The sequence below is a fragment of the Mustela nivalis genome (genome assembly GCF_964662115.1).
Source record: "Mustela nivalis genome assembly, chromosome: 9".
Taxonomy (NCBI): Eukaryota; Metazoa; Chordata; class Mammalia; order Carnivora; family Mustelidae; genus Mustela; species Mustela nivalis.
Genome location: NC_139028.1, coordinates 98,203,120 through 98,275,208, shown reverse-complemented (window position 1 = coordinate 98,275,208; position 72,089 = coordinate 98,203,120).

The following is a 72,089-nucleotide window of genomic DNA, read 5'->3' as shown; positions in this document are numbered from 1 at the left end:
GTGGCAAAATGATCATTCATGAATAGGGGGTCTGACTTCCTTCATTGATCCCACCCGAGCAGGTGGAACCCTGGATCATTATCTTAGTCAGACACTGACATGTATAGACTTTGTCAGATATCAGCCTTAAGAATATGAATATTTGAAACTGCCTAACAGGGAAATAAAGGGGTTTTATATATGTTTACAGTTATAGGATGTTTTTGCTGTGAGTCATGTGGAAATTATAACTACCTCGAGAGATGAGCCACACCTGCCTTTTAAGAGTCTTAGGCTCTCGGTCTCTGACACTACCTAACTGTGGACAAGTAAGTTTCTTTTTCTGTGACTCATTTTGGGTATCTATACAATTACATTTAAAATAATAATTACTACTGCCATATGTATTGTGTTTAAAATTGTGTGGGCACTATGCTGAGTATTCGACATAGAGCATCTCCTTTACATCCCATGGTCTCCCTTAACTAGATGTTAGAGTGTTCATTTTATATAGGAGGAAACACGGCTCAGAGAAATCAGATGGTTTGGCCCAGAGTCATGCAGATTTCACAGGACAGTTAGGGATTCGGACAAACTATGATTAAATCTACAAATTGTCCTTTTAACCATGATGTACTACTACCAGCCTTGGCAAGAAACTAAATGAGGGACCCTATCATATCTTTGGAGTGTGATGGCTCTTAGCTAAAGTCCCTATTTGTTAGTTAACATATCTGTGCATCCATTTCTTTTTCTATCAAATGAGGGCACATATAGCATCTCTGACAGGATTATTTATAAAATGGAATAATTTATGCCTTAAGTTCTTTAGCACAGTTCCTGTGTTTCATAAATATTATTATCATTGTGGTTTTATTATCAATGTTAAGTTTCCATCCAGCCCTTAACATCTATGCTCTGAAGAAAAAAGTGAACCTTATAGTAGTGACCCTGAAGATAGTATCTTGGATTAGATCACAAATGATGGCTTTGAAGAATTCTTTATAGTGACTTTCTAGCTACCAAGATGGGAATTAAATCCAGGAAGTCAGGAGCTCTGTCTTAACCATCTCTATAACCACAGAATCTTGCAAAGATTCTATTTGGTAGTGGGCACTTAAAAAAAAAAAAAAGTTACCTGAGTTTTATTGAATCTAGTGCTATAACTGCAAAGAAATGACTGAATTTTATAAAAATGTTCAGCATGCACTTTGGATTAAAAAATACAACCACAAATAAAAAAAATAAAAATTAAAAAAAAATACAACCACAAAATACAAGAGCACTTAGTCTTAACAAAAATACAAGCTTACAGTTCCAGATGAAAGCAATATTGAAGTGAAAATCACTCAATGTATAATTTTTTCTTTCTTTTCTAAAATATCATCTGCCTTCATTAATATTCAAATGTAGATAAAGAATATTTTTCATAGACTCCTTGAAATCTCAAGTATTCATAACTACTCCAGTGAAGGAATCAAAAGCAAATTCCTCGGTCTTGAAGTGTTGGCTTTTTTAATGTTTCGTGTAAATGTTTTTACTGGACTTGGTCTAAAACATGATTTAAATGCTGTTAAAAGTCTGTGGTTTTCAGTTGATGCCAAATTTTGCTTGTCTTCAAATATCCACCCTATTTGTACAAGAATTCTCTCATTAAGTATCTAAGCCATCTTCCACTGTCATTAAACGAATGGAAATGGCAAATAAAATATGACTTTCCCAGTTATCACTCAAACCTCAAGGCAAAACAGGAGCTTTTAAGAGGTTGAGAAGAGTTCAATGATATTATTTCATAAGAAATAGAGAATCACAACTTTAAATATCCATCATTATTTTGGGTACCAAATTACATTCTTGGATTGTCTGACTAAAATAATTTTATTTTTTTAATTACAAAGTGATATTTTTATTATCAATAATTGAAATCTACAAATGTGTAATTTAAAAGGTACAAGTTCCATATAGTTGTACTCCCACAGATGCTGTTGTTTGTTCAAAATATATTGTTAAAGATATTGCACTGCCTGAACATTTAAGTCTTTCAATTTATTAATTTTATGGATATAGCTATATTTTAATCATGTGTATATGTATATAGTCAAACATACCCATCTTTTTATAATTTTAGAATCATTTCTCCAAGATATGAAAAATATTCTTCCTTTTAGATTGTGTTTTTCTATTTTTTGATCAATTTAATTCTTTTATGTATTCTGATTTTATTTGGATATGATATATGCTTAAATTTTCCTTAATTGCTACCCTTTTATAGTTTCACGAATTATTTGATGATTCTTTAACATGACTTTTAAAACCTGATTTATGACACACCTACACCTTATCGAAGACCAGAGCATCACAAATAATTTAGTGATTTTTTCCCTTTCAAACAGCATAGAAATTCATATTAATTGAACTAAAAGTCAGGCAATCTGGCTGTAGTTAGGAGGTACAAGCATGTTTTCTAACGGACCTTATCTGAGTTAGGGAGAAGAATATGCCAACTTCTCAGGCAACCTGACTTCTCTGTATTAAAGCCAGCACCACAATGAACGCATTGATTTAAAGAAGAAAAATTAAAAGAACCATGACCAACTTAAATCAGTAATGGAATCTAGACAATAGTTTAAACAAAACTTTTCCATCCAAAATATGAAAAATATAAAGACCGCAATATATCTTAAATTGAAAAGTCATATTTCAGGCAGCAGTTTTACTGTTTTAAGCGAAATCTGAACTTCTTTCCCTGGATGGACTTTGATGTCTTGTAGGTCTGAGCATCTGGAATTTATAACTTGACGCTATCCATGCATATGGATGGCTTCTGTGGTTTCAGAAGCACCTTAGTTCTCCATCCCCACATGCTGGTTTCCTATGGTGCAAATGTCAGCCAGACATCCCTTCTCTTCTGACCTTTGAGATTTGATGCCAAGGAGCAAGTATGAATGAGAGGAACAGTCTGATGGGAAAGAAACCAGAAATGGAATTAATAAGCTTCCTCTACTCTCTGATTAACTGGTGGTCTTGGGATAACCTCCGTCTTCCCAAAAAGGGACAAAGTGACCATTTATTGATTTTAGAAATGCTTTGATAGGTAATGACCCCAATTAGTCCTTGCCCATGGTTTCCCAGTTTCAACCACATTGCTGACTTGAACTAAGCAAGCAAGATATCCAACATAACATTAACTCTATTAAGGAGTCAAACTTTTCCAACTCCCCCCTCCTTCGCCCCCCGCAGAGGTGTTAAGATCATTTGGAATTCTAGGCAGATTAAGGATGCTTGAGAATAAATTTGAGAACACATCAGAAGAAAAATTCAAAGCATATTCTACCTGACTTTCTTAGAAGAATGTCTCCAATTTCCTTGCCTTTTATTGTTTTTCTTGAAAAACCATTTTATTTTTGTGATATGATTGACATAAAAAACTCTACATTTTTAATATATACAATTTGATGTGTTTAGAGATATGAATACATCCATGAAACTATTGTTCATTGGAGATGTGCCACGTGTATATAGGAAGTGGAAATATTTTGAATCATGTCTCTTTTCAACCTAGGTACTGAAGCAGCTTCCATTTTTATAGGGTTTCTATGTTTCATATGTGAATCAATACAGGAGAGTGTTTTTGTTTATCTTGAAATCTGTTCCTAATTCCTGTTTCGCCAAGACCATAGAGATGTTTTCAAACAGGGAGTCCCTTTGCATATGTTGTTTTTAGATAAACATCAATAATCAAATCTGGTTTATAGTAAATTAACATTGATCATAGTAATCACAGATGTGCAATTAACAGTTGGTCTCTACCTTTGCCCATAAATGCAGAGAACTTTAAAATAGTAAGGAATTCACACTTTGCTTGTTCAGTTGTTGGGGGAGGGAGGTGGGTAGCTGATAAGCATTTGAAGTAAAATCCTGGCCTTTATATAAACATCAGTGTTTTGGTTTCTAGTCATCACTTTTTCAATCTGTGGTTAATATGTAAATTCATAATCTTAGCTTCTTGGGGAGGTACTCTTGTATCAGGAAATGTCAGGAGAGGTTTCTGAGCTTATCCTGAGCTTATACTGATTTTACTTCAAGGTAAATGTGAGCCATAGGTCAAGATTCTGTGGACAAGCATTTATTCACATTGTTTCATTTAATTTTTAACAATTCTGTGACAATTGTTATTTTATTTATAATGAGGAAATCAGGATCCAGAAACGTTCAATAAGTTGTCTGAGGCTACCAGTAAATGGCAGAGTCAGGATTTGAATTTCAGAGGCTGTAGATGTCTCATTGCATCCAGGATGGCTCTTTTCTTGAGCTTCTGTTAAATAATTGAGTTGGCTAGGATTTGGGGCCTGAACACCCCCGTGGTCTCCTTGACCTAGATAGCCTTACACTTACTGGATGGGGTTGGATTTCATTTGCAGTGATGTCAGGTGAGATAATGTGAGTTATATTTTCCTGATGAAACCGTATGGTTCACCTCTCTTGTCTGTTCTCCATGAACTACAACATGCAAGTCAGATCCTAACTCTCCTTTGTGTAAAAGCCCCTAATATTTCAGATAAACAGAGAAACATCCTAGGACCCTTCTTCTTGGGAAATCCATCATTATCCTGGAGAAATAAAAGTGGAGACCCAAATTCAACCGGGAAGAATAGATCTCAAACCTTCATTCCCTTGATGGCCACCGTTCCTTTGATGGGCCTAACACAATGGACACTCTGAGCTGGTGGAACTGGTTTTCCACATGAGATCCAGGGACCCATGAGGACTGGCCTCTAGACAGAGCCTCTGGGTTAAAGAAACAAATACCTTGTGCTCCTTCTACAATCACTAGAGACATTTGGGTTACTGCCATGACTGTTCAGATCTGTGATCAAGTTACTCCTTCTACTCTTTCCAAGTAAACTTGAGATGCTAAAGTAGACTTATGTTCTAGGTTATTTGTGACTTCGAAAATATACATATGTGCTATCCTACAGGGCTAGGCTGGAGGTCTGAAAAACTCTGCAGGCTATCTTCTTAGCACTGATCACTACTCCTCCCATCTCCCTGTATTCACTGCCTTTTGCTGGTGAGGCCACTACGTTTGCTTCCTCCTAAGACCCAGGGAACCCAAGAGTTCTGATTTAGATACTATTCTCATGTTCTCTTTCTCAAAGAAGCCAACTTCATGATTTTCACAGTGACCTCCCCTTTTCTTAGCTGCAACTTCCTGCTGAAAATATGTTTCAACTTGCAAAGCCACACACAACGGTCCCATATTAGCAAGACTGGTATCATGCAAGCTGAACACCTGGACATCTCTTAAAGCGCTGAAAGACTGGTCAAACATGACGGTCCTGTCTTCCTGGTTGTTGTTGGTGACATCTGATTTAAGGTTGTCTACAATTTTCAGAGAATCTGGTGAAAAGATCTCCCATCTGAAGTCTTTACTGCTGGCCTCATGAGCTACAAATGACTTCCCACTCAGCCAGAAAAAACATCTATGACTCAGTTGTGTTAGCTTTTGAAATTGTTTGCTCTACTGCTGTCTGGTTATTCTCCCACTGCCTTGGGTAGTTTCTGATGCTTATACAAATTAGTACCCAGCTGAAGACTGAAGGGATCCAAGGAAGCTCTACAGGCTTCCCTCTTGGTCTTCCTTATCTCCAATCCTCTGTCCCTAAGATCTAGCCATCTTGTCCTCTACATGTTCCACCCTCTGTGTCCACAGTGCAGCAACCTGTCTTGGTCTGTTTGAATTCTTCCGATTTATACCATGGCCCTAGAAACTACTACCATAACAAAACATAGGACTAACCTTGTTAACTTTCTCTCAGGTATCACAGTTTTTATGCTACTTGTTTTCCAATGTGTGAAAACTCTTGCTTCAAGTATTTTGCTGCCTGACTTTCTGGGGATTTTTGTTTTTGTTGTTGTTGTTGTTTGCTTATTTGTTTGTTTTTTAGTAGAAAGAAAAATCCAGTCTCTGTTACTTCATCATGGCCTGAAAAGGAAATCTCTAATTTAGTTATTTTCTATATTGTTTATCTTATAGTGAAGTGTAATTTTTATAAAGGAACAGACTTCTCAGATATCTATGGCTGATATCTGTTCACAAAGGTACATCAACCAGCTAGAATAGTTCTGGCATATAGTAAATGTTTATAAGTATTTGTTGAATGAATGAGTAAGGTAATATTCTTTCACAGTCTGTATTCTTTTAGAGTACTTTATTTTTGTTTTTCAGAAGAATCACTGATCCAATTGGAAGTTTTGACTACTTGACCAGTTTATCTATTACAGCTCATAGTTTGTCACTGTTGTTTAGCAAAAATCACATAAATTATATCTAGAAGGTTCTAAAAATTGTTACACTTTGATGGTATTTATGAAGGGGAAGAGAGAAGATAGTCCAAAGGCTTCAAATGTTTTGTAATATCTACAACTAGGAAACGAGACATTCAAGGTCAATTTTCTAGTAGGAAGTGGTGGATTTGAATATTTATGCTCAGATAAATTTGAAAGCTCCCCTCCCTTCACTCCCTGCTTCCCACATCCACTTACAGCGGGTACTCTGCAGTCAAGAATCTCTATTAATATGAAAACTCAGTTGGAAGAAACTTAATCAAACAGTCAGTCAATTTTTAAATTAAAAAAATAATAAAACACCTCTAGCCTTAAAAATTACTGTCATTAATCAGTACTAGGAACAGCAGCAAATAATAAATGAATTCAGAGAACCAACTGCAAAGAAAAAACTTTATGACCCTGTTCAGGAAGATTTGTCCTGGAAAAGCCTCAACTAATAGAGGAAGAATGTTCCATTTGCCTGAGGACTTGAAAAGAAAAAAAGAAAAGAAAAGCAACAGAGAGCATGAGGGGGATGGGGAATTACCATCTTAAATACATTCCTGCACATGTCAGAAATGAACTGACTTTCGAAAGCTATTACCTGTTAATTGGAAAATCACAGAGCAGATGGAACCAATTAATCTACAATTACAGAATCACTACAATCCAAACAAAAATAATTAACTCGTTTGCAAGATATGAATTTTTAGGAAACTCTTCCTAATATCTCCGAAATTAGGCAAAGACGCACAGCATTTTATTGTCATAGGGGAGCTTAAACCATTCCCGGGGGCTAAATTTCCCTTCAGAATAAAGTCTTACTGTGAAATGCACAGTTCTCACTTCCAAAGAAAGAATACAGAGGTGAGGTGTATTAAGACCACTCATTTAAGAATGCTTATTTGACATCTGCTATACATGAAGAACTGTGTTAGTTGTTGATTATAAAGCAGTGACGGACAACAGGTAAGAATTCTATCATCATGGAGCTAGTCTAGTGTGTGACAAATACCAAATCACTACTCAGGTACCAGAATGAAATCATGATTGATGCTGTGAAGAGGGGCTACACGGTATAGTATGTGCTATAGACTGAATGTGGGTGTCCCAAAATTCATGTGTTGAAGCCTAGTCCCCAGTTCAATGGTATTTGGAGGCCTTTGATGCATGATTAGCTCATGAGGGTAGGGCACATGAATGGTATTAGTGTCCTTATAAAAGAGACCCCAGAGGGCTCCCTTTCTCCTTCTGCCATGTGAGGATAATGTAATACAGTCAGTAGATGAAAGAAATCAGATTAAAACATTTTTTTACTGAACAAATATTTGTTGATTGCCCAGTACTTTCTAATGACTATTCTAGGTTTTAAGAGTGAATCAGTAATGGCTAAAATTAACAAGTCAGAAAATGACAGATGCTGGTGAGGATGCAGAGAAAGGGGAACCCTCCTACACTGTTGGTGGAAATGCAAGCTGGTACAACCACTCTGGAAAACAGCATGGAGGTTTCTCAAAAAGTTGAAAATAGAACTACCTTATGACCCAGCAATTGCACTACTGGGTATTTACCCTAAAGATACAAACTTAGTGATCCGATGGGGCACGTGCACCCGAATGTTTATAGCAGCAATGTCCACAATAGCCAAACTATGGAAATAACCTAGATGTCCATCAACAGATGAATGGATAAAGAAGAGGTGGTATATATGTATATACAATGGAATACTATGCAGTCATCAAAAGAAATGAAATCTTGCCATTTGCGACTATTTGGCTGGAACTAAAGGGTATTGTGCTTTGCGAAATAAGTTAATCAGAGAAAGACAACTATCATATGATCTCCTGATATGAGGAAGTGGAGATGCAACATGGGGGGGGTTGGGAGATAGGAAAAGAATAAATGAAACAAGATGGGATTGGGAGGGAGACAAGCCATTAGAGACTTTTAATGTCACAAAACAAACTGAGGGGGGCCTGGGGAAGGGAGTAGGGAGAGAGTGGTGGGGTTATGGACACTGGGGAGGGTATGTGATATGGTGAGTGCTGTGAAGTGTGTAAACATGGCGATTCACAGACCTGTACCCCTGGGGCTAATAATACATTATATGTTTATAAAAAATAAAAACAATTTAAAAAGAGTGAATCAATAAATAGAAAAGACAAAATATAAGTCCTGACCTGTTGGAACTCATCTGTCTAATGGAGAACACTTGATTTTATTACTGTCTTCTATGGCTTCTCTCTCAAACAGGGTTGAAACTTTCCCTTTCTAATTTCCCACTGAACATGCCTTAAGGGTATGTTTAAGATATTTCTTAAGCAAAATTGTTCTCAATGAATAATAATGAACAATACTTTAAGAAAGACTACTGGAATCCTGAGAAGCCACGTGGTCACAGAATGAAAATGGGGCCTGGCCTGCCAGCACAGCGAGTGAGCATTTGTATGACACATGTTAGCATTTGTATGACACTTGTTAATATACCCAAGTGACATTTGTATGACACTTGTTGGTATATCCAATGCTTGTTATCACTCCTGGGAAAAAGAATTCTGAAATTCTACCACAGAGTAAATTTAGTATTTATTTTTTTCTTCATTGATATTTTTTTCTTTGTTAATAACTCATCATTGATGATTTCCATGTAGTAAAATGGGATAGCCCTGGAAGATTGTATAACTAAACCAAAATGAGGAAAATGAACTCGGGAAGGGGAAGTTGAAGGTACCATGAAAATACTGAATCTGTGTGTTGATGACTCTCTTCTGAGTATAACCCAACCAGCAGTCCAATTCAAATTATTTCAGAAACAAAAATTTAACATTTCAGGTAAGGTGTGTTTCAGGTACCCTTACGATGTCAATCACATCTTGTCCTGCTTTTATCCTGGGTCAGCTTTCTTCTCTGAGGCTTTATTTTGCATTTAACTCTTTCCATTTGATAAGATATGGCCATTGCTAGCCTAGGCTTATATAGTAGTTATAGCTTTTACTCTTCAGGAAGAGTATGCTAAAATTTAGATTTTATAAAAGAAAATTGAACTGACTATAATTATAAACCTTGTTATTAATGTAAATATAGAAGTAGAGTTGAAAATCTTAAACATTTTATAAAGTAGTTCTTCAAGAGATTTTTTTTCCCTTATTTTTACTGTTCTTTCATTTGATTGTCCTTTTTTATTTATTTATATGTTTACTTACTTACTTAATACTAGTATATTAGAGGCAGTGATACTTATTGGTATTTCCTTTGTATAATAGATATTCCTTTGTAATAAGCATTTACCTATATTAATGACACTGAATTGTCATAATAGCCCTGTAAGAAAAGTCGCATCATTATAACCATTTAAAAAGTAAGTAAATTGAATCTTAAAGGATTATGCAAGTATATGTATCTAATAAGCTACGACCCCAGAAACATTTTCTCTTAGATACTATGCTACTTGGCCTTTCTGAGAGTAGATTGGGGAAAATTAAGTAACATTACAATGCTCCCTCAAAATTGAATCCTTAGATCTTTCATTCTTATAACAACCGTATTTTAAGAAATGATGTGGTGTAATGGGAAATGCTAAAATTTAATAGTAACATATGAATTCAAATCGCAATTCCACCACTGACTAGCAGTAAAAATTTAGGCACTCAGCTCAACTTTTATATACGTGAGTTTCCTCGAATGTGAAAAACAGAATAATAATAACTAGAGCAGTATATTTTTGTGACGATTAAGTGAAATTGCCTATTGCTATACAGTAACCAATAAATAACAGGAGAGCCAGGTCAAATATAAAAAGTGTTCATTTAAAGGTATTAGAGGGTTTCTGAACCAAGAAAGAACTCTTGCACCCTACTGGGATATAAAGCATATAACCACTTAGGAAAACTCAGTGATTTCTTGAAAAAGGAACCCAGAGATTCTACTTCTATGTCTTTACTTAAAAGAAATGAACATATGTTCATTCAAAGAGTTGCATATGAATATTTATAATAACTTGTCTATGGTATCCCCCAATTAGAAACAACCAGGGTTCTTTTCTTTTTAATTTATTTTTTATTTATTTTCGGCATAACAGTATTCATTATTTTTTCACCACACCCAGTGCTCCATGCAATCCGTGCCATCTATAATACCCACCACCTGTTACCCCAGCCTCACACCCCCCCTCCCCTTCAAAGCCCTCAGATTGTTTTTTAGAGTCCATAGTCTCTCATGGTTCACTTCCCTTTCCAATTTCCCCCAACACCCTTCTCCTCTCTAACTCCCCATGTCTTCCATGCTATTTGTTATGCTCCACAAATAAGTGAAACCATAGGATAATTGACTCTCTCTGCTTGACTGATCTCACTCCTCATCATCTCTTCCAGTCCCATCCATGTTGCTACACAAGTTACAACCAGGGTTCTTATTAACAGGTGAATGGATAAAGAAATTGTTAAATCCATATAATGGCATATGATGGAGTAACGCACATCGGTGTAAGGGAACTAACTATTGATACCTATAACGTGGGTGAATCTCAAAACCACTATCCTGAGTGAAAGCACTTGTGCACAAAGGAGTACCTAAGGTGTGATTCTGTTTATTTAAAATCATGACAAATTCACCATAATTTTTCGCAATGAGAAATAAGTCAGTTACTTCCTGAGGCTGAACATAGAGGCAGGCATGGACTGCAAGGAGATGTGAGGCTCTTTAGAAAAAGACCAGGATTTTACACTTCTCGATTGGGATGGTGACTTCATGGGTACATTCATCTGTCAAATGTAGCAAGTTGTACACTTCACATGGGTGCAGGTTACTATATGAAGTCATACCACAGTGAAGTTAACTTAGACATGGGAAGATTGTCCATATGCCTGGAATAGAAGATTCAAAAGTTTATAGATATAATTTTTCTCCCACTGATCTATAGATTAAATATATTTCAAGTAAAACAACGAGTAGGGTTGTGTGTGTGTGTGTGTAGAAGTCATTTAGAACTAATTTAATGCATTTTATAAAAACTAAGAAACTAAATCTAAAGCTTCCACAGAAATGCCAAGAACACGGAATAACTATGACACTATTGAAGAATAATAAACAGGTTAGATGACTATCATATCAAGGCCTGCTATACATGACACTATAGTAATTAAAACAATGCTGAACTGGCATAAAGGTAGATGCTCTGACCAGTTGAAGTATACAAAAAATCCCGACATAGACCTCCACATGATGTAAACTTGTAATTTTTACAAAGGAAACACTATAATTCAGTGGAAAAAAGATGGTCTTCTTGGTAAAAGTGCAGGATTGACTAGATATTCAGAGGGAAAAATAATAAACGTTACCCTGTGTCTTGCAGTGTGTATGACAATCTATTCTGGATGATATGAAGATCTAAATGGGTAAGAAAATCAATAAAACTCTGAGAAAAAAAGAAGATTGAAAGTATCGGTATTACCTTAAGGTACCCAAAGATTTCTGAAACAAGAAGAGAAATTTGTATTTATTTTAAGAGAAAACTTGGTATGGAATTTGATATAGACATTAAGATTAATTTGAAGATATGATTAAGGGTGTGAAAAGCAAATTCATAAGGCAGAAAATATTTCTCATGCACATATCTATCAAATTAATATTGTGAATGAATAAAGGACTTTATAAATAAATAAGAAAAAAGAGAAATCAGTAGAAAAAATGGACACCATTCTTGAACAGACATTTTTGTTTGTTTAATTCTATTTTATTGTGGTAAGAAGACTTCACATGAGATTTCCCCTCTTAACAAATTTTTTTAATTAATTTTTTATTTTTTATAAACATATATTTTTATCCCCAGGGGTACAGGTGTGTGAATCACCAGGTTTACACACTTCACAGCACTCACCAAAGCACATACCCTCCCCAATGTCCATAATCCCACCCCCTTCTCCCAAATCCCCTCCCCCCACCAACCCTCAGTTTGTTTTGTGAGATTAAGAGTCACTTATGTTTTGTCTCCCTCCCAATCCCATCTTGTTTCATTTATTCTTCTCGTACCCACTTAAGCCTTCATGTTGCATCACCACTTCCTCATATCAGGGAGATCATATGATAGTTGTCTTTCTCTGCTTGACTTATTTCGCTAAGCATGATACGCTCTAGTTCCATCCATGTTGTCGCAAATGGCAAGATTTCATTTCTTTTGATGGCTGCATAGTATTCCATTGTGTATATATACCACATCTTCTTGATCCATTCATCTGTTGATGGACATCTAGGTTCTTTCCATAGTTTGGCTATTGTGGACATTGCTGCTATAAACATTCGGGTGCACGTGCCCCTTTGGATCACTACGTTTGTATCTTTAGGGTAAATACCCAATAGTGCAATTGCTGGGTCATAGGGCAGTTCTATTTTCAACATTTTGAGGAACCTCCATGCTGTTTTCCAGAGTGGCTGCACCAGCTTGCATTCCCACCAACAGTGTAGGATGGTTCCCCTTTCTCCGCATCCTCGCCAGCATCTGTCATTTCCTGACTTGTTGATTTTAGCCATTCTGACTGGTGTGAGGTGATATCGCATTGTAGTTTTGATTTGTATTTCCCTGATGCCGAGTGATATGGAGCACTTTTTCATGTGTCTGTTGGCCATCTGGATGTCTTCTATAAAGTACTCATGAAAGAAATTGAGGAAGACACAAAGAAATGGAAAAATGCTCCTGGATTGGAAGAATAAATATTGTGAAAATCTCTATGCTACCTAAAGCAATCTACACATTTAATGCAATTCCTATCAAAGTACCATCCATCTTTTTCAAAAAAATGGAACAAATAATGCTAAAATTTATATGGAACCAGAAAAGACCTTGAATAGCCAAAGGGATATTGAAAAAGAAAGCCAACGTTGGTGGCATCACAATTCCGGACTTCAAGCTCTATTACAAAGCTGTCATCATCAAGACAGCATGGTACTGGCACAAAAACAGACACATAGATCAATGGAACAGAATAGAGAGCCCAGAAATAGACCCTCAACTCTATGGTCAACTAATCTTCGACAAAGCAGGAAAGAATGTCCAATGGAAAAAAGACAGCCTCTTCAATAAATGGTGCTGGGAAAATTGGACAGCCACATGCAGAAAAATGAAATTGGACCGTTTCCTTACACCACACACAAAAATAGACTCAAAATGGATCAAGGACCTCAATGTGCAAAAGGAATCCATCAAAATCCTTGAGGAGAACACAGGCAGCAACCTCTTCGACCTCAGCCACAGCAACATCTTCCTAGGAACAACGCCAAAGGCAAGGGAAGCAAGGGCAAAAATGAACTATTGGGATTTCATCAAGATCAAAAGCTTTTCCACAGTAAAGGAAACAGTTAACAAAATCAAAAGACAACTGACAGAATGGGAGAAGATATTTGCAAATGACATATCAGATAAAGGACTAGTGTCCAGAATCTATAAAGAACTTATCAAACTCAACACCCAAAGAACAAATAATCCAATCAAGAAATGGGCAGAGGACATGAACAGACATTTCTGCAAAGAAGACATCCCTCTTAACAAATTTTTAAGCACACAATACAACATTGTCGGTATAGGTGCAATGTTTTACAGCAGATCTCCGGAGTTTCCTCATCTTGCTTAAATGGAACAATGTTCACTGACTCCACATTTATCCTATCCCTTAGCCCTGGCAACCACCATTCCCCTCTGACTCTGTGAATTTGACTGTCATAGATCATCTCATGAAGGCGGAGTAGTGCAGCATTTATCTTTCTGTGACTGACTTATTTCCCTTAACACTGTGTCCTCAAGATTCATTCATTTTGTCAAATATTACATAATTTTGTTATTTTTAAAGGCTGAGTAGTATACCATTGTATCTGTAGATGTACATTAAGGTTGTTTCCACATTTGGGCCATTGTTAATAATGCTGCGATGAACACAGGAGTGCTAATATTTAATTTCCATTATTTTTGGTAAATACACAGAAGAGGGATTGCTAGGCCATGTGGTAGTTCTATTTTTAATTTTGGGGGGAACATTCATACTGTTTTCCATAGCAGCTGCACCATTTTGCATTCTCACCAACAGTGCAAAAAACTTTGAATAGACATTTCATTTTAAAAAATCCAAATGGCCAATAAACTTAGGAAAATGTGCTTAACTTTATATGCCATCATGGAAATGTAAATTAAAACCACCATAGTGACTGAAATGAATAAAAAAGTTTTATAATTACAAATCTTAAGTAAGGATGTGAAGCAGATGGGGTGTTCGTACTTTTGTGGTGAGAATATACATTGAGATAGCCACTTTGGAAAACACTTTGTCAGTATATACTAAAACAAAACTAGCTCATAACTGAGGACCCAGGAACTCCATTCCCTAGCATACACTCAACAGAACTGCCTACTTCCATTCACAGAAGGTATTATACCAGTATGTTCAAAGCACCATTGTTTGTAATAGATTGGTAATGGAAGCAAACCATCAACCCCAGAAAGGGTGAATACAATGAAACAATATAGAGTAAGGATAGTACATTTCATGGATAGTACTGCTCCATAAAGCAGCATGGTTGAATCTCATAGATGCCATCTTGGGCAAAAGAAGTCAGACACGAAAATAATACATACCAAGGGATTCTATTCACATAGAATTTTAAAATGGGAACGGTATTCTATGGTGTTGAAGTAGGATAACAGTTCCTCTGTGTGGCTAGTAACAGAGATGGTCCTGAAGGGGACTCTTGGCATACAGCTGATTCTCTTTTTCTTGATTTAGCCTCTGGTTACATGAATGTGTTCCCTTTGTGAAAATACACTGTGCTGCGTGTATTAGGATAGACATCCTTTCCATTATGTATGTTAAATTTCAGTAAAAGTGGTGTGTGTGTTGGGGGGTGGGGACTAAAAAAGCAGTACACATATGTTATTTTTTAAAAAAATCAAGTGCTGCGATGAACACAGGGGTGCTAATATTTAATTTCATTCACTATTTCATGAATGATTTAAGCTCATTGCTAGAAATTACTTGTGGATATTAGGAAAACTCAGAGAACTTAAAACTAGTCTATATTTGAGTATTTAAGCAAGACAAGACACTGAGGAAGGAGGGGGAAGTCAGAGAGTAGAAAGAAATACCCACATACCCACATAATACCCACATAAAAAAAGAAGCATTTCTACCTTCCAGTTCTTTAGAAGTTGTTTAGAACTAACTTAGTGCCACATTCAAGAGTGATACCAACGTAACTTTCTATCTTGGAAGAAGATAAATTGGGAGCAAAGAAGAGAAATACAGAATTTCGTTTTTGTGGTCGTGGGTATAAATTCCCACGTGTGTCCTTACACATGCTTTAACAGTTTTTCTTCACTCGTTTGCTTCCTTCTTTGTTCCTTCCTTCCCCATTCCCCTTCTTTCCCTCCTTTCTCTCTCCTCCCTGCCTTCTTTCCTTCTTTTTTCTTTTCTCTGATTATACAAATTCAGCAACGCCATAGTTGAGTGCCAATTTACCTTGTTCATAGGAACATCGTTATCTTTTAGCCATCAGCCTCCTTTCCTACAGGTCAAGTCAACCTTATTTTCACTGTTGTTTGTCGTCCATTAAGTGTTTGTTGTCAGTTTGTCTGTCATCCTGGATTCTGATCATCTCCATGGTATTAGTGACACCAGTTACATGGCAGCATCTCTTCTTATAAATGCCAGCCTTCAGAGGATAGTCAACGCCAAGCTTTCCAAGCACGTTGGTGCCCCACTCACCACTCTATTTCTTGAAGACTTAATGAAGAGAGTGTCTGTTAAATCCTTGATACTACGCATGTAGTTCTCACACCAGCAGCTCAATCTCATGCCCCAACTCAGATACACAGAATTAGAATTTACATTTTAACAAAATCCCCCAGAACTTTGGAAGCACCAGGCATTTCCTGGGGAACATGTTTAATTGGTAGGTTCTCATATCTTATATGCATTTAAAAACATCATTAAAAACAGCGTCACCTTGAATTTCTTGAACTTCTTGCCCTCTTCCATACTTCCTTGCTAAGGTGTTGGTACTTCCACCTTATTGACTATAAAACATTGTCATTTTCAAGTTTAAAAGAACTCTTCTAGGAAACATTAAAAGCAGCTCTAGTTCTTGACATGAATTCTAAATCCAAATTTTGATTTAAGTGGTTTCAATAAATGTCCCCCCATCCATCATCCAATCCTCCCCACAATACCCCTGATAATATATCTTGGTTCATTCTGTAGACATAAGTCAGGTCCTATAAGTCCTTTAGTAGCAGGCAATTTCTATCTAGCAACAAAGTTCATATTTCCTTGCTTAGGTTGTATTAACACTGACTCTGGTTTTGGTTCTAGAGGCAATGGGATATATTGAAAGAAGAACTTGAGGAAGGCAGACATTATTTTGAGAAGCACCTACTCCAGATATAGGACTGCCGGATAAAATACAGGCCACCCAGTTAAATTTGAAATTTAGATTAAAAACCAAATTTGTTTTAGTCTAAGTGTGCTCTAAATATTGCATGGGCCATACTCAGACTAAAAGCATTTGTTGTTTATCTGAAATTCAAATTTAACTAGGTATCCCATTTGATTTTATTTTAAATAAACTTTAATTTTAGAATAGTTCTAGATTTAGAGAAAAATTGCAAGGATAACATGAAGTTTCCATAAGCTTTATTCAGTTTCCCTTCTTATCATCTTATATTAGTATAGTGCATTTGTTAAAATCAATGAATTAATATTGAGACATCATCATTAACTGACGTCATACTTTATTCAGATTTCCTTAGTTTTTGCCAAAAATCCTTTTTCTGATCCAGCATGCCATTCAGGATATTACATTACATTTAACTGTTTTATCTTTTTAGGCCCTCTTTAGCTGTGACAGTTTCTCAGACTTCCCTTGTACTGGTTAGGTATTTTGTAAACTGTCTCAGTTGGGATTTATCAAATGTTGTTATCTGGTTAAGTTGGGGTTATGTGTTTTTAGGAGGAAGACCACAGGGTCAAAAACTGTTTTTATCACATCATCTCAAAGATAATACTGTATCAGCATGCCTCAACTTTGAACCTTATTTTTTGTGAGGTATATTTGGAGTCACTGCTTCCTGAAAACACCAAAAAAAAAAAAAAAAAAAAAAGGCACTTAGATCTCATCCTATGAGAACCAAAATTCCTCATTCATCTCAGTCTGGCCCAGAACTTTAAATCTAGTAGGTACATGTGGTCTGTTTGGGAAATGGATCATCAGTGAACTATCTCTGAATAATACTATAGAAAGTAGACATCTGAGAATACATTATTTATTCAGCTAATACTCATTAATGTTTCATTCAATAGAAACACAGAGAAAGTGAATTTTCTATGAACTTTCTATTCATGAATTTATCTAAGTGTTATGACAATTTTTTTCTTTCTTTTTTTCACAGCTGAGGAATGAAGAAAGAACAGGTGGCTCTGGACATTGGCTGGCAGATTTTCCATGTAATATCAAGCAATAAACACCTATAAAATCATGATTATAGGGAATATCCATAGTGAGTTTCCCAGACCAAGTAAAATCTACTTTGTGCAGCTTACAGTCAAGGTCAGAGCCTAACTGGGTCTCTTTGAGAAATTACTGGGTCTGGGGAGATACCTCTTGCCATTTTGCCATCCAGTGAGTGCAACTGTATCCTTTATCAGTTTAGCAAATAAGTATTTTCATAAATATCATTACTATCCAAAGGCACAAAATCCATAATATCTTATGTATATAATTTGCCAATCATTTAGAAGACATGGTATTATTTTACTCTGAGAAAATGGTATCTTCTCTCAGTTTGCCACAACTTTTCAGAGACTTTCATGTGTTTTCCTTATGTTTTTGTGATCTCTAACTTTCTGCTGTTGTCATCATTAAGACACTCTTGTGCCCACTGTTCAAAGAGGAATTATTTTTTTTTTTAAACTCAAAGTATTTAAAACAATTTTGTTAAAACCCTACAACATGCTAGTCACAATGTGGGCTCTTGGATAACAAAAATAAGAAGGAATAAACAGTAAAATTTACAAAAATGTGAAAGAAGATCATGGTGTACCTCAGGAATGACAAGAAGTTTAATTAATGGGAACGTAATGTACAGAATTGGAAAGGTAAAAGATAAAGCTGTAAACTTAATATCAGGTTAGATCGTAAAAGGCCTTGTTCACCTACTAAATGTCATAAACTTTATTTTAAGCACCAGTGTCCTAAGATTGAATCCGAGCATTTTTTGAAGACTTTGCTGGTGGCTATATGAAGAAGAAAGAAAGAAAAGGTAAATGGCCTACCCTGGGATAGAGGAAAATCTACTTGAGAAGGCAAGACTTAAGAACATGGGGTAAGGAATAATTCAAAATGGAGTATGGTCAAGTGGAGAACCCTGATCTAGAAAATATATGATCCATAACCATCAATATTCCTTTAATCCATTTCCTCATTCCACCAGGTTATCTTGTTGAAACATCAATCCAATCCAATCATTTCAATCTCCTTTTTCCATGGCCCTGAAAGTCTTCAAAGATTTTCTAGTGCTTATAAAAGAATTAAATTAAATTAAAAAGTCTGAAACATCTCTAGCCCAAATTTATAATCGGGTTTCCTCTCCTTTACATTTCAACCACACTGCTATTGTAGTTCTGCTGCAGCAGAATTTACTCTCAATACAAGGCTGCACAGTCTGCTCCTTATGTCTGGACTGCCCTTCCCATCTGACCCCCTACCCCTAATTCCAAGCATTTCACCTCAAGAAGTATACTCAGGAAAGCTTTCACTGGCCTCCCTAACGTGTATAAATCTCCATTATTCAGTTTTATACTGCATTAGTCAGGGTTCTGCAGAGACACGGAACCAGTAGGATGCAGAGAGATGTATAGAAAGAGCTTTACTGTGAGGGACTGGCTCACATAATTATGGAGGCTGAGGAGTCCCATGATTTGCTGTCTACAAACTGGAGGCCAAGGAAAGCCAGTGGAATAATTCCAGTCCAAACCCAAAGGCCTTGAAACGAGGTGCATCTATGTCTCTAAGGGTAGAAGAAGATGAATGTTTGCCCCTCCTCAACTTTTTGTTCCATTTAGGCCCTCAATGGATTAGAGGATACCCACCACACCGGTGAGGATGATCTTCTTTCTCAGTCTACTCACTAAAATTCTAATCTCTTCTGGAAATACCTTCAAAGACACACCCAGAAATTATGTTTTACCATCTATCTGCACATCTTGTAGCCCAGGAAAGTTGATACATAAGATTAACCAGCACACTTCATTTGTTTCCTAGCTCTCAAGGATCAATACCCTTTAAGCTATTCATTCTTTCTTCTACCATCCATTTTTTTTCTTTCTCATTTTTTAAGTTCACATGAAAAAGTGTATTTTCTCAATTAAAAAAAACTAATAAACCTCTCTTGGGCTTATATTATCTTACAATAAGACGCCCATTTTTCTACTTTCTTTTACAGAAAAATTCCTCAGAGCAGTTTTCTACCCATTGTCTGTAGTTTTCTTCTTCTCATTCTTTATTGAATCCACTTCAGCCAGGATGTAACCCTGAACACTTATAAAATGGCTCCCATTAAGGCAACCACTGACAGATACATTCCTAAACACATGGACAAAACTCGGTCATCATCTATACTTGACATGTCACCAGCAACTGGGATGTGGTACCCATTCTTTCTTCCATGACAGCTTCTTCACTTGATTTTCAGAGGACTACACTTGAGTAGTTTTTGTTTCACTGGAGGCAGTCTTCTCAGTCTTGTTTGCTGGCCCCTCTTCCTCTCTCTGAACTAATGTGAAACTGCCCAAGGACTTGGTCTTTAAACTTCTCCTAAATTCCATCTATATTCCCTCCCCTGGCGATTTCATCAAAACCCATTCCCTAAATACTACCTATATGCTTATCACTCCAAGTTTTATACTCCAAGTCCAAAAGGGACCTGAACTCTTAGACGTGTATCTAACTCAAAATTCAATATATTTACTTGTATTTCCAATAGAAATCTCAAACTGAAAACTGAGTTTCTGATCTCTCAACTTATAATCTTCTCTTCTAGCTACCCTATGAACCCAGCAATTGCACTACTAGGTATTTGCCCCAAAGATACAAATGTAGTGATCCGAAGGGGCACCTGAACCCCAATGTTTAGAGCAGCAATGTCCACAGTAGCCAAACTATGGGAAGACCCTGGATGTCCACTGACAGATGAATGGATAACACAACACTGGAATACTATTCACCCATCAAAAATTGAAATCTTGTCATTTGCAAGGACATGAATGGAACAAGAGGGTATTATGCTAAAGGAAATAAGTCAATCAGAGAAAGACAATTATCATATATGATCACACTCATATGGCATTTAAGAAACAGAACAGAAGAACATAAGGAAAAGCAAGGGAGGGAAAAATAAAACAAGATAAAATCAGAGAGAGAGACAAACCATAAGAGACTCTTAATCATAGGAAACAAACTGAGAGTTGCTGGAGGGGAGAGGGTGAGGGTGATGGGCATTAAGAAGGACACTTGATGGAATGAGCACTATATGTTATATGCAACTGATAAATCACTGAACTCTACCTTTGAAACTAATAATACACTACACGTAATTAATTGAATTTAAATTAAACTTAAAAATAAAAGTCACCTTCTCTTCTTCCAGGCTTCCCTATTAACTATAGAATAGTCCCCTCAGTTACATGGTCCTGAAACTTTGAGGACATACAGAACTCTTGTCTCTGATACTGTTATGCCACACCTTCACTCAATGAGCAGAGTTGGCTAACATTACTCTTTAAAAAAACTTCCAGAATCTAACCCATTCAAACCATGCCCCTTGTTATCACTTTGGACAAACCCACCATCATCTTCTTGTTCAAATTGTTGTTATTGCTTTCTAACTGATCTCTATGTTTAATTCTTTGCCCTATTTGGTCTTCTGGACAAAACAGATCCTATTAAAAATAAGATGAAGTTATGTTCGTAGAGAAAGTCCTTCAATGGTGTCTCATCCCTCTCAGAGTAAAGATGAAGTTTTTAATCACCTGTGAGGCCCTACACAATCTGGCCCTCCTCTGACTCTTTGATCTGATTTCTTGATTTTTCTTGTTCTTTGATTCTGCTTCAGTCACACTGTTCATCTTGCTGTGAATTTTTTATTTTTCTTTTTAAACTAGGCACTCTCTCAGTGTGGGAGTTCTTGGCACAAACAAAATAAGCTGCCAGGAACCAGTTAATTAACTGAAAGAAGGGCTTCTATTCTGGTTGGTATCTGAATTGTTAAGGGTTTGGGAAGGGGTGCCTATAAGCCTGTGCCTAAAGTAGACCAATTTAAAAGAAGGCAGGTTAATGGGCACAAAAATTCCCATTAGCTATTCTACTGCCTTGCTGATGCATCCTCAGAATGAGGATAAGATCCCTTAAGCTGACTGATCTGAAATTGATGATTTACCAATATCTGTGCTTAAGAATGATGCAGGGACTGGGAAGAGCTGGTAGGTAGAAGTTATTGTATTGAATTTGGGAAAATACTGATCCTGTACCTTGCTCCAATCTTATAGAAAATGTCTAGATGATGGAGCTAATGAATCAGTGTTTTCATGAAGTTAGACATCATTATGTAATTTTTAGGCTTATCAAGGTACATTCCTAGCTGCAAAAAAAAAAAAAAAAAAATTCCCTAGTGATCTTTAAAAAAAATGCTAATAAGCTTAGCCCAGAAATATGCTTTAATAGGCAGCGGGGATGAGAATCCATGGTCAAACAGTTAGAGATCAGTATTTGTTGAATGAATAAAATGAGTGAATGATTAAAATGTGAATTATTATATACTTGACAATTCAGATAAGTTCTTATTCTCCCTTTTACTGTCTTTAGTGCCTCACTGTGAAGGAAAGATTAAAAAATAAATTCCTCGCTTCTGCATCATGGTTAGGACAGTTCTCATTATCTCTTGCCTGAAGTTTCTGCCCTTGTTTTGCCTTCCTCCGTACTAAAGCCAGAACTACCCAGAAAGAATCCAGTCAATCCTATTATGTGCATATATAAAAACTTGTGAGTGGTTGTAAGTGACAGAAACTCAACACAAACCAGTTTAAAGGGGAAAAAAAAATCATTTCTCAGCTAACTAAACAGGACAGAGTTGAATCTAGGATTCCATAGGATTCTACCCATTTCCCTTTTTTTTTTTTTTTTTTTTTTTTTTAATTTTTTTTTTTTTAATTTATTTTTTATTTTCAGCATAACAGTATTCATTATTTTTCACCACACCCAGTGCTCCATGCAATTCGTGCCCTTTATAATACCCACCACCTAGTACCCCAAACTCCCACCCCCCACCCCTTCAAAATCCTCAGATTGTTTTTCAGAGTCCATAGTCTCTCATGGTTCACCTCCCCTTCCAATTTCCCCCAACTCCCTTCTCCTCTCTAACTCCCCATGTCCTCTATGCTATTTGTTATGCTCCACAAATAAGTGAAACCATATGATAATTGACTCTCTCTGCTTGGCAATTGCACTATTGGGTATTTACCCTAAAGATACAAATGTAGTGACCCATTTCCCTTTTTTAGCCTAATTGTTCCCTTTGGCTTACTTGACCATCACACTTGGCAGGCACAACGTATCTCTGCCTAACATAGTGTCATCCCCAGCAGGTCAAAGAGACTCACAAGGGGAACTTGCTTCCTCTCCATATGGTTTGGGCTTCTCTGGGCCTGGCAACTAGTCTCCAGGGGGAAACTGTGAAAGCTGCCTGTCCTCTGAAGGCTTCCAACACCACTGCTGCATTCTCTTCCTCAAAGCCACATACAAGGCCAGCTCAGACTCACAGGTTGGGGAAGTAAACTCTCTTCTTCATATGAAGAGTATGTGAGGATTGACATGCACATTTAAGAGGCAGTGGCGGGGCGATGGGGGAGTTATATAGGATATAGGATATATAGGATACCACCTACTGCAGCGTAAGTCCAGTTGAATTATTTCCATTGTCTAGTAGATTGTCACAACATCTGAACACAACATCTGAACCACCCCAGGTAAACTTAATAATTTTCTTGTCTCAATACAAGAAGAGATTTTCTGGTAATATGTGTTACAGATTTTTTGGGAAGCAGGAAGGCCTTCTATGGAAAATGGAAAAAGAAAAAAGAATTTTCCTAAGACAAATGAATTTGTGAAGGATTAAGCTAGCTAATGTTCTCATTGCAGGGATTCTTAGAGTTTGTAATAAGCTGATGTACATTGTAAACCTCTCAAACCTGTCAAGAAGTTGGGGGGGTTACATACATGACTTGAAATTTTTTATATGGAGGAATTTCTAGGACAGATATCCCGTAAGATACGTTTCAGAAAACTCTGCCTCGGAATTTTTTACATACTTCCAACAGTTCATTTGTCATGCTTTATTGTAATTATTTGATGGTTAATTCATACATTACACTATGAGTTCTTTAATCTTGGGAATTTTGTTGTCCTGTTATTTTTAACTCTAGCACTCCCAGGGGCTAGCACATCATAGACATTTATAAAACATTTCAGGAATAAGAGATTTTTAAAAAAGAGAGAAAAGAAGGCAGAGAGGGGAAAAAAAAAAAAAAAAAAAGCTTTGAAACTTTCCATTTTGTAAGCCCAGCCTTGATATATGTCATCTGGTCATTTATGTCATGCCCAATTCAGCTGTTAGAATTCAGTTCTTCTGTGAAGATTTTTGTGGAAGATTTATGATTTCAAGTCAGCTAAAACCATGTTGCTCCTGCATATTTCCATTATAATAGGCAGAGGAATGATTCCCTGAATGATGTTCCCATCCTAATACGTACAACCTGCAATAGTTAGGATACCTGGCCAAGAAAATTAAGTTGGCACATGGAATTAATTGCTATTCTATGGATGGACCCAGTGTAATCACATGAGTCCTAAAAGTGGAAGAAGGAAGCAGAAAAGAGAACCAGGGCAATGGAGTGTGAGAAGAACTCAGCCAGATGTTGCTGGCTTTGAAGATAGAGGAAGGAAGCAATGAATCAAGGAATGGGCTGATTTCTAGAAGCTAGAAAAGGCATGGAAATGGATTTTCCCCCTAGATCCTCCAGGAGGAACACAGCTCTACTGATACTTTAATGTAAACCTGAGACCCATTTTGGATTTCTGACCTCCGGTACTGTAAGATAATAATTATCTGTGTTGCTTTAAGCTACTAAGTTTGTAGCAATTCGTTACAGCAGCCATGGATGATTGCCACATTTTCTGGTTGACGAATAAATAAAAAGAAATTATATAGAAGCAAGAATAGTGCAGCCCTGGTTGCACTTAATTTATTTTAATAGATTTAGTTTTAATTACCTCGATGCCACTCTGTAGTATGTTAGTAAATACACCATAGTCCATTTTGTAAAATTGACTAATCTATATTAATAGACGCTCTCGGTATGGTGTTTGGTCCCAGGCTAATTCCACTATAGCAAAGTATGTATGAGTATTTGTAGAATATGGAAATGGTTATTCTGTAGGTTATATAGTTTTGAAAAACATTGTATTTTGAGGATGATTTGCAGTTTACAGAGGCAAAACAGACATTTTATAAGGGGAAAAACAACACAAGCATTTCAAAAGAAGAGAATTTTAATAAAATATAAATAATTTACCCAAAGGATGTTCAATTATTTAAACTCCCTTTCCTCAAGTAGCCAATAAGGATCTCCTCTGTATCTGTTTGGTCAGGTAGTAGGGTTACACTGGTAAATTAAACCATGGACACTTAAGGATTATATCTTTCATTGGAGGAAACTGACAAATACAAATTTGAGATTGAATCAGTGTAGAGTAATGCTGTAATGATATGTACAAAATACTATGGAAACTCAGATTGAGAGTTTATCCAAATTAAACGAACAAAAGACAACTTTATGAAGCCAATAATATTGCACTGTGCCCTTAAGATACTCAAAAGAACAAGTTGGAAAAATAGATTCCAGGAAAGAGTGAAGACACATTTAAAAGCCTTTATATCTCAAAAAATGAATTTGGTTTATAATAAAAGTAATCTATGGCACTGGGATAAAGACTGTGTTTGGCGGGTGGTGGCATGTTGGAAAGGGAGGAGCATGTTGAAAACTTTTCCTAGAAAATCATGCAGGGACTAAGAATATGAGGTTCTTCATAAACATACCAAGAATGTTGGATTTCATCCTGAAGCATGGTGGAAACTACTAAGGATGTTGTTGTTGTTGCTGATTTTTTTTAAATTTATTTATTTATTTGAGAGGCAGAGATCACAAGGAGGCAGAGAGGCAGGCAGAGAGAGAGAGAGGAGGAAGCAGGCTCCCCGCTGAGCAGAGATCCCAATGTGGGACTCCATCCCAGGACCCTGAGATCATGACCTGAGCCGAAGGCAGCGGCTTAACCCACTGAGCCACCCAGGCGCCCCTGTTTTGCTGATTTTTAAGCAAACCTACAACACTACAAATTTGCTTCTGAGAAATCTAAAGACTTGAGGACAATGTATTGGTGAGATTTATTCAAGTGAATCAGAACATGATGAAACCTGGAAGGTAGTGGTTAAGATTATCTGGAAATTAGGGAATTGGGAGACACCTAAAGGGCAGATTCTGTAGAATTTGTTGATTGAGGAGTGGAATAGAAGTCAACTCTAATGGTTATAGTGTAGGCAACTAGTGAAAGTTCAGATGTCAGTGACTCATGATGGTTCAACTTACAATTTTTCAACTTTACAATGGTACGAAAGCGATACATATCCAGTAAAAAACAACATTTTTCATTTTGATATTTTCCTTTCTGACAATATGCAGTAGGATGCTCTCTCATGGTACCGGGCAGGATAGCAGCCACAGCTCCCTGTCAACCACTCCATCATGAGGGTCAATGACCAATACACTCACAACCATTCTGTGCCCTGCCAACCATTTTGTTTTTCACATTCATTATAGGATTCAGTGAATTACATGAAATATTTAATACTCGTGATCTGGGATGGAGCCCCGTGTCGGGCTCCCTGCTCCGCGAGGAATCTGTGTCTCCCTCTGCTTCCTCTCTGCCGCTCATGAGCTCTCTCTGTCAAATAAATAAATGAGATATTTTTTTAAAAAGGATAAGGAAATGTAGTCTCACCTATCTGAAACAGGAGTAAGAACTTTGAATTAGCTTGATATACTGAGTCACATAAATTATTCCAAAACATTTTATATCTCCTTTCTACTCTGCTTTTATTGTCTTTTTGCCTTTAGTCAGAATGGTGGCTTCAACTAATGTTTTTATATGACAACGCTTATTAAAAATGTGTCCTAGTGATTGTTTCGAATATCTCACTAGGTTTATTTTACTTTTTTGTTTCACTAGATTTAGATGATCAAAATGAAGGGTATTCTCAATTCCATTCCTTTTCAGAAACAGAAAAATAAGGGATTATAATTAAAAGTAAGAGTTCCCCCTATTGAAATATTATAAAATTAACAATAGAATTTTGATATTATGCTGCATTCTATTCTCTCACAATTTGCTCAAAGGCTCAAAAGTTACTTTTGTGGGAATAATTTCAATGTTTCCCTGTTCGCAAGCTTTATTGTTAATAATAATTACAATTCATTAAATCTTAGGAAGCTGAAAGTTTCTATTTTTTTCCATTTCCTGAATAATTTGATTAAGTTTTCAATTGATTTCTAACAGAATGCAACCAAGATTTAAAGATACTGTTTTCAAGACAAGTCCAGTAATACTCTAGAAATGCTTAACTTGAATTTTCGAAGTAATTCTTAATATCTTAAAACATTGCTAAAATCCAGCTGATGATGGGCAGAAAAAAGAAAGCACAAACTCATACTGAAATGTTTTTTAATGCAACATAAACTGAATTATACACACACACAAATTGTTGTTTTAATCTCTGTACATCAGATAGTTATAAATTTTGACTAATTTATTTCAATACAATCATTCACTTGTGTGCCACAAGAAATTCCAAGTATGTTTCTGGTCAGTGGTTTTGTGTTTTGTTTTTTTCAATAAAACCATTCCTTTTACCATAATACTGTATTCTAACAAATTAGTTTTTCATATTTTTTATTCCTACAAAAACTAAATATTTATCTCTAATATTGAGTATCTTAATAGCATTCACACTGCTGTTATATATTTCAAGAAAATGAATTTGTACAACTTTCCTTTAATCCTGTGAATTAGATGATAAAATTGATCCATTACTGGAATTAACTGATTTTCTCCTGACACATCTGATGATATAAATGATGCATCATTTAACTGTGAAGTTCTTCTGCTAATGGGATCAACAGTGTCATCTCTTCCTTCATGTTTCTTATCTGCTTAAGAAAACTTCGATTCACTTAGGAAAAGTCAGTAGATCTAAATGAAAAGTCATGTATTTTTTTTTTAAGATTTTATTTATTTATTTGAGATAGAACGAGAGTGGGAGAGAGAGTGCAAGCTCGGGGAGCAGCAGGCAGAAGAAAAAGCAGACTCCCCCCCCCCCACCCCCAAGCAGGGAGCCGGATGTGGGGCTCAGTTCCAGGACTCTGCGATTATGACCTGAGGCAAAAGCAGACACTTAACCTCCTCAGCCACTCAGATGCCCCTGAAAAGTCATATTTTATGGTATGTTACATTAATGTGCCTTCTGAAGCTGGACATGTCTGCCATTTGTGGTTCCCTTTAAGAGGATAACATTTTTAAATAAATACTGATGCTTCTTCCACAGAAGAATCTTTCCTTTTCCTGATAGTAGATGGTAAGGAATACCAAACCAATATTTTATTCAAGTTAAACACTTACCAACTTTTTGAGAAATAGAAATCCTGAAAGTAATCTTTTAATTGTCTAGCTTGTAACTGCCAGAAGGGTGTATTTCAATAATGAAATAAAATACAATACCGCCAAACAACAGATTAGATAAGTAGCTATAGATTTACAACATTCAGTAAGTATCAAAACCACTTAGCAGGAATGTTAAGACTATTCCACAGTTATTTATAAGACTAGGCAGTTACTGTTTCTTGTACATTTCTCAAAGACACACCAACCTATAATTTCATATTGACTTGACGAACTTGAAGGTCTCATGGGTTCCATCAAAGGTCACTGTCCTAAGTGGCTAGTATTTCAAGTGACCAGCAGGGGGCAGCTGATCAAAGACTTCTCCCACTCCCATTCTAGACCTGCAAAATAGAACTCCTAAGTGTCCTATCAACGATCATTTTATCTTCTCAGAAAATATGAATTCTGCTTTTGAAAGGGAGATGCTATATTATCTGGGAAATGAGAGTGAAAAAAGACATAATCTGATAGCCATGTGTTAAAGTTAGCACTGTGCTCAGTGCACATGAATTTCATCCATTATTGTACAAGATCATGGCAGGCGCTGGCAGGAAAATTTTAATACAACTACTATTAATAATGTATTACTGAAAAAATGAAAAACCTAAGACAAATGTCGACCTGAATAGGACTTGAAACAATAGGCATATATTTCAGACAAACTTGGATATATGTTCACCTATATCTCATATTTGCTGTGATTATGAATTCAGATTATGTAAAATACATTGTAGAGGTTAAAAAAAAACTTTTTTAAAGTCACTAAGCACTAAACCTCACATTTATGTTGACAATGTCTACTTTTGCTATTTCTACTGTGCTAACACAGTTCAGATTTCAAACTTCCAGTTCAGTCTGAAGCAGGTGTAATGGCAAGAGCGTGTCAGTGAGTGTCATAGAATGGAATCAAAAGCTGCCTCTGCCAACCTCTAGCTCTGTGACCATTGTCACAGAGACTGTTTCCCGGACATGCAGTGTATTATAACGTGGAGATAATAATGCCTCCATTAAAGGGTTTTTATAAGCATAATATTAGTGAATGTAACAAAATTCTAATATTATTCTATTAGTTTAATAAGTGTCCCTTGTATGCCCCCTTCCTTCACTTCCCTTTATGTCAAGACTGTGATACTACCCATCCAGCCACATTAGGAAGACTAATCAGAAGTAGTGGCTATCTATGTAAAATCTCCCTTCTCTAATTTTCACTGGAATGGGAGCCCATTGAAGTGCTGGCAAATGTATTTATAATCAGTCAGTACTAAACCTAACAGTGGAATCGAGGAAGAAATGAAATTGTTTAAAGGCCAAATGATCCATTTTAGATTCTGGGACTCCCAGCAACCTCTTGGCACAAAGAGTCAGAAGGCCAGTTTAGGGAAGGAAAATAGTGTGTGTCTGAATATCATACTGTGATCCTTTGAAGAAAGTAGCAATCAAGAAAGAGCAAAATAACAGTTCCTTTATGTTTCTGTAGAGATTAACTTTTGTTGAATCTAAATGACCTTTTAACATATACAAAAAAATGAATTACCAGATATAGAAATATTCCATAAAAATAATTAAACAAAATAACTTGAATGAAAAAACAAGGATTATAAATATGTCATTCATATAAGAGGAACCCTGAAATGCCATTGAGTATATGAAAATTTTCTCAACCTCACTGATCTAGGAATTGCAAACATGAGGCAAACAAAAATGAAATACACAAATATGACACACCATTTCACACCCATCAGAGAAGTAAAAATAAAGTTTAACAGTAGCAAGTGTTGGCAAAGATGTGGGAAAATGGAATCACAAAGTGATGTTAACACTTTGGAAAGCGATTTGACAATGCTTAGTAAAATTGATAATGTGCAAACCCTGTGAGTAGCAGTTGTATTTCACGGTTTATATCCCATAGAAATTCTCTAACGTGTATAATAGAAGATCTGTGGAAGAATATTTATGGCATCATTGTTAATAATAGCAGAACACTAGAACAGACCAAAATCTATACTGAAAGAATGAAAAAATGAAATGTGGTAGTTCGCACAATTCAATACTTGATATCAATTAAAAGGAATGAATTAGACTTTATAACATATGTTGTCTCGAAAACAAGTTTTGAGAAAATAGCAGTTTGGAGAATGATAAATAAAATAAGCGTATTGCAAATTTAAAACCACGTACAATCCTATAAATGAACTCATATAAATGGGCGTTGCCTATCTATTGACCTGTCTATATCCATCAGGAATCTTTATGCATTCATGACTCTATCCGTCTTTCTCTCAGTCCATAGATATATATCCATCTATATTTTTCAATAGACTAGCACAATAACCATTAAATTTATAAACATAGTTACCCGGGGATGAAAGGGTCGTTGCCTGGAATGGACCGAAACTATAGATAAAGCAAAACATACTTTAACTTTATTCATAATATATAGCTTCTTACAATTAGAAAAACAGACAAAGCAAATTTCACAAAATATAACTAGTGTCTATTTTAGGAGGTGTGTACATTTATAAGTTACACCATTCTTCTTTTTATTTTAATCTTCTGTTTTGTTATCTAAAAATAATGCTCCAAATGAAAGATATTAATATGTGGAATGCTGGATTTTTAGCCCTTGAAATCTGAATATGATTTTATGGACTAGAGAAGGCAAATATGGTCTGCTGTGTCCATCATCTGTAATGTGCTAATGGTACAATGCATAAGGGAATGGAATTTGGCCTTTGTCCAGATCTATACAAATCTTGTCCTGTTAATTCCATCTTCGGGGAGAAAAGGGACTCTAAGAAATAAAGTAATTATAACAGATCAGAGGTAGAAGAGAACTCAAGAAAACAACCTGACAGGATGATCCTGTCATTTGAGTGATGAAGAAACGGAGGTGAAGACAGCAGAAGCAACTTGGCAAAAATTACATCTCCTCATCGTTGGCAATCAGGTCTCTGGATGTCTAGGTGAGCACACCACACACACAGAGAATTGTACATGCTCCTGGGAACCCAAATCACTTGCTCCTATTCCAATGACTTTTGCTTCTGGGCAAAAGCAATGAAGTCAGTATCAATACTAATTAGCCATTCCTGTATTCTGCCCAGACCCAAATAGCAGGTGTGGGTACATCTGCAGGGACCTACCTCAAGGTCTGGTCTTCCATCTGTCAGCTGCCAGGGCAGCTCCTGGGAACGCCCTCCTCCCCAACCCCCCCACCCGACCCCGAGTCTCTACGGCTCCCCATGCCAGCTGTGTCTCCTGTGGCTTTGGCTTTACTCTCATTGATTTTGGGAAAGTGCAAAGGGCAAAGTTTCTTTCTGAGAGATGCAATTTTGCAGGGCTTAGGGAGACTTGAAATGGGCTTATTAATAAAGGCTGGAATTAATTAAGAGAAGGTCAAGGGGGTTTCAAACACCTCTTGCTCTGGAAGGACAACATGGCTCCAAATGAGTGACTGTTATTGATTAAGCATTTTGATTGCCTGCTTGGATAGTCAGTCAATACCAAAGAGTCAGATTCTTCAAAATATTAAACAGATGAAGACAAGGGTTTTAGCTTGGGGCCTGAATTCCTAATGTTTCAGTAAAAAGTCCGGAAGAAAGCTCTTTGCATGATGGTGAATTGCAGGAGAGTAAGGGTAAAGGCGGAGTGACGGATTCTTGAGCTACTGGAAGAGCAATAGTTGCTGCCTGAGGCTCGTGTAGTTCACTCTGGAAACATGTGTCGTGAGGCTTGTGGTAGGAGTACATCAGAGGTAATGGGTATTTTTTTTAGCATCAGAATGTGAGGGATATTTTTCTTTCAATTAATGATAGGAAAGCAGCTCCTCATTGAAGAATCTATGTCCAATGCTAACTAAGGTAGTAACAATTTATTGTTTTCATTTTATAATCGAAAATAGCCCAACAATCCTAAAAATAGGACTTCTAAGTTCTAAAAGAGAGGCTGCATCAGGGCTGAAAGACCATTTCTACTTCTGGAGGTAAGAGCTTGCCTTTATATGGTGCTTAGTTGGGACCAGGCAATGTTGACTCATTTGTTTCTGACAATAAACCTCTGAGGCAGGTATTCACGTTATCTTCATTTTATAGATGAGAAAACAGTCATATAAAGATTATTTTGCTTAAGGTCACTCAGCTGTCCATTATAGAGCTATAGTTTGAATTGAGGAAGTCGGTATTCCAACTCCTCGACGAGTGGTTTTTTTTAAATTTTAACTCACATCAGAATCACCCTGATGGCTTGTTAAAACACAAAATATTGGACTCCATTGCCAGACTCAATAGGTCCGGGGGAGACCCAAGAATTGAATTTCCAGCAGGATCCAAATTAATGCCAATACTGTACAATTTAGGCTTCGAGCACCACGGCGCTAGACTCTATATGCCATTTCATCACTCCCTAGGATTCTACAGTATTCACACTGCAAATGGTATATATGTGTCACTCTTAAATGGTCAGTTCCTTTCAGGTGTGGGATCATAATTAAATCATCCAAACATAACACCATGGATATTTAAAACCTTCTGATCAGTAGAACACGTCAAAAAAAAAAAAAAAAAAAAACCAGTACACAAGCATCAATTAAAGGGTAAGTGTACCATGTATCTTATTACATTTGAGGTCTAAACATGACATGTGTTGTGGCCAAGGCATGTCATTTGTAAATTGAGTCGTGAACATAGGTGTCATTTCCTGTCATTCAATGGTAATTCCCTATACTCAAGTATTCGCAGATGGCCCCCAATGTATGTGTTTATACCCTCAGGTTGTTTCCTTTGACTGAAATGCTCCTTCACTTCTCACTGACAAACAGACACCCTGTCTACCCTTCAAGGCCCTACTCAGCCTCCTTTGAGAACTGTGAAGTTTCTCATGCTTAACAATGAACTGAAATGATAATTGTTCTCCACTAGTTTGTGGCAAAAACTGCTGAACAAGTCAGTAGCTTGAGATCACCAGAATCTTCTTTTTTAAATCCTTTCCTGTTGGCTGCCATATCAAGATGTCCTTATCTCAGTCATTGCCTCTTTCCTGTTTACTCGCTTTTCCTTGGCCTTGGGTACTGGGTGCCTCCAGTTCAAATACCAGCAAAATGTGAAGAATATGTGACTGAGGACTTAACTTTGTTTAACTTTGTCCACTGTGAGGTCCCAGGAAACAGCTACATCAGCTCATCAAACAACTCTAAATTTCCATGAACTTCTCTAGAAAGTTCAACTAATGATGGGAGGTCTCAATTACCTTTGAAGTTCAAAAACCTTCAAATGTCTGGCAAAATCAAAGCCATTGAAATGCATAGAACCCCCTAATAGAGCTTGCTTTATCCTGGAATCTTCCGTGGCCCCATTTTTATGGCCTTACAGAAATACTATCTAGCTTTGGAAGTTGATATCAAAAGAACATGAAGATAACTCCTAAATCTTCTGCAAAAAGAAGGAAGGTTGACAGTGTTGCTGTTTGACTCTTGATTCAGACAATGGTTACAGAGAAATGAATCTCTCAAGATTGTGGGGAGGAAAACTTTTCCCTTTTACCCTTTTAGGTTCTTTGGCTGGCCTAATAGTTAAATTGACATAAGACAGCTTAACAGTAATAAAAAAATTAATTTTGTTCATATGGGTACACCAAAGATACAAGGCTTTCCAATAATCAGGCAGTTGAGGCTTATATGCCATCCTGAGTTAAGGAGAAGGGGTAGGGGTCTGGGTCTTTAAAGGGAAGACAATTCATAGGAAGATGGGAGAAGCAAGTGTTCAGTAAAAAAATGTTTGCCATGCCATGCAGGTAAGTCTTTCTGGTGCAAAAAGTAACTTCAGGTAATAGCTTTCTTCCTGGTACAGGCCTCCCATGTAAATTATTTTAGGCAATTAAGGAAGAAGTAGAAAGCTCTTCTTCTTTTTTTTTTTTTTTTTAAGATTTTATTTATTTATTTGACAGAGAGAGATCGCAAGTAGGCAGAGAGGCAGGCAGAGAAAGAGAGAGAGGAGGAAGCAGGCTCCCTGCTGAGCAGAGAGCCTGATGTGGGACTCGATCCCAGGACTCTGAGATCATGACCTGAGCCGAAGGCAGCGGCTTAACCCACTAAGCCACCCAGGCGCCCGAAAGCTCTTCTTCTTAAGTCAGTTGGGCATTGATTGTCTTCTCAAAAAAATACACATGCCAAAGTAGTACATTCCAGGATGGCATACCCTGAACCCCCATCGAAATCTACCATTCTCCTTCTTCCTAAGGTGCATATGCTGCTTTGGATCTGATAGAATTTAAGGTTCAAATCAGAAGGAAAGGGGCGCCTGGGTGGCTCAGTGGTTAAGCCGCTGCCTTCGGCTCGGGTCATGATCCCAGGGTCCTGGGATCGAGCCCCGCATCGTGCTCTCTGCTCAGCAGGGAGCCTGCTTCCTCCTCTCTCTCTGCCTGCCTCTCTGCCTACTTACGATCTCTGTCTGTCAAATAAATAAATAAAATCTTAAAAAAAAAAAAATCAGAAGGAAATTAGCCACCTCCACATCCCCGGGATGGAAGCCAGGCTTCATTGTGTAATCTGCAAGTAATTAGGAAACTAGTAATGGATTACCCTGGAACTCAGAGGCAGGACATTTCATAGAAGGAGGATGTCCTGTGAAGCATCTTCCTTGGGCAACCCCAGTGTAGGTTTTATAGATTCAGACATCTAAAGCATCAAGGGGTTAAGAGAGCAGAGAAGTGGCAGAGCCAGGATTCCAAGTTAGGCACTTCAGATCCCAGACTCTGCATGCTGTTTCCATTGGAAACCAAACCAAACCAAACAATAGCAAAAACCCTTACAGCGCAAACCATGCAGCAGATTGTTCTGAAACACTGCATTAACTTAGAGGATTACCTAGCCTTTTGAAGATGGCCCTTGTACCTAGATGATTTTTGGCAAAATTACAGGACCTCCAGGGACTTCTTTCTCAAACCCTTGCTAATCCTTTTAAGAAAAGCCCATCTCGGAATTCCTCTTTCACTTTGGCCTTACAGACATTACTGTGTGACTTCCCTAAGTCCTACACTGTGGCAGGTTTAGAAGGCGGTGAAGTGAACATAACAGGACTATGGGGCTACACAGACCTGTTTCTGTCCTCCACCTGCTCCTCTGAGCAACCTTGCATGACATGCTTCCTCTCTCTGTTCCTTAATCTTCGCTACTGGTGTTGTGATGTTGACATGAGATCACATACATGCAAGTATTTCACAGACTGTAATAAAAAAAAAAAAAAAAGTGACTTCTACTTCATAAGGGCAACTGCTATTACTATCCCTAATGGAAAGAGAGAAACCTCTTTCACATTAGACATTTGGTTTGACGATGTAACTAGAGTATTAACAGAGGGAGGAGTGAGCAACTTCTTTAGGCCAGCTCCCTAAAGGGTGCAATTATGGAGAACAATTAAGCAGAGCTTTTACCCCAGTGGCCAGGGAGCTCTGACTCACAGCTGTTCACCATCTCCGACATGGATTCCGCTGACAGGCTTTGGAGAGAGGAGGATTACCTGACCGAGTCTCCGCCAGGGACCGGGGTATCAAAGCTGCAGCTTCTGCAGTAGTGCTATTAAAACCTTGAGCCACATGCTCTCTCTGACCTGTGCTGAGCTTAGACATTTGGCTTTATCTGCTTCTCACGAATAATGAGACTCTGCATGTTTTGGGTGCCATTAACATTCTTAGTGAGCTGAGAAACTCTTATCGCTCCCTTCATGGGATAGACAACGCAGAGAGGTCAGTTCCTAAATACAACTTCTAGGAACTGAGTATCTGTTATGTGCTACACATGACATACCACACTTGACTTCTGGAATTTTTCTAACCTCTTAAGGGTATAGTGCCAAATTGATTTATCGTTTATGACTTCCCAGTGTGAAAAACTTGGTGAAAACATAGCCCACCACTAGAGAAACAAAGAGGCACAGATACTCCTTTTTCCCATCCCCTCTAGGTACAGTGCAGGCACATGAGCTAGGCTTGGCCACTTGGATATTTCTTTCTGTCACTTCAAAATGGAGTCAGTGATAACAATGAAATATGTTTAGTACTAGCAGCAAAGATACCCAGCATCTGTGGTGCCTCTGGCAGCTGGACTGGTGGTGTGTCCTAGTATTGGCCATGTTGTTGCTTTGCTGGTGTGACCACAGCCACAGTACTAATCCCTTTAGCCTCCTCACACTCTGCCCATTTTTGACTTTCTAACAACCAAGGAGCTCTCCTCGATTCCTGGCCATTCTTGGCTTTCTGACCTATCCAGTTTGCTTTCAATGGATAATCTTTCTGCCCATGTAAAGCAGATTTGTTCTTGTTACTTACAGCCGAGACTGATACAAATAGAGTGATATTGAAGTAAGAATTCCAACTTAAAAACAAAAAAGAAAATAATGTGAAGGGAAATTAAGGGATGTTCCCATGGATATAAGCCTGACAAATGAAATATAAAGGTGCTTTCTCTTCTACTAATTAATTCTGTATTTTCAACAAAAAATATCTCAGAGGTTCGTAGAATTTATAGAGCAGAAGGAAAAGGTCATCTTGCTCAAATGGCCCATTTTAAGGGAGGGGTGTTCTGTCCTGGAGAGGATGACGATAGTAAATCTATAGCAAAGCCAACTCTAGAAAACAAGAACCTCCTTTTTCCTAACTGTGTGCTTCTTCCGATGCAAACCTAGCTTCTTGAATCTGAGTGAAGACACACATTTTAATAGAACGAAATGTTGCTATGGAATGGTACCTTTTTCCCTGATTGTATAAAACTCAGTCTCACCCCAGGATAATGGGATAAACATTGAGCTTATAAATAGAAACAATCTGGAAAATTGGACTTTAGCGTGCAGGCCATGGTGATTCATGGAGGAACGGGTGCGTGAATGATCGCTTAATCATGTCATTCCACTTTACATGTGTATGGTGCCTTACAGCTTAAACAGTAGTACTAGGAAGAACAAAAAATCTACTTGACTGCCTCCATTTCCCTTTTCTGACTCTCCATTACTAGGCTGTGAGCCCCTCTTCTCTTCTCCCGCCGCCCCATGTACGTAAGAGAACTCTTCCAGTAATTATTCTTCCAGTAATTGCGGTGCTGAGAGCTCCTGGCCTCCACAGCTCTGCTCCCCTTGTTTCAGAAGCTCCCCCCACCCACGCCCCGTGATCTCCAAAAAATATTTCACAGCCACAAGATGTGCCTGTGTTAGCTGTGTGCAATGAATGAATAAAGGTTAAGTGAATGTTAGGGGACAGATGGTCAGTCAAGTTGACACATAAATTAATCATCATAGTCATTGACCAGCAAACATGCAAATTTCTGATCACGGTGATAACATCTGGCTGTCTCTCAATCCTGATTCTTTCTCCTTTTATTTATTCCCCTCCAAAGTCCAGGTCTGTTCCCATTGTCCTTGGTATCTAAGATCACACCCCTCCTGTTCCAGGCTCCTGCCCCTTCCCGGCCCAGACAATCTTCATTTACCTTTCCCCGGACATAATTAATCCTTTTACTTTCTTTATTAGCCTATTAACAATGTTAGTCTATTGTTAAGATAGGTACTCTGTAGCTTGCTTCCAGTAGAAATTTCCTTTTTGTTTCTCAATAGATTTTCTAGGTGTTTTCTCAGCAACACCTGCCTCATGCAAATCAATTCCTTTGACTTCCAAAGCTCTTGTTTCTATAGGGCCTTTGACAGCCTCTATTAAAAATCAAAAACTGAATCTATTTCCACTTGCCTTACTGACAGAGTACTCGAACTTTCCTTGACTTTTATCGCAGTGTCTAGTACATAGATAAATTTCCAGCAAGCTTTAGCTATAATAAAGTCTCATTATTATTATTACTAGTATTACTAGTATTACTGAGGATGTCACAAGTATTTAAGAATAGAGGAAAAACGTAAGTTCAGATTTCATGGTGCTGGAGTCTAGCAGTCATTCAAAGAGAAAGAACTTATTTTAAAAGGATTAATTTGTCAAAGGGATGCTACATGGACAAGAAGAAATAAAGAGTGTGAGAAGCATCTTCATATGGTATCTGACAGATACGAGATGCTCAGTAAATGTGCAATGAATAGACCAATTTGTGCTGATGGAACAGAAACACTAAAATAATGCCCAGTGTGTGTGCTTGTGAGGTATGAGAAGAGTATAAATATTTTAGACTTGTTTAAAGAGAAAAGGCAAATTTCTCTTACAGATTTGCAAAGATGTACACATTAACACACACACTTGAAAAATGTCCTTATGACAGGCATAGTAGCTCTTGTGCTCAAAAATAGGAAAACAAAAAATGAAGAATGGGAGATTGGAACTATTGAATGATAGGAGAACAAAAGTAAGAGGCAGGGAAGAGGAAAAGGAGAGACAGTAATGGAAAGAACTAGACAAAGTAATGGGATTAAAGGGCTGCTTAGGAAAGTCTCACAGAAATAAAATCTCAGTTCTGGATATTGGAACCTTCTAAATCGCACCAATGACCTAGTCATAGGAGTGTCTTCTTCTCTCTCCTAAACTATAAGCTCCTTAAAGGCAAGCAGTATCTTTGTAGGCTGATCTTTGCCGCTTCCTGAATGTGTTGCCTAGATCACACATTCTATCAGTCGAGTGAGAGAATGAATATAGGAATTATTGATTAATAAATGAATGCATGAAAAGAAGCATCCGGCTAGAAAATAGAAGGAATCAATTTTTTAAAAAGAACCTATTACCAAGCAGGAATAACTACACGAGTAGGACCAGAGGCCTTTTAGGTGTGATCTGACTGCCTATCGCAAAGTTCTCTAGCTCAAAAAATAACTACTCCACTGCCTATCAAAAAGCCTGAAGTTTTCTAATAGAATTCATTGCTTTGGCCTCAAGGGCTTTTCTGCCTTTAAGGGTTGTCTGTTAAATTACAGATATCTCTGGGATATATAAAATGTGAAGCTATTATCAGCTTGAACCTCAGGGGGGATTAGTTGATGGCTGGTTGTTGGGAAGGTATGTGCTTAGGAAGAAAAAGAAGAGAAAAAGAAGGGACGGCGGAGATCGCCTGCACGTTTAATATGTCCGTTGTTTTACATCTACCATCTCCTTTCATCCTACAAACCAGAACAACATCCAAACAAAACAGGGCATAATAGCTGTTATTATATCCATTTTTACAGAGAGGAGTCAAGTTCATAGAGGGTGACTCGCCAGCCTGAGATAACTCGGCCAGTAGGGAGCAGAGTTGGAATTCGAATGGAGACCGGTCAGCCTCCTTCCTTCCACTAAGCAGAGTCTACTCCCAAAGGCCAGGCGGAAATTCCAGGTCCTGAAACACAATCATTTTATTTAGTCTTGGAAATACTGTGACATTTCCTAGCTTCCTTTTCAGAAAAACAACCAGCCACTTGTGCTAGTTTCCTAGGGCTGCTGTGTAACAAAATACCACAAACCCATTGGCTTCGAAGAACTCATATTTATTGGTTCTTTCTGATGGAGGCTGGAAGTCTAAAATCCAGGTGTGGGCAGGGTCATGCTCCCTCTGAGGTCCCCAGGGGAGGACTCTTCCTTGTATCTCCCAGCTTTTAATAGCACTGAGGACTCCTTGATTTGTGGCAGGATTATTCCAATCTATTCTATCTTCATGTGGTTATCATCTTTCTATGTCTATCATCTTTCTATGTTTGTCTTCACCTGGTGTTCTCTTCTTGGTGTCTCTGTTTTCTCTTCTTACAAGGAAACGAGACAGATTAGATTAGAACCCATCCTATGAAATATGACCTCATTTTAACCAGATTACATCTGCAATGAACCTCTTTCCAAATAAGGCCGAATTCACAGGTGTGGAGGCTAGGACTTGAATGTACCTCCTGGGGTACACAATTCAACCCATAACATTTATTTCACTTGATTTGTCCTGCAATTAAAAAAAATATAGGGGTGCCTGGGTGGCTCATTCTGTTAAGTGTCAGACTCTTAACTCAGGTCTTGACAGGGTCCTGAGTTCAAGCCCCGTGTTGGGCTCCATGCCCTGCGTAGAGCCCACTTAAAACAAAAACCAAAAAAAATTTAAAAATAAATAAATAAATAAACAAACACCTGATGTGATGAGCCCTGGGTGTTATATGCCACTGATGTGTTATTGAATACTACTTCTGAAACTACTGAGGTACTCTGTTGGCTAATTGAATTTAAATAAGAATTAAAAAACAAAATAATGTGTATATATCTATATATATAGATATATCTTTTCACGAAGTGAATCTGTTTCAATGGAAGGTAGAGAAAGAAAGAAACAAAGCAGGAAAAAAAATTGGGGTTTGTTTCTTTAAAGAAGGTAATTCTTTTTTTTTTTTTTTCCATGCTGAAGGCAAGGGTCTCTTACATTTGCATTCACTCTAGGAAAAGAACTCCAGAGGGATTAGTGCCTCTAAAAAGCTTGACTGTATGAATAAAATCTAGAGCAAAGCCTTCCTGGCCATATTTCCAAGCAAAACAACTCAATATGTTGCCATTTTGGAAATGAAAATGCTTTAAATGAGATTACCTTTGCATTGAATCTGGGTTGCAGCCGGAGGTGATTTATCCTTTCAGATGGCCAATGGATTTGCAAGACCTTCTGCAGTGACTGACTTTCTATTGCACCTTTGCTGTTTTCTTATTTATGCTAAGCAAAGACTTTAATGATCAGAGCTGGAGCAAAAACACTTTCAGTTTTGCAAAAGATAATCTTAAGGAGGACTAAGACTCCTTGAATTTGTTTTGTTTGTTTAGCTTCTTTTTTGTTTGTTTTTGCATTGGCGATGCACAGATTTTAGAGTCTCTGACTACCAATCCTGGCAAATCATTTATACCCAGTAGCTTTGGGATGTAACGTAGAGGGGAAAAGCAATGTAGGAGTATTTCCTAAGTAGTCCTTTAGACAATAGTCACAGCAAACAAAAGAGTAGATTCATAACTGTAGGGACTTATCTGTAGGCTCAGCACGCTGTCTCTGCCCTATACACATTTCTTGTGAAGGTCTGATTTCTAAGTCTGACATTTGAGAAGATGGTGGAAGGTCTGTCTCCTGATCGAATTCACTCTTAGTATTGCTATACAGATCTTCTTGCATTACTTCCTCTTTTGACAAAGCCTTTCTGTGAGAGAATGGCACCTACTTCCAGAGAAATGTTAGCAAAATAGGCAATTAATATTAGTTGTCAACACATCTCAGTGGCAGACAACTTGGGTGAGTTCTTCAAACATTATTAGAATTCTATCTTTAACACTGGGGATGATAGAGGGCAAATGAGTTCCTCAAAAGGGAAAGTAATAGGATGAATTTAGACAAAATCCTTATACCAACACACACACACACACATTATCATTGCATAGTATTTATTTTTATTTAATATGTACTTTATTATTACATTTTAAATACAATGACCCTTGCAAGACACATAAACAGCAGCAATCAGAATTCAGGTCCTCACAAAGCCCAAATTCAGTATATGGAATGACAGATGTGCAAATGGTTCTGAACAGAAGAGAACACTGACCAAGATGGCCTTAATGTTTCCCTCAGCTTGCCTAAATGTCAGATAGCTTCTCTGGGTATCCATGCCCTAAACTGCCCTCTGCCCTGGCCTTTATAGAATTCAGAGGGCCTAATCACAGACCTCTTTTTTGTTTGTGTGTGTGTGTGTGTGTGTGTGTGTGTGTGTGTGTTTTCTCTTAGAGCTTTACTTAGTAAATCTATAATTGTACGTTCTTTTTCTACTCCTTTGAGATGTAACTTTTTTTAGAAGTCTCTCACCAGTTTATAACCCATGACTCTTTCAAGGACTTGGGAGCCATTGCTTTGAAATAAAATCATCAGAGTGCCTGGGTGGCTCAGTCATTAAGCATCTGCCTTCCGCTCGGGTCATGATTCCAGGATCCCGGGACGGGGCCCTGCATTGGGCTCCCTGCTCAGCAGGAAGCCTGCTTCTCCTTCTCCCACTCCCCTTGTTTGTGTTGCCTCTGTGTGTGTGTGTGTGTGTGTGTGTGTGTCAAATAAATAAATAAAATCTTAAAAAAAAAAAAACCACGAAAATCATCAAGGGAGGTAATATCCCTATTTCAAAATCTCTGTGGGATGATTGGAGCCTAACTTCTGTTCCATTTTGTAAAATCCCTCCTGTCATATGGATGAACATTTACTTTTCTTTTGGGTAAGGCCAATTAACAAACGCAGATGGCCTGTGATCTGCCCCCTCGACTCATCCTCAAAGAGCTCCCTCTCCTTCGTTTCAGTGAAGTTGAGTTCCAGCTGCATTCTGGGTTCTTTCTCCTATTGCAGGAACCTTCAGCTACATCTGCCAAGATGTGTCACTTTGTCCAGTGGGTTTTTTGCTTTGATAGCTAAGCTACATGCCTTACAAAGTTTGACATTAGAAAAGCGTACGTCTTGTTGGGAGAAATCACCAAAGAGTTCAAAACACTAGAGGAACTCAGACCAAATCTTTGATTTTCAATGAATGGCGTTTTCAGAAGGAAAAAAAAAAAAAAGGGGAAAGCCAAATAATTAAACATATAAAAAAAAAATCATCACTTGCTCAAACACCAGTCCAACAAATGATTTTTGCCAAATGAAAAAATAAAGCATATTTTTGGAGGTTTTTAGCCATTCACAGTGGATGGGTGCATGATGGAGGCTTGCTACACGGTTTTGGGGTTCTCTGCTCTTCTCATGGCTCTCTTCTAACTCTCAGAATTTCTTTTAACCCTTCCCCATCTCCATCTCTCTGCACCTATTCTCTTTTTCTTTCTTCAACAACTCTCCCCTCTCTCTCTGCCAAAGAAGGTGAAAAATACTGAACAGAAAAGAAGCGGGAACCTGAAGGGTGCTGTGTAAAAATACTCAAGGAGAATATTCAGCAGAGAGAAAAGATGGCATTTCCAAATGAGAATAATTCAAAAAGACTTAGAAAGAAGGACTATTTCAAAGGTGTTGATAGAGTGTGGGGGAAACCACAAAGAAGAGTGTAGTATCCCAGGACTTGTCCCCCAAACGTAGAGCTACCCTCGTTGTGAAAGTTAAAGGTGAGGGAGAAGTTTTTGGAATTTATAGATGCAAGAGCTGTGTGGAGAGCCATCTGACAGGAGCTGTGACTTTTGGTCTGTGGATAGTGCCAGCTGTAGCTATCACTGAGGAATACATATTTCAACCTCCTTCATTTTCTTTTACTTTCTTGCTAGTGGTTCCCCATTGGCCGGATCCTTCTGAAAGCCAGGGGATGAGAGAGCTCATTAGTGCCATCCTTACAGGTCAGTCCTAGAGCAGAGAGAGGCATGAGAAGAAACTGGGTATGGAAGGAAAATGTTTGACACAGATAAAAAGTAGGAACACAGAGGCAATCGAGAAATAAGACCCAAGAGATTGAAAACCCATAGAAGGGAGGGGACACACAGGAACTAAGAAAAGAGGGATAAAGGACAGAGAAAAGGAAAACTGATGTGTAGAACTTAGAAAAACAGGTAGAGGTTCTGAGTACAATCCAACTCTGCAGACCTCCTAGAATCAAATCATTAAATAAAAATTCTCATAAACATTATTATTAATAGAAACAAAGAAGAAGCAAGTCTTCAGAAAGTAAGTATCTTTTGGTGAATTTGGCATATTGTCATTGACAAATTGATCTTCTGGCAAATGGAGCAGGCTTTCAGTAAATTGATTTTCCTCCCATTGGATTGCTTCCAAGTTGTATAACTAGAGAAATCTGGGATAGTAGGTTTTGACTGAATATTTAGTATCTGACAGGAAATGTCAGCGAGATGGGGGCCCATGTCAGTCAAGAGGCTATCAGCTCTTGGAAATACCTAACCCATGCTCACCCTTACTACGTTGATCATGGCCGATTGGATCCAAAGTAAGTATAGAACTTAAACAAAGCAATGTTATTAATAGTAATAACTAATATGTATCGAGTGTGTACTGTGGGCCAGGCACTATGCTAAATAATGTACATGGATTTCTTCTCCATTTAACTCTCATGATAACCTGTGCTTATTATTTTCAGTTGGCCTCCCCCATCTGCACTCACCCTCCACCCTGCTCTGTTACCCCGATGACTGACTTCCACAGATTTGGGGTTTTGTCTTAATTCTGGTTGGGTTCGACCAGTGAGAATCACTGGTAGGAGATGGAACTATCAAAGAAGAATTCAGAGGGGTAGGTTCCAGGGACCCTTGTTCCCTGTTGACCTTGCTGGTGGTGCTGGGGCTCTGTCGGTGCTTATAATGTGGCCTCTCATCTAAGCCTCCAAACTCGCAACCTAACTCACTCTGGTTAGAACATCCCCTTAAAGTTACAATAGGAAATGGAGTGGTAAAATAAAGCCTTCTCCTCCTTTCTAGTCCCATTCTTTACTGATGTCCTGTAAGTATTCACTTTATAAGCCTTTTGAGTGTACAGTTTACTTCCTTCCAAGACCGTTAAAGATATATAACTCAATTAGGAATATATTATACAGACCCTATTTTACATATTTGGAAACCAACAGTTACAAGTTTATGGTGGTTTTTTTCCCCCCAAGACTTTACTGCTAGTAAGTGATAGGGCTCAAATGTAATGATAAGTATGTTAGCCTTCAGAATCTTCTGTATTAATCATCTGGCCCCTTGTACAGACAACTAAGAGATAATCTTTGAGCCCTTGGTACATCCTGCCTGGTAAGAAGGTCCTTGTTTAACTGGGGGCTATACCAGTTAAATATGTATAACAATGTATTTTATGTAACACTGTACAATATCTTCTATATTAATCATTATCTTATATTTATTAATCATTATCTTATATTTCTTTATAACAACTAGGTTTTGAAAGTTTGGGATTCATCACTATTCCACCTGACTTTCAACTATCCACCAGGTGTAGGTGGCTAGGAAGTAGCTAGTATCACTTGTAAATGATAACACTTTAGATATGATAGTATATCTGTTTCTTTTCCTTCTTTCAAAAATAAGGCTACTGAAGATTTTAAGTCACACATGTGGCTTGCATTATATTTCTATTGAACAGCACTGAAAAGGCCACCTACACCTTTATAATGGTTTGGCTTAGGGACTATCCTTGCAAGTGTGAATAGTCCAAATTAGAAATTTCATCAACTAAATCCTCGGAGAGTTTTGTACGCATGACATACAGAACATTAACGAAATTAGGTAGCAGAAGTTAAAGTCAAAAGACGCACAGAGAGAAGACAATGAGCAAGTGTGAGAGTAATTATGAATTACTAGATGCATGAAGAAATACCATCCCATCAGTAAAGGGAGCAAAGAGAGCTTGGTTGGTAGTGTGTAATTAGTAGGAACAGATATGGAGATGAACTACTCACTATAAATGATGAGAACAGTATTGGAATGGAATGATTGCCCAAGGAAAAGAAAAGATAATGTTTTGTTAATAAAATCAACTGCATTTTTTTTTTTAACTGACTCATATTCTGATTCTCTATGAAGCCTGGCCTTTCAGGAAGCCAACACTGTTTTCTATCATCTTTTACTTCCTACACATTTTTACAATTAAGCCCTAGTGATTAAGGGTCCCTCATCATCTGTCTCTGTATTCTGAAAGAGCCTGAACAACCTAGAACCATATTGAATGCAGTAACCTATTATGAGGATATAAGTTAGAGGGTCCTAAGACCACCCTCATTCTGACACCAATTGCCAGTTTAGTGTTCTACAAGACCACTGTCCTGTTTGGTAATTTGCTAGAAGGACTCACAGAACTCAATGAAAGCCAACAGTGCTTTCTTCTTCAAGCAACAGTGTGAAACAGTATGTGTGGAGTATTACCAACCAGGGAGGTCCAACCAGGCTGTAGTGTTTTGAATTTGAGGTGACAAGCATGGTCCAAACCACCCTTGCCCCTGCCATAAATTACATTGTTACATAAATGTACAGTGTTACATAAAATACATTGTTACACATACTTAACTGGTATAGCCCCCCCAGTTAAATAAGGACCTTCTTACCAGGCAGGATGTACCAAGGGCTCAGAGATTATCTCTTAGGAGTCTGGACAAAGGGCCAAACATTTCTCTGGGAGAAGTTAATCCTTCACGGCATAGAGGACCTTGAGTGCAATAACTTCTCTTTGCACCCACTGGGAGAAGTGGTGGGGGAATCATTGAATAATGGCTTTTTCTCAGATAGCCATAAAAGAATGCTTTTAACCTACTGTGTTTTCCTCCATGTATTTTATTTTCCCTTTGATTTTATCCCTATTTTAATTGCCCCTCCTCTTATCTCTATTTGATACTGTATCCCTTCAGTAACCTTGAACTCTTCGTGGTGACCTAGTAATTGACTCAGAGTAAAGACCAAACTTTGTCTTCCTTGCAGGATCTTGCTTCTGTCTTGTGTTTTTGACCAATATTATAAGAAGAGGGAAAACAGTCTTTCAGCTGCAGCTCAAAGACATACATTTTTCCATTTGTATTCATTGATTCCTTTTCTAAGAATGATTTCTCTTCCCTAAAGATTCATGATATCTGAAGAGATGGACAAATCCTTCTTTCCATTTTCACATTTGATCAAGGAAATCATCCAGTGATATAAAACAGTTAATCAACATTAGATACTCTTTGAATCAAAGTCCTTTGGATATTTAGACTCCAGATATTTTACTTTGAGTTGCAAGTATCCGCCACCTACCGCCCACCCTCCACCAAATTTCAGGAGAAATAGAGACCATGACCACCAAAGAAGTCTCCTGTACTCTACATGGCGAATAAAAGGAAGATAAAAGAGTCAGCCATGACAACCATCACCCATGGAGCCTATAAAATATCCCTAGTTTAAAGGCAATGCAGAGTGTCACTGGGAATGTTAGATAATGAAAAAGGGAATTAAGTGAAACAAAGGAGTCCGGAATAATGGGAGCCCTACAAATAAAGCAGCCTGAGAGCAACAATGCACTGCATCTTATTCAATGGTAGGACCACCATTTTGAAATTGTCTCATCTCTTTATCCTTCCTTCTTTTTGAAGTTATAAGCCTCATGCAATATGGTTATTAATGCTGCTTATTAACCATTTCTCTCTTGTCACTTTGCAGCCACTAGATTGAATTGTGTTTCTTGTACCCTCCTGTTTGTGTGGGTGAATGGCAGTCCTAACCAATGTGTACTGAGCAAAGGTCATATGTATCACTTTCGATGGGAGAATTTAATCACTTGTGCGAAGGGTCTCCAGAGGTTTCTTTTTCCCTCTTACCACAAGCTTTGATTTCCAGACAGTGGTTCCTCCACCAGCATGGAGAAAATGACAATGAGCAGAACGAGTGCCCAACCAACCAGAGATTGACAGGTGTGTTAGTAAGCTATATTCCATTGTTGCTTCAAACCAGTGATATTTGCTGTGTGGGTTTGTTTGTTTGTTTTTTTAACATTTTATTTATTTATTTAACAGAGATCACAAGTAGAGAGGCAGGCGGGTTGGGAGGGAGTGGGGGGATGGGGGAGGAAGCAGGCTTCCTGCTGAGCAGAGAGCCTGATGCGGGGCTCGATCCCAGGACCCTGACACCATGACCTGAGCCACTGAGCCATCCAAGTGTCCAATATTTGGTGTTTTTACAGCAGCATTATCTAGCCCACTTTCACTGATATGCTCAGCTATGAGAACTGATAAACAAAGCGAACCCAGCAATCATGAATGAAATTCACTCTTTTTTCCCCCCTAAACTTTAACCCCATTTAATATGAAGTTGGACCCTGTTGGCATTACAGATTTAGAACTCTGGAAGTGACTGTTCAGATTGTGCTGACTGTACTTTGTAATGAAGAAATGTGAATCCCGTCTCATTCCAGTGGACTCCAAAAGCTACTGTGGCTCTAATGTGACCCAGTTCTGTATATTGGTAGGGACCACTAAAAGGTATAGGTGGGGCACCTGGATGGCTCCCTCTGTTAAGCATTTGCCTCTCAATTTCAGCTCAGGTTATGATCTCGGGGTCCTGAGATCAAGCCCCACATCATGTTCCCTGCTCAATGTAGAGTCTGCTTGTCCCTCTCGCTCTGCTGACTTGCGCGCTCTCTCTCTCTCTCAAATAGATAGATAGATAGATAAATAAATAAATAAATGAAATCTTTTAAAAAACCAAGGTGTGGAGATATTATCAGTCTATCTAACTGAAGCATTTCAAGCATCCAGGAGTGAGGGTTTGTGAGGATGAATGAATGTGTTATAGAATATTTATGTTTATGGCAGAATGAGCGTGGATGGGTTCCTAGCAGTACCCATCTTCCATCAGCTTCTGAATGCCATCTTAGGACTTTATTTTACATATTTTTCTACAAATTCCCTTACAATATAATTTTTCAACATATTTTAAACTGCTCTGATATTTAACTTATTTATACATTTAACCTATAATAAATAATGAGTTAAAGTAGCTAGGAGCCATTCTTTTCCTTCTTCAGTGGATAGTCTTTGATGGGAGGATCCTTAGAGAGACAGCCCTAAAAGCTGGGATATAAACATGGTGAGGTAGACTAAGAGAAGAGTGATAAAATAACTAGTAAGGGTTCACATTTCTTAACTCCAGAAATGTTTAGAGCACTAGCATATCTTTGTGCAGGAAGGAGTATGCATGTGCCCCCCCCTTTTTTTTTTGATGTGCCCTTTAACATGAATCGATCAGCAAGATAAAATTGATGAAGCTCCTATGCTATTTGACCTCAGATAATGGGAGTTCCCTTTTAATTTGTGTAGTCATCTAGTGAAATATTTAAATAGCTATATATATATATGTATATATACATATATATATATATATTTTTTACTGTCAAACGTAGAAGGCATCTGTTACCACAGTTTTATATTTGTAGATGCCAAGGGGGAAATCTGCATATGCATTACTGCAGAAACAGGTCTCTTTTAAGGCTCCCAAGGCTTCAATATTGTGACCCAAATCAGGCATTTAATGAGTAATAATGACAAACTGTAGATTTAGCAGGTGAGCTTTGGAACATGCTACATGATTAACGACAGAATTCCTGGGGTTGGTGGAAAACATCTATATTAAGGGACTGTCAAACAGCCCAGAGACCATATGTATACTATCACATCTGTTTACAACACCATCTAAAAACCCATCTTGCGAAGTTAAAGTGATTGTTAGAAGTAAATGAGCAAAACAACAATAGATTAATTATTATGGTAAATTTTCCCATCTCAGGCAGAGGTCCCGATCTCAGTGCTGCCATTTTCTAGCACTAAGGCATGAAAGTAGTTCATTCATTTAACAAATATTTATTAAGCACCTACTATGTATGACTTTTTTTTTTCCCCCTCAGTCTCTGGAAATACTTTGTGGAACTCTTGGAATATTTTGGGAATACTTGCTTATTTGTCTGGAACCAAACAGACAAATATGTAAGAGGCACGGTATCTGCTCTCACTCAGCTTACAGACAGGGGGGACAATAGCAATCAAAGAATCCACATATAAATGGACAGTCTCGACTGCGATAAACATCACCAAGGATAATATATTATGGGAGAAACTGACCTAATTAGACTTTTCTCTGTAAAAAAGGAACGACACTGACACCTGTCTCCCAACAGTATTATAAACCTTAGGAAATATTATATTTAAACAGTGGATGTAAAATAATGATGGCATACATTTATTTCCTCCTTACTGTTTCCGTTAGACTTCTAAGTACATCTTAATGCAGGGCATTGATTTTCAGATAATTTTTTCTGCTTACTGCTGTACCTGAATTATCATGAACAGTCTTTATTGGAAGGAAATGCTAACAGACATGTTTGCTCTACACACTGCCCTACCTACTCTTCACTGGTCACAATACTGGCAGCTGTCTCCTCCCCTTTCTCCCAAACTGTGTTTTTTCCAGAAGGCTGCCATCAGGCAAATTCCTTTCCCCATCTTCCCCATAAAGCACTATTCAAATCTTGCCTGAACACACATATTGTAACATCAAGGAAACTGCCAATGAAATTTGTCATAAATACCTTTTACAAATAAAATATCCAAAAGAGTACAGAAACCATATAATAAAATTCAGTATAAAAGAGGGAAGTTGCAAGTGTTTGGAAAATGGAAGAAATAAAATTGGGAAAGATGAACGGAAACAGTGGTGGACCCAGAATTTTCATTTAGGCTTCACCGAGATTCTCTTTGAGGTCAATGAATAATGAAACACAAGCAAATGAAGAAGTTTAATAACTCCCTTCTTAAGCATTCACAGATGTTCCTTGGGAAGGTGCCAGAATAGAAAAACTTGCCTTTTCAAAGCTCCTTCACACTTATAATTTTGAAATAGCATAGGACCCCTGTCATGTTGGTCTAACAGTTACAATATGGAAACGCAGATAAGATGCTGATGCCCCCCACCGAGTAGAGCTTGGAAAGATGAGGCCGTTGAGTGTTCTTTGGTGTGTTAAGAACTGAGGTGAAATCATGCTCCTTGTTATTGACCCTTCCTATTTAGGAACTGTGCTTGTACTTTTATACCTTATGCTTCCAATGGAGACATACCATCTGAACGGGCATGCCTTTTTTTTATTTGTTTTTAAAGATTTATTTATTTGAGAGAGACAGCGCACACGCAAAGGGAAGGAGGGAAAGAGGGAGAGTGAGCATCCTGAAGCAGACTCCCCGCTGAGCACACTGCCTGGAGACTTAAGGCTCAACCTCAGGACCCTGAGATCATGACCTGATCCAAAGCAAGATTTGACTCCTTAACTGACTGAGCCACCCAGCTGCCCCTGAGGGGCCATGCATTTAGAAGACACCTGGTGGGGAAGTGGAAGCAACCCTGGGTTCCTATACATCATGACGTCCTGCCCCTCACATGGTGATTAGTATATAGAAATCGAACCTGCAACTTAGCTGTCATGTACATGCATGGTAATATATCATATATATTCATGACATCATAGACATATATGGTGATTACCATGGATATAGGAATCAAACCTACAATCTTTTTTTAAAAATTTTTTTTTAAATTATTATGTTTTTATTTGACAGACGGAGATCACAAGCAGACAGAGAGGCAGGCAGAGAGAGAGAGAGGGAAGCAGGCTCCCCGCTGAGCAGAGAGCCTGATGTGGGGCTCGATCCCAGGACCCTGGGATCATGACCTGAGCCGAAGGCAGAGGCTTTAATCCACTGAGCCACCCAGGTGCCCCTCAAACCTACAATCTAAACAACATCCATATTTCTGTCTTGCTCAGGCTAATTGAAGTAAGCAGATTCTAAAGTTTAAGGTCCAAGGAAAAATATTGTAAACTTCTGGTCAAGTGAGGCCCTTGGGAAAATAAGTGAGCCTTTAAGCTTCTGTCTCTGCTTCTGCTAGTGGGGAAGTATAGTACTGAACCCAAAAGAGCTGTAGATAAAGATTTCTCTTTTCTGTGGCTGTGTCTCCAAAGTGGGTTATGCCTTAGGGAAGGAATGTGAGACATAAAGCCAGAGAGAATGACTTTTTATGGCTCTATGGTTTATAATGCTCAAAATCCTAAGAGACTCTACCTGTTGGCATAGAGAGAAAACTTGGGGAGAAATGATATGAGAAGTTCAAGTTTACTCGCTTGCTTCTGTTTACTCATCACTCTATATCCTTCACTAGGAAAGAATTTTCTAGGATCAGAGAAAAATGAAATTGAGAGGAGGAGAGTGGAACTGGAGGTAAGTCCTGAAGAAAAGGGTTCTGTGTCCACTCCCTGGGCCAAGTCCTAGGAAGTGGTGAGCTGTAGGATACATTTATAGGATTAGGAGGCAGGGAGGCTGTGCTCCGCAGTGGGTAGCAAAGATCCTTGTGGGAGGAGGAGGGAGCCAGGTGTGCCCTGGGCACAGGCAGTAAAGGGGTTCATTGACAAGAATTCAACAACAACAATAAAACCAACTACAAGTCTGCTTTTTATTATCCCCATGGGCAGGCTATTGTAAACAATGTCAGTAATAAAATGCTTCTCCCAGATAAAGATATTTTCTTAGTCTAAGTTCTAAATAATTTTTGCTGTTAATGTTGAGTTTTAATGATCTATGCAAGCTTAAAATTAGTTCATGCTTTCTTAAAAAAAGTTATCCTTTAATAAATATCATATTCTACATAAAATTTTTTTAGAGAGCTGCCTGTATTTCACTTGACCTCTGTAGAGAATTAATAATGCTCCCCCGCCCCCCAAAAAAATATATGCCCATATCCTCATTCTCAGAACCTGTGTGAATCTTGAAAACTGGTCTCTGCAGATGTAATTATTATTCTTGAAATGGGGCCATCCTGGATTATTGAGGAAAGGGGACCCTAAGTCCAATGACAAGAAGACACACCGGAGAGAGAGATACAGAGGAGAGGCCATTCTTAGACAGAGGCAGAGATGACAGTGATGCAGCCATTAACCCAGGACTGTGATGATCACTGAAGCCGGAGGACAAGGGACAGAATCTTCCCTAGGGTCTGTGAGGGAGCATGGCCCTGCCACCACCCTGGTTTTGGATGTCTGGCCTTTAGAACTATGAGAGAACACGTTTCTGTTGTTTTAAACTACCAAGTAATTTGACACAGGAGCCCGAGGAAATGAAAAGAGCCTTCATCCACATGCTCCACTGTAAGCAAACTCATTCCTAGAGTAACTGTGTTGAAGGTTCAGAGTCCTCCCAGCTTCCTTCTGCAGAGTTAATGCCTCTATACACTGCATTTAAGCAGAATATTCGAAATAAACAATGATGATGCAATAACTGTAAAGACAAGGGAACAAAATTTGAATTATTTCGCTTCTGTCACAATGTGTGGCTAATGAAATTTTTCTTTGTACTTAAAATTTTAAAATGTTAAGCAGAGCGTGAACTGTGAGGTATAATATTTTTGCTAGTTGCATATATATTTTAGTTCATGCATGAAATATTTTACTGAATGTAACTATCTTTAACATGGAATTTTTGTCGTTGTATTATAATTATTAAAGTATAATATTATCACAGCAATAGAGCACTACTTATTTTAAATTTCCTCCAAGGAAACATGAATGCAATTAAAGAGTATACATTCATTTCATTACCCCCCCCCTTTTTTGTATTGTTATATTTACTATTTTGTAATGATATATGTACAAGTTTAATAAAAGATAATTTTCACTGAAAGCAATTTTTTTCTGACCATAGTTATTATTCGTGTCATTGTATGATTATTTCTGACAATAATTCTGGGGAATCTTAGGGAAATTTCTTTACATCTCGATATATTTTATTCTCACCTCTTATATGAGGAGAGAAATAACTCAGAGAAATGAAGAGTTTAGAAATTGCAAATATAAAACATCTGGATCCTAGTAGGGCATTACAAAATGAAGATATCCTATATGTTTGATGTATAAGGGATGAATTTTGAAAATAAGTTCTCTGGGATTCAAATATGCTAGGCATGCCCACTGCTGGCCTGTAGTCTTATTAGAGCCCAGTGGAAGGGCAAGATTGTACAGGAGAAATGACAAGTACTCTACTGGGATGGGCGAGGTTGTAGTGCAGAGGAGCTCTTGTCTCAGCATCTTTGGGAATCAGGAGAACAATTTCTATGTACCCTGTAGAGGTAATAATACCTCTATGTATCTTTCTAGATGGCTCTATGGTGACTTCCAGGAACCTAAGTCTAATCACAACACAAGATGATGCTGACCTCAGTGGATGCTGGCACAGACAGATATTTGGATATTCCTTTTTACTGTTCACCGCTGACACCTTTGTAAACCTTCTCAGATTACATAAGGAAGGGAGAGGATGGGGCAAATAACTGACATGTGTTTCTACCTACTTTGCGGAATGAAAGCTAAGAACAGGAACAACTGAGTGGAGAAAACAAAAGTCATATTCTTGCTCCTTTTTTTTTTTTAAACTGTGAACTGATTTCTTATCTGTGATACATTTCACAGAAGAGTAAACTGAGGTCAGGTCTTGTGACTTCGGTAAGATCTTACAGGTAATTGGAGAACTAAGGTTCTAACACAGATCCATCTCAATCCAAGAATTCCATCTTTTCTACCATGGCAGGCTATGTCTCCAGGAACTACTGAGGCTCCTCACCCATGGAAAAAGAACAATCTGGACTATTCCAGGGTTGGGAAAAAGTGCTGGACCCTAAGCTTTAGCATTCGGTCATCCTAAAGTTACCTAAAGTTACCTTGGAGGAGGAGGATGTCTCAATGACAGCTGGATTCATGCGCAAATGGCTTTGGGTCACAGCTTCCCCTCTCATCAGCTGTGGAGCTGTGGGACAGTTTCTTTTACCTGCAGTATCTTTTATATGAAAATAAAAATGACTGAAAGAAATTGGGAGATTAGAAATGTAAATATAAAACACCTGAATCCTAGTAATGCTTTACAAACTGGAGCTATTTTATATTACCTTTTTGAAGAAATAACATTCCAGAATAGTTGTAAATGTCCCTACCATTCTACACACAGCCTCTGATAACTAGTGTTCAAAAAGGTGTCTTATAGCTAAGGATGACTCTTTTTTATTTATTCTTTGATTTATTGTTTATTTTTGCTGACAATGTTGAGTATCTAGGCCTGCTTGGTAGAAACAGAGGAGAAAGGTTCAAACTAGATAGGGTATTAATTTCCTTAAAATTCTCTTTCTGTTATAACTTGCTGATCCTCTCAGCATGAAATTGATTAAGAAATTCACATCACTTAATTCTTTTCATAATCACCTAGTGCAAAACTTGCAAGGAAGAACTTTTTTTAAATGGGTAATGAGCCAAGTGAGGCATGCAGGGGAGATAGAGTTGGCTATTCAAATGCAAGTTTCTCCTTTCCTATGAAATGCCCAGATAAGCAGTATTCCCTGCTGAGCTTCACAGATTGGAATTTTAGAAGTCCAGTGAATTCCTAGAGACAGAGAAAAAGGGATAAGAAGTGAAATAAGAAGACAGGTTGTGAGAAAGGTAAAAAATGAGCAAAATACGAAAATTAATAATGAGAATCCTCGCTAAAATGGAGTCTAGATATTGGACGGAGGGAGATCCCATATCACGCCACTCTTTGTCCTTGTCATACAAATCCGACTGGTAGAGAGGGGACCTCGCAGGTACAAGAAAGGCTTTCCTCTGCCCTGGTAACAGCCCAGCCAATGGGAGACAGTCACAGTTCAGCCAATAAGAAGCCACTATACTTTCAACTCCCAGTTTGCTCCAATGGCCTTTTTGTTTACAACAGCCTTTCCTACACCACCCTCCTCCCGCCCTATAAATAAGAGCCTGTCTCCGCTTTGGCTCCGGCGATTGTGCTTTTGGTTTTTCCTGCTGTTTGTTTTTGCTGGGTTGTGATTCTGCGTCACTCCCAATAAACTGATCTTTTGCTGGTAAAATAACTAGCAGCTTTATTTTTAATACGAACAAAAACTAAAACAAATCATCCTGGTGGTGTTTGAAAGGAACCAGTGGAAAGAAAGTAAAGCGTGCATGTGAGGGACAACTGTCTCTTAGAAAGATGCTGTTTAAAATATTTCTGCAGGAAAAAAAAGAAAAGTAAAAAAGAAAAAAAAAAAAAAAGCCAGCAGCTCTCTCTGTTCGAACTTCAGACCTCCAAAGAGAATTTCCAAGAAGCGGACGAAATCTGTGTTTTGGTGATGGACAGACCCAGGACTGAGCCTCTCCCAGCTCCTGTAAGTGTGACTTTGGGCTATTTATTTAACTTCTCTAAGTCAGTGGCTCCGCGTCTGTTGTTATGTATGTTATTTCTCCACTTACTCATTTTAGGGATTCACTTGACTGCGCTCACTATTTTATGCCGTTGGTCACTATTAAATTTGTTTGGGATTTCCTTTTCCTACGCTTACGTACTCTGGTTAACTGTGCGCTTTGAGGGCCCTGGTGACATCTTAAATTTCTGCTCAATCAGTATCATTACCCCTCCATTTCCACAAGAAGCTAAAGGCAGTTATGTGATGACTTTCAGGGTGGACAGCTAATGGATATTTTTGATTTTCTGCTTGGAGTTTATAGGGAGGGCGGTACCTCTCTTAGACCTGGACAAGAGGGGTTCAAGCCTTTCCTCCTACTCCTTAAAGGGTCTGTTCTGACTTTCCTTCATCCACACCCTTTCCTGCTTAAGCAGTAGTTCCTCAGGGCCCCAGAAATGTGCCCATACTTGTATCTTGCCCTTTTCTAGATGATACAGTGGATATCAGAACACAAGAATTCCCTACCTGCATTGATCCTAATATACCTTCCAAGGCTGGATCTGCCCCAGAAGCTCTACTTCACTGGTGATATGTTGACTTCTAGGCCTCAAGGGAGGTTGTTTAAGAGGGAGTATGTGTATAGGGCCAGGGACTATAGGCTGAGCTGCCTCGCCTAAATGCAGCAGAGATCCTCAAATGGCATACAGCAAGGTATGGAGAAGGCAGATAACTGAGTCCGGGGCAGGCCTTCCATGGAGCCAGGTTCTGGCACAGAATTCTGAGGAGTCTGAGAATTCTAAATTCAAACCTGACCTTCAAGGTCATTATAAAGGTCATGGATAGAACATTTTAAAAACAGTTTGATTTCCATTTCTTAAATATTTAGACATACGGCAAACAACTCTCCCTTTGCTTCCTTGCCAGTGTGAGGGGTATTCCTGGAGAAAACCATTCCTGCCACCCTCCTTTTAGAGACAAAGGTAGGAAGCTGCATTGTATAACATTGGGTGATAATTTCCAAATCACTCTGATAATCTTTTGGAGGCATCATCTCACTTCAAAGAGGTTCTTCCCCTGTGTTTTCATCCTGTGTGTTTACTTTGGGCCTTTCTCTTTAGTGTGGCTTTTATGTTTCCTAAGAAATGCTTGGCAGCACTTTCAAAGATAGCCAGTGAAACACCATGGTCTACTCCATAGGTCAAAACTTTGTAGCTAGCACTAAAATAAGGACACGTCAAAGAGTGGAGAAAGCCACGCAAAGTCCAGAGATCTCCACCTCTCCATATAACCCTCCTATGAATGTTCAAAAGAATGAGTAATTAGGACTCAGGATAGTAAGTCTCCTAAAGAGTCATTCATTAAGAAGGCCAGAACCTTAAAATCAGAATAGTATTGATGCAGTTTGGAGGCTGGTGTTAAGGTGGAGGGCTTGAGTAGGGAAGGATGATTTGTCTTCATGTTCTTTATACCTGGCATGGTACAGAGAGAAAACCCACCTTTGGGAATTTCAGCTTGTACCAGACCAGGACAGAATGCCAGGGGCTTGAACTGGGCATTGAACTTGGTCTCAACCTTGTTCAATGAAAGGACCTTCCTGTGAAAGTCCAGGAGAATAAGAACATGTGCATTCTGTGTATAGCCTGTGCAAACACTGTTGTTATCTGGAGTCAGAAGACTTGTTACTTTAAGGACAGGGGCAAATCTTTGCCACTTCTCTTAGCCTTAGCTTTCTACCTTATAGAAGTGCTGGGAGAATTGCTCTCAGATGGTGACTTTGGCAGCCTTCGAATGCTTAATAGTTGGTGGCCACATGAATAACAGAATTGGTTATTAGTGAAAAGTTAGTAATTAAGAATAGTCTTTTTAAGCCTTTCAGCTCCTAGATTGGTGCTTGTCCATCTACTAGTTAGTTTTACTCTGGGATTTAAATTGTCCTAACAAGAAGTATTGTTGCTCATGTGCTATATACTTTTCTTGTCAAATACATCCTAAGAAAATTCAATATTCTGAGGTTCTTTAACAAAATGCATTTGCTAATTCTACATTTGGGTTTCTAAAACTTTTTAAAACAAGTTTGAAGACCACATATCCTAACTCCTCCCAAATTATTTAGATCAAACATACTTCTGGGTAGAGGAGAGTTTTTCTGCTGACTCAGAATAAGGGCACGTCATGGTTAACAGCTGTGGGGGCAGCTGTGCTATGGTGGGAAAAGGCCTGATAGTGAATTCAGAAGGCCACGAATTCAATCATTTTTTTTGGCATTTGGTAATTGTATGTCTCCCGAGAAAGCTCTAACATTCAGATTGTAAGCTTTTTTTTTTTTTTAAATTTTATTTGTTTTAGAGAGAGTGTGTGTGAGCATGGGGTGGGGGGAAGCAGGGGGAGTGGGAGAGAGAATCTCAAGCAGACTCTACACTGAACCCAAGCCCTCACGACTCTGAGGTCATGACCTGAGCCAAAACCAAGAGTTGGAGGCTTAACAGACTGCACCACCCAGGGGCTCCTGATTGTGATCTTTCTTATTTTAAAACAGGGACAGTAACTCTATTGTATAAGTCAATCAACCAGGTAGTTTTGAGAAATATTAAAAACAAAACAAAACTTATTGATGTGCTTTAAAGTCAGGTTCTAAGGGGGAACACAAACCAAAGGAAGAGAGAAGCCTAGTTGTAAGCACATTATTATTTAGGAAATATTTACCGGTTTGCTTGAAGTGTTATACATGAAGGAATTTCTGTGGGATGTAATCCACAGATTATTGGAAAGATGTTTCCACGAGTATACAGAATTAGTGTAGATATGTGAAATGAGAATATGTGAAAGTAGTAGAGAATATGTGAGAGTAAGATTTGATTCCTCAGATTTAAGTGGTTCCTTTACATACCATACTTTGCTACCAGGGTGTTTTCCATGAGCGCAATGGTGATCATGTCACCCTATTACTAAAAAAAAGTTCAGAATTTTTGCACTGATAACCTAGTAAATCAGTGCTTCAAAGAATAGATCAAATTCCTTTTACTGGCTTGGGGGAAAAAAAAAGGAATTGTCCATGGACCCAGAAACTGCCCTAAAATTGATTGTGTTGATGGTTAAACAACTCTGTAAATATGGTAGAAAAGTAAACAACCCCCCCCCAAATACCCCACATTAAAATATATCTTTTAGATGTGTTAATTTTATGGTACTGAATTATATGTCAGTATAATTCTTATTTCAAAACACATCTTTTTACCCCACATTAAATATATATTTTAGATGGGTTAATTTTATGGTACTGAATTATATCTCAGCATCTCAGTACAATTCTTATTTTTAAAAAAAAATCTCCTTTTTCATATATTCTTTTTTCTTAATCATTTACCAATCCTTATCCCAATATACATAGTGTACTATGTATTAGCACAGAGGACTACTTATTTCTCCCTAAGATCCATTTCCCCTTATTCATTCTTGCTTTTATTGTGGTGTTTACTCTCTGACAGTTGTGCTACCTCTGGTTTCTGAAGTCCTCCTGTATTTGTCCCCAAGCTAGCATTGAATGCTCTCTTCCAAAGAACCTCGTTTACTACCACAAACCATAAAATTAGTATCTTCTTCCATCAGCTCATTATAGCACACTTTCCAAAATGTTCGTATTTACAAATAAAAAGTGTCTGATTTCAATTTTTGTTGCAATTTAAAATAAAACCAAAGTCAACCTTAGAAGAATTTCTCAATATGTGTCTGTGGTCTAACTCCCTTGATATTGTTGGACCAAGAAGTCCTGGTGTTTTATTTGCTTATTTCCCCCAGTATCCATCTAGCCTGTACTATTCATATAACATTTGTACAATAATGTTTATTAGGTTAAATTTAAATTTATATATATAAAGAGAAGTTACCTAAGGAAAATAGAGAAGTTACCTAAGGAAAAATAGATATTCTCATTGCTACATTGGCCTAGAGAATATAGGTCAGATGTTGAACATGTGAAATACTCTTCTCCTGTAGCTTCATTTATAGCCATTAATGCTGAAGGAGGACAATCTCACTAAATACTGAAATGTACTTTTATTATTTTTTTAAAATTTTTAAAGACTTTATTTAACAGGGAGATACACAGCAAGAGAGGGACACACAGCAAGCAGGGGGAGTGGGAGAGGGAGAAGCAGGCTTCCTGCTGAGCAGGGAGCCTGATGCGGGGCTAGATCACTGGATCCCAGGACCCTGGGATCGTGACCTGAGCCGAAGGCAGATGCTTAGTGACTGAGCCACCTAGGCGCCCCAAGAAGGTACTTTTAAAAAAACACATGCTAACATTTGGATTTGTCATGCTTTACCGCTAAGTCCCAGGTTCCTTGTTCTTTTCTGCTGTCTCCATTTTTTAAAATTCCCGTTATCCTTTAAGGGTTTTTGACATTTTATCTAGGGCAGATTTTGAATAACATTCTATATTCATTTAAAAATAAATTTATTTTGAAAGAGAAATAGAAGACAGGGTATATATTATACTTTTTCTTTTAGTAGGTTTATTCTAAAACATTCCTGTAAGTGGGCTCCAGGGTAGTATTGATTTTGTATCATACTGCACTTCCTAAAATGAAGTTATTATTTTCAATTTTCAGTCTCTGATCTTATTAAAGATTATTACTTTCTCACTAAATTAAAAGTTCATTGCATTTTGTATTTCTATGTAGTGTTCTCGTCCTACTTCGACACATTGCTCTCAAGGCAGAGTTGGAATCCTCAACCTTTTGGATCCTGATGTACTTAGTAGAGTTCCTGATTATAGGGGCTTAGCTGCCAAAAAAATGTCAGAAAAGGGAGGAAAAGTTGCTTTGAGGGAAGCAAACTTTCTCTAGGAAGTATATATTATAACTTGATACCTGGTTACTTATTTTTATGTGTGTATAAATTGACCTAATAGTCAACAATACGCCTAATTCATGTAAGGTAGATATTATTATTATTATTATTATTATTAATGTAAAGAAAAGAAAAGAAGCACATGGAAGTAAAATGACTTTCTTGGAGTAACAGCTTATAAGTGACAGAATTGGGGCTTAAAAATCCCAGCTATATCTGTTTCCAAGGCTTGTGCATTTCTAACATGCTCAAACCTTGAGTTTGAATTTGGATTTGAAATTTGTCCTCAACATATGCTGGATACTCTCCATTTGCTTCTTTTTCTCTACCCTTCTCTTCTGCAGGATAAAGCTGGGAGGCTATACTCTGGATTGTATCTACTAACATCTCTTTCCATCTGGCTTCTGATTGGCTTTATCCAATAGAAGGTACCACCAGGAGATGAGAGAGCAGAAGAGATGGGTTTGTGGTGTTCATTTAGCCTTCTCTCTCTGTCAGGATGTGGGTTGTCAGTAACTACATTTCTCTATTGAAGGCTTCAACTTTTGGAGGAAAGTGTTCTTTTTAGCTGATTTCTCTTCAGGTTCCATTAACAAATCCCTTTCTTGCCCTTAGATAGTAGATTCCCGCTATTACTAGCAACGGGTCTTTCTTTCTTTCTTTCTTTCTTTCTTTCTTTCTTTCTTTCTCTCTCTCTCTCTCTCTCTCTCTTTCTAGAGCAAGAGCATGTGAGAGAGCAGGAGGGAAGGGCATAGAGAAGGAAAGAGAGAATCCTAAACAGGCTCCACACTCAGCATAGAGCCTGATATGCGGCTCAATCTCATGACCCTGAAATCATGACCTGAGCCGAAATCAAGAGTTGGACACTTAACCAACTGAGCCACCCAGGTGCCCCCTTTTGATTTCTGTAACACTTTTGTTAATATTCTTTCATTAAACTCTGTTTACCCATCCCTCTGGATGCCATCTTCAGATCTTCTCTAACATATGTGGGTAAGGACAGGGAAAAATTGAGACACACATACCATATGACTAAATATTTAGAAGATTTAAATCATTCTATCAGATTGCTTAAAGATTGTTCCATTCTCCTATCTTGACAGTGTTTCATTACAAATAACCAGAAAGACCAAGTTTGAATACAGGATTATTAGAACCTTAGAGTTCCAAACTGAAGCATGGAGATGTCGCCTGTTCCATGTGGACACTATGTTGCACCTTGAGGGGCCTCATGCGCATGTGTGTAGACACCCCAGCCCATGTATTTCCAGCTCCATTTGTAGACATATAGCCTCTCATTGAATGAGCTTATGGGTTTGTATGCTGGTGGTGTACTTTGGCAAGTTGAATCTTTTGAAGAGGTCCTTGCAGAACTTCCAAGTGGATACAAGCCATATGGGTAGGAAATTTCAGGAGTATCAGATATCTGAATTATGATCTGGAAGTGAGACATGGTTCCTGGAGGGCATAACTCCTTGTACTACAAAGTTTTTTTTCATATGGGGAGATATGGGCTGGAAAAGGACTAAGCAGAATTCTCTAAAACATGGGGCCCCTGTTTGATAGGCTTTGAAAGAATAGGTCATCCCTTCCCTTTCAGTACCCTGGCTAATGTATTACCTCTCATTTAGTGGGTTTTATAGCCCAAGAATGCAATTAATACTTATTGGAGAAGTCATGGTTGATGTGACATCCAGATCTTCTGGGAAGAAAGTTTAAGACTTAAACGTTGGTATAGACATAGAAATTTTCCTTTTATTCTCTTTGAGTTTGGGAGTTTAGCTAATAGCTATCACCATAGATGTCTTGGATAATGCACCAGTTGCTGCAATAGTAATCTTGAGCCAGACAGATAATTCTAATCTATTCCAGATGAGTAGGTCTCCCTGAGATAGAAAAATTCTGCTAGAAACTTTGCCAGGATTCCAGGTGACAAAGAGAGAACATCTACTCAACTGGCTGGTAACTCGCTTTGGTTTCAGAGAAACCCTGACAAACAGAGCAATGTTAGAAAAAAATATATATATGACTATTCCTAGGATACAGAGTCTGAAGTTTTGAAAAACTGTCATATAGTTTATTAGTAATTGAAAATGTTGGCTGATAAAGGATTCCCTGTTTAAAGAGTTTGGTCTGTATCTAGTTTGATTTTCTAGTTAGATATCTTCCTGAAAAAAGACTAGCAGCTGTTACTCTTGGGTTACCAATTGGTACCTTTGACAAGCTGGGAGACAGGTCATCTTTTGTCAGCACTTTGAGAAAGAGAGTACTTATTTTAACTCATGAGACTGAGCAGACAATAATTAAGAGCTAAGTTCATCAGCATGGAAGATCTCTACTCTAGGCTTACTTTATGGTTGAGGTAGTCCCACTTAAAAAGGCCATGGAAAGAGTGGGAAAAGGATGAACAGCTAGCAGTTATCTCTAAACAGTGTTCACTGTTCAAGTTACAGTGTTCTAGGCAAATGGATAAGTTAAATAACAGCACTTTAGTGCACGTTGTTACTTTGAAAAATCAGTTATTTAAGTCCCTTGTCCTACAAAGAGGTCAGTGTGATTCCAAAATCTCCGAATGAGTGATCCAACTAGAGAAGATGTACAGATCATTGCTACTCAAAGTGTGGTCCTTGTACTGGCACCAGTCACCAAATGGTTGATCATTGGCTTCTGATGACTTAAGTATAGTTTTCTATTTCACAAAAGATTGAGAAAAATCAACTAATCTATTGCCATAGAGAGTTTTAAGGAAAACAGCTCTTGATTACATCTGATTCATTTAATCATGTATTCTTCAAATCAAAAAACTACTTTGAACATTCATGATACACCAGTCATTTTACTAGAAACTAGAGATAGATTGATGAATAAAGCCAACTATTATTCCTCGCTCTCAATAAAGCTCAGTCTAATTGAAGGGGTAGATATTAATCACATTTTTCATTCAGATAGAAAATTGTAATTTTGAAGAGAAAACATGTTGGGGAAGGATTTCCTTTTTTAAAAAGAAAGAATCTGAGAACACATATAAGGATATTAGGTAAAAGAAGGAAGAAAAGAGCATTCCAGACAGAAGGAGCAATATATAAAAGAGTCTTGGGGAAAGAGGGAACATCACAGACAATAAGAAGAGAAAAAATATACATTTTTTTATTAAACACAAATATATGCATATATATATGCATATATACATATATATATATTTGTTTTTATTAAACACAGAACTGAGAGAAGAAATGTTGTGGTACAGGAAGTATACTGGACCAGACTCAGAAGTTCCTTGCGGGCCATATCAAAGGAGTTTTATTTGTATCCTAAGACTAGTAGAATAACATGGGAGGAATTTAAGTTGATAAATGATTTAATCAGATTGAACTTTGAAAAGTTTACTCTAGTTACTGAGTAGGAAATGGAACTGGGCAACCTGAGAGAATCAAGGAGACCAGTTTAGGTCCTGAATTGTGCCCTCCAGAATGATATGTTGAGGTGTAACCTTCAGAATGTGTACTTCAAAAAGTGTCCTTATTTGGATCTAAGGCTTTACAAAGTAATCAAGTTAAAAAGAGGTCATTAGAGTGGCCCTAAACCCGTACTGGTGTCCTAATAAAAGAAGGAAATTTAGACACAGACACGTGAAGAGAGGTGATAAGATGAAGACCGAAAGAGAAGACAACCATGTGACCAGAGTGATGCATCTATAAGCCAAGAAATGCCTAGGATTACTAACAAACACCAAAGCTAGAAGAGCAAGGGAGGCCTCACCCAGAGCCCTCACAGAGAGCATGGTACTGCCAACAGCTAGTTACTGAATTTCTGGCCTCTAAAATGATGAGACAATAAACTTACCTGCTTTTAAGCTACCCAGTTTTTGGTACTTTGTTACATTAGCCCCCTAGGACCCCAATACAGATACTATTGCAGAACACCATGTAAAAGGTGAAGGTAGCTCAGACTAAGATGGGAATGACAATAAAGCAGAGAAATAGTTCCAAACTCTCAGATGTCCAGTGATATATACTTAAAAGATAAAATTGAGAGGGGTAGATGACTAGATGTGATACGGAGGATAAAAGATAAAGGAAGAAGAAGGTATCAATGATGACAGCTAGGGTTCTAGATAGTTCAACCAGGTAAATGGCAGTGCCATTCACTGACTTGGAAAAGTAGCAGGTCAGTGGAAGAAGATGACCTATTCTTACTGAGTAGGCAGTATCTTTATGAAACCTAAGAAGTAGTGGGAAATAAGGTCTGAAGCTCATAGGGCAAGAAATATAAACTGCTTGTCATCTTCATAGAAGCAGAGTAATGGAGGATGGAAATACAGAGATGAAAAGAGAAGATAGCTTAGGACTGAATCCTTGAGGAATATAAACCATTAATGATTACATGCAAAAGTGTCTATATGTCATCCAAACTCTGCTAAATCTGCAGGAAAAAGCTTGACCATATAATACACATACACACATTTCAAACTTCTACCATAGATAGTTCAACTGTCTAGACACATCATGTAGTGTAGATATATATATATATGTATATATACATATATATATATGGATTTATTACTGTGAAAGTTGAAGGCTGAGGGGTTTTTCCTATTGCAGGAAGGTGTGCAGAAATAAAATCAGCCACATGAGAAAGGCCAAAGCTATTTCTTAAGAACTTGCTTTAGCAAGAGAGTCAACCACTGCACTTGTGTTTTGGCAGAGACTCAAAAGCAGGCAGAGGAGTGGGAAAACTTTACAGTGGAAAAGAGAAGCCTTCAAGTGTGCCCTGATTGGAAGCTGTGAACATGGGAAAGCTGGAAGCAGGCTAACCAGAATTGGAGCATCCCACGTGATAGGTTAGGGGGGTATGCTTAATTTTTTTCTGGCTGTTTCTAAGTTGGAAGTGGGAACAAAAATAGGGAATCTGTCAGTTATTAATCAAGTCCTGGCCATTTGGGGCCAATTGTTACAGAAGTTACTATTTACCTTGAATTGTTCCTAGAGATATCAGCGTGGCCTCCTGAAAGTCTAACCTATAGTAGGCTGGGTTCCTGGTTTCTTAATTATAGATAATGGATTGGTTTCCTGGGCAACTTGTTGCAAGCTGTGAGTCAGAGTTCTTCTTTTATAGAAGATATAGCCATTGTCTATATATTCAGTCTCTCAGGTGATATTCAGGGAGGCAGGACACCTCTTGAGGGCCCTGTCTAGAGTAAAAGCCTGAACACCTGCTAGTGTGGACTTCTGGAACACATCCATATAGCCAAGGTAGTGGGTCATGAGAATTGACAAAAAAATCATTGCTATAACCCAAGGGAGGATCTGGTGGAATTTCTGCTGCAGCCTAGAGGAATGTATTTAGAAGCGCACAGGGAGTTTCCATAAAAATTCAAGAGGAATTTATTGGGTTGGGGATATTGCACTTGATCTGATGCCTAGTCACATCATAGACTTAATTTCTTCCCTCGCTTCCCCTTAGCTCAGTCTTTGCACAAGGACATCCTCGCTGCTTCTACAACATGCCAGGTATGTTCCTCTATCAGGGCTTTGCAGTTTCTGCTTGGAAACCCTTTCCCTATTTAAGGGCTGACTCAGAACTTTGTTCAAATGCTGCATCATCAGAAAGGTCTTCCCTACCCACATATGTAAAATCATATTCTGCCTCCTTACCCATTTCTATCCCAATTATTTCCTGCTCTGTTATTTCCATAGTACCTCCTACCATTGTAGTATAAATGCATTTTTATTGCCTGTCCCCCAGAGTAGAATGCAGGCTCCATCAAGAGAAAGACTTTGTCCATAGTGGTATCTTCAGAGCCTAAAATAATGCCCGTTCATAGCAAGTTGGAAGCAAATAGTTAATGAATGAATGAGAAGGTCCAGGGGTTCTCTCAGCTCTGTAGATGAGTTTGTATTTAGAGAAATACTATTTTGTTACTATTACTTTGGCATGTTCGCTTTCCAGTCTGTTATGGCTTGGGGAAATTTGTGCAAGGATGGTAAAGACAGTGGGAACTAGGAAGAAGAAAATAGCCAACAAGTTAGTAATATTCTACCCATGGTAATTCCTTCTGATCCTGGTAGTGTGATTGTGCAAAATGCATTTGAAAGAGCTGGATGAGGGATATATGAAAACTCTTCCAACTGTTTTTGTAATTTTTCTGTAAGTGGAAAATTACTTCAAAATAAAAACTTAAAAAATATTCATAGTGGATATTTATAGGTAGGAGATTCTTTAGGATTTTATTGATTTACATTTATTTCTCTGTATTTTCCAAATTTTCTTCAGTCACCGTTTACTTGTTTCAAAAGAGATGTTTAAAGTCAAAATAAAAAAAGTTCCACCCAGACATAGGCATTTTGTGCACTCACTCTCTGATTTTCCAAATAATTGCTTGGTCAAATGATTAATCAAGTTTGATTTGAGGTTTATGGAACAGGAAATACAAATTTAAAACCTTGATTAATTTAAAAATGTGATCATTCTTGGAAAATTTACCGTGATATTCCTTGAATAATAATTGTATCTGTTCCCAAGTGATAAAAGAAGGGATTTTTATGGAATGACTGCATTGTGATAAACCATAACCCACATATCAAACTAGACCATAAACCGAATAATGCAGAATACTTGGGAAGTGATAATAGTTTAACAATTTAAAAAAGACAAAAGAGAAACACTTGATGACGCTGGGATTTAGAAACAGGTGTATAATCAGCAGTAACCCTGTAGTAGCATTGATCAGGACATTATTAGAACACTATATGCTATTATGGAAATTTCATTTTTGAAAGCAAGTAGTTGAAATTCAACCGGGAATTGTACCCAAAGTAAGGTGAATATGGGAGGTTTAAAAGAATTAGGATTCAATATGTCTTAGAATCTTTCTAGAATGTGCTGGTTATGTGGCATGGGAGGCCTATGGGAAACATAAGGCATAATCCCTGACTTTTAAGAATTTAACAGATGTGTTAATAAGGCAATATGCACACGAGACCGAGGAGAAACTGTGATGCAGAAATAAATTAAGTATGCTAACATATTCTGTACAGTTAACACCATGGGCAGTCAACAAAGTGAGAAATTAGAGTTAAATAGAGTTACCAGGAAAGGTTTCATAGGGAAGTAGATACTAATGTGTCCACACATGTGTCCATTTGTTTTAGCTAGGAAAAGGGGGAAGATAGAAGTCCACGAATGGGTCTTTGAGCCTTGGTCTGTGCCATTTCAGATCAAAACATTTGTGGGAAGTTGGAATGTTATGCTAAAAATATTCTGCCCCAATTTCAGGGCTTTGGAATCTATGTGATTATGTACCATATTTAAGATTTTTTCCTCTCTGTATGATAATAATAGTAATAATTGACATTATGGAGTACTATTTTGTATTAAATGCTATGCAAATGATGTTACACACATTTTCTCCCTCCTGACAATATCCTTCAAAGTAGGTACTATTATTATTTCCATTATAGAGTTAATTTTTTCTGAGTTTCAAAGAAATTACTTGTTCCAGTTAATAAACTCATGAGTGGTCAGAGTTCACATTTACCCTCTACTGACATTTGGACTCTAATATTTTACATTGCCTTTCTACTTTTTTGAGACTTTCATGAAGATGGGGACAGGAAATCCATCCTCTCTCAGATCAGGAGAAGGTAGGAGGAAGGAGAGTCACATGATGCAGATGTTCTGCTTGTCTCTACCCCAAATCTGACTCTTTCAGTCAACCTGGCTTAATCATAGATAAGCTAACGGGTTAAGATCAGATTTCTGTGCCGGATACTGTTTGATGTTGTAATCTAAGACCCCTCACCCCCACCCCACCTTGCTGTCTTCCTTCCTTGAGCCCTTAGGATGTGGTCCTCGTATGAGCTCTCTATGGTATGAATAAGTTGTGTTTATCATGGAGATTTTATTCTGGCTTGTCATGATGGTTGGCTTCTGAAACTCTATATAGGAAGCACTGAGTGATATTCTGATCAGTGGGTGTGTTGGAGGGAACAGGGATTAGAGGTTCTAGATTAAATCTACATTTATGGGGTGTCTGGGTGGCTCAGTCATTAAGTATGCCTTCAGCTAAGGTCGTGTTCCCAGGGACCTGGGATCAAGTCCTGCATCGGGCTCTCTGCTTTGCTTCTGCCTTTCCCCCTGCTCGTGTTCCCTCTCTTGCTGTCTCTCTCTCTCTGTCAAATAAATAAAATCTTAAAAAAAAAAAAAAAAGAAAGAAAAAGAAAACATCTGCATTTACACAGCATGTACATTTGCATGGAGTGAAAGTAACTTTAGACTTTTTAAATGTACGCATTACATAAAATTTCACAAATGTTCACATCGAAGCTTATTGTTATTCTTTTATGTTAGGTTGTTTACAATGGAGAAGCCTGATGGTTTCACAATTACAAATTGTCCCCGACATTGACTCTCTTTTGAGTCCCAGTACCCTTCTTCCCACATATGACTATCCATATCCTGCCTATGATTCCTCAGAACCTAACATAGTACTGGGCCAGGGCTCTTACCAACGAGCCACTATTAATCAACACAAAGTGCTTTAAGCTTAAGCCTCAGCAACTAAAAAAGCACTGTGTAGGAGGCACTTGTACCCTGAAAAACATTATTAAAACTGTATTTTGCTAGGGAAAGTTATTAATGCATTCATGAATTCTAGACTTGTATCTAAATATGTGTATCTAAGAATATTATTTGTTGAAAGTTCTTTCTGTAGTGAAAAAGAACTTGCTGAACTAGGATCTTTGATATGGAATATAAAATTGGTGGAGATGCAAATACATTTTCATGTACCAGTGGCCCTTTGATGGTCTAAGAACCAACCTAGGACCGATTCTTAGGCTCATGATATGCTTAGCTCTGGATAGAATACCTTCTTTGGCCACATGAAAACAATGTTCTATAACCATTTTTTTGTTTTGACTTTTGAATGTCAAAAGTACTTTGAAGTTATATCAAATATTTATTGATAAACCTTGTATTTTGTGTAAGACGTGAATTGAAATGTTTAAGCTCTGTTGACATGTTTGTCTTCACTTTAAGGACAAGGTAAAATATATTGAAATGTGTATATGTGGATGGAGGATTTATGGAGAGAGAAATGAGACCGAGACAGAGAGAGGGAGACAGAGAAAGAGGTGTGGGGGGAGAAAGATGATAGATAAATATATTTCAGATTAAAAAAGGACTTTCCAAAAATTTTTATATTTGATGTCTTTCTAAAATCTCTAGAAGCAGTAATTTTCCATTTCCAAAGTAAGGAAATTATAGTCCAGATAAATTAGTCACATTACCCAGTTCACAGAACTGATATTTGCCACCAAAAATGAAGCTCGTTTCTTCTCTCACACTACTGACTGCTCTATCCCATCTTAATACCAGACACTATGTCAGGATAGGAGGAGACCGACTTGATGAGACAAACGAGACAGAGTTAACGCCCAGGGTTACACACGAAAAGGTAAAAGATGTAAAGACCATGGTTTCACAACTCTAAGAGGGGACACTAGAAAGTGAAGGTGACTTATGGGGAAAAGTGGATCTAAGTATTATCAAAACTGTCTAGGAAAGTCTAGGGCGAACACTTATCTGTAGTTATAATAATGAGACATAAAATGTGTATTGTATCACCAAAGTACAACATATTCTAGTATACTCTATCATGTTATATTATGTTATTGTGTTGTGCTACAATGCAGTTTTCAGCCCTATTGCTTATAAAATGTTTGCCTACTTCTTCCCATTTTTTTCCTCTACTCCCACCCCTAGAATTGCTTCTCTTAAGAACCAGTTTCCCTTTAGTGAGGATTTATGATCATTGCTCTAAAGTGGTCCAGAGGGGAGCCCTGGAAGCTCATTTTCCCTGACACATCGAATATGTACATGCCACAAAATCAGCTACCTAGTGAGTTAAAACCCCATAATTGCAATAGTGAAAGGAAAATTACTCAAGCAGATTTGGTTAGCCACAGTAACAAGACTTATAACCTTTATGAAGGCCTTTGGGCCCTAATTATTCAGCAGCTGCTGCCAGGGCGAAAACACCCACGTCTACAGTCGTTAATTTGCATTTTCCTTCCCTTTAAGCACTGCCGTCTCGTACCTGTCCTATTTTCGAAGCCCTCATCCCCTATCAATAACAAAAGTCCCTCTCTTGTCCTCCAACTTGAAGAAAAATTGCAATTAATAAATTTAACAAATCCAAGGGACTTTTAAAAATAAGATTTAAAAAATCATGGAGAACGATAAACTCTGGCTATTTTCTAATACTAATACATTATGTCATCAAGCAATTCTTTAATGTGCCAGGTTTTTAGGGGACTCCAAAGAAGTCACTGTCATCTGAGGAGCTGCCATGATACATGATTTGTCAAAGATGATTATCCAAACATTTGGGTAACAATCATGACCATCTGTTAGTTACTTCTTACTATGGGAATGTCAGAGAGAAATGAGTTATCTGGCTGTTGTTGTCACCTTGATTAAACATCAAAGAATGAAGCTTTAAATTGAGCTATTCTATAACCATTTCTTTTTATTTTCTTGGTGGTGGGGGGTTGTAGGGTGGGGTAAGGGGACATAGACTAGATCATTATTCAGATCATTGCACAGATGTTTTCTTGAATGATGGTAAACTCCCAAGGTTAAACGCTTCTTAACACCCATTGTCCCTAAAACAATGATCAGTATATTTTGAACCATTAAAAGGTGTCCCTAGTCAGGAGACAATTGGAGTACAAGTCTGGCACATCTCTTCCTTCTCAGGTGTTTCCTCAAACACATGTTCTGTTTCTACTCACTAACACCACTTTCTTTTCTATGTGACTAGAGAAAAGAGAGGGAGAATGAATTTGTTTGCTGTTTGTTTTTGTTTCCTTTTGGGGAGCTGTATCAGTAAGTCTGAGTGTGGATGTATTCACTGATACACATGTAATAATAATATACATATATATGTGATATATAGAAATAGTGTATAGTCTACATATGTCCACTCGACATACATTATAGATACATTATCTGCATAATAATGACATACACATATTAGAGATTATATTACCCTTTATGCATCTACTGGCAGGATTTACTGCATCGTTTGTAAGGCCCAAGAGACAATGAAAATGTAGGGCCTCTTGTTAAAGAATTAAGAATTTAACATGGTGACAGCAGAGCTTTGAGCTAAGCACCATGCCCTGTGTGCGACTGCACTGGATACATGTCCACGGCCAGCCCTGTCTGTTGGGCTCTCAGTAGAGACTAGTTAGAAAGACTGGTTCAGGGCAACCCTGACCTCTTCTTCAGCTTGCTGAGATAAATGATAGGAGGTTAAACAAAAGTGAGATCTCTTAGCAGTCCAGCTCATTACCAACATTCAACTAGGGCATTTGGAGATAGGGAGAAAAAAAAATAAAGGTCCTTTTCTAATTCACAGGGAGAATCTTTTT